The following is a 72,089-nucleotide window of genomic DNA, read 5'->3' as shown; positions in this document are numbered from 1 at the left end:
ATTGGAGTTGGAAAAAATAAAGAATTCACAGGAGATGCAGGGAAACAAAATTAGTGAATTAGAAAAGGTTAAAAAAACACAGGAAAGTAGGATTTCTGAATTGGAAAAGATAAAAAAGTCTCAAGAAAATAGAATTTCTGAATTGGAAAAAGAAAATAATTCTCAAAAAAAAAAAAATTAGGGAAATGGAAAAAAACTCAATAGAGCAAAATAATTCATTTAAAAACGAAATTGGGCATTTACAAAAAGAACTAAAAACTGTGAAAGAAGAAAATAACTCCTTAAAAGTCAGGATGGAACAAATAGAAATGAATGATTCACAGAGAACCCAAGAATCAGTCAAACAAAACAAAAAAAATGAGAAGCTGGAGAACAACGTCAAATACTTACTGGGAAAATCTATAGACCTGGAAAATAGATCTAGGAGAGATAATCTGCGGATTATTGGACTTCCAGAAAACTATGACCAAAAAAAGAGCCTAGATTCTATTTTACAGGAAATTATCAAAGAGAACTGTCCAGAGATAATAGAAACAGAAGGGAAAGTAGATGTGGAAAGAATTCATCGAACTCCTTCTGAAATAGACCCTAAAAAAAGAACACCACGGAATATTGTGGCTAAGCTGCAGAATTACCACACAAAGGAGAAAATCCTGCAAGCAGCTAGAAAAAAACAATTTAAATACCAAGGTGCCACAATAAGGGTCACCCAAGATCTGGCTGCCTCCACATTAAAAGATAGAAGGGCCTGGAACCTGATATTCCGAAAGGCAAAAGATCAAGGACTGCAACCAAGAATGAACTACCCAGCTAAGTTTAGCATCTTTTTCCATGGAAGAAGATGGTCATTCAATGAAACAGAGGAATTCTATATGTTTCTAAGAAAAAAACCAGACTTAAACAAAAAATTTGATCTACATCCACAAGACTGAAGAGAAACAGAAAAAGGTACACAGAACCCTTGAGAAATGTAACTTTGTTGTGGGTATATAAAAAATACTCAAGGATAATTTGATTTTACTGATATAAAAGAAAAAAAGGGGGGTGTGGTAAAGGGAAGGAGGTCGGTTCAGAAAAAGGGGAAGGAGTGATAAAAAGAGGGAAACTACATCCCAGGAAGAGACATAGAAAATACACCATATCTGAGGGAACTTAGTGAGGGGGAGAATCATTGTGTGAATCTTACTCTCATCAGAAGAGGCTCAAAGAGTAAATAATTAACATATTTGTTTTTCAGAGAATTTTCTCTCACCTCATTAAAAGGGGGGAGAGGAAAAGGGGAAAGGAAAAGGAGAATAAGTGAAGGGACTTGGAGGGAGGGGGGAGGGATCCTAAAAAAAAAAAAAAAAAAAAAAGAGGGAGGGTTGCGCGTCACAAGGGGGGTCTGTAAATTAAATATCGGGGAGGGGGATCAGGGGGGTCAAGGGAAAAAAAGTATAATCTGGGGATAATACGATGGCAGGAAATACAGAATTAGTAATTTTAACTGTAAATGTAAATGGGATGAACGATCCCATCAAACGGAGACGGATAGCAGATTGGATCAAAAAGCAGAACCCTACAATATGTTGTCTACAGGAAACACACTTAAAGCAGGGAGATACATACAGAGTAAAGGTAAAAGGTTGGAACAGAGCTTATTATGCTTCAGGTAAAGCCAAAAAAGCAGGGGTAGCTATCCTTATCTCAGATCAAGCAAAAGCAGAAGTAGATCTCGTTAAAAAAGATAAGGAAGGAAACTATATCCTGCTGAAAGGTAGCATAAATAATGAAGCCATATCAATACTAAACATATATGCACCAAGTGGTATAGCATCTAACTTTCTAAAGGAAAAGTTAAGAGAACTGCAAGAAGAAATAGACAGTAAAACTATAATAGTGGGAGATCTCAACCTTGCACTCTCAGATTTAGACAAATCAAACCACAAAACAAACAAGAAAGAAATTAAAAAAGTAAATAGAACATTAGAAAAACTAGGTATGATAGACCTTTGGAGAAAACTGAATGGCAATAGGAAGGAATATACTTTCTTCTCAGCAGTTCATGGATCCTATACAAAAATTGACCATATATTAGGACATAAAGATCTCAAAATTAAATGTAGGAAGGCAGAAATAATAAATGCCTTCTTCTCAGATCACAATGCAATAAAAGCTACATTCAGTAAAAAGTTAGGGGTAAATAGACCAAAAAGTAATTGGAAACTGAATAATCTCATCTTAAAGAATGACTGGGTGAAAGAGCAAATTATAGAAACAATTAACAATTTCACCCAAGATAATGATAATGATGAGACATCATATCAAAATCTTTGGGATGCAGCTAAAGCAGTAATAAGGGGAAATTTTATATCTTTAGAGGCTTATTTGAAGAAAATTGAGAAAGAGAAGATTAACGAATTGGGCTTACAACTTAAAAGGCTAGAAAAAGACCAAATTATAAACCCCCAACCAAAAATTAAACTCGAAATACAAAAATTAAAAGGAGAAATCAATAAAATTGAAAGTAAAAAAACTATTGAATTAATAAATAAAACCAAAAGTTGGTTTTATGAAAAAGCCAATAAAATAGATAAACCTTTGGTAAATTTGATCAAAAAAAAGAAAGAGGAAAATCAAATTGATAGTCTTACAAATGAAAAGGGGGATCTTTCCACCAATGAAGAGGAAATTAGAGAAATAATAAGGAGTTACTTTGCCCAACTTTATGCCAATAAATTTGATAACTTAAGTGAAATGGATGACTTCCTCCAAAAATATAGGCTCCCTAGATTAACAGAGGAGGAGATAAATTGCTTAAATAGTCCCATTTCAGAAAAAGAAATAGAACAAGCTATTAATCAACTCCCCAGGAAAAAATCCCCAGGGCCAGATGGATTCACATGTGAATTCTACCAAACATTTAAAGAACAATTAGCCCCAATGTTATATAAATTATTTGAAAAAATAGGGGATGAAGGAGTCCTACCAAACTCCTTTTATGACACAGACATGGTACTGATACCTAAACCTGGTAGATCGAAAACTGAGAAAGAAAATTATAGACCAATCTCCTTAATGAATATTGATGCTAAAATCTTAAATAAGATATTAGCAAAAAGACTTCAGAAAATCATCTCCAAGATAATACACTATGATCAAGTAGGATTTATTCCAGGAATGCAGGGCTGGTTTAATATTAGGAAAACTATTAATATAATTGACCATATTAATAATCAAATTAATAAGAACCATATGATCATCTCAATAGATGCAGAAAAAGCATTTGACAAAATCCAACATCCATTCCTACTAAAAACTCTTGAGAGTATAGGAATAAATGGATTATTCCTTAGAATAATCAGGAGTATATATTTAAGACCGTCAGTAAGCATAATATGCAATAGAAATAAACTGCAACCTTTCCCTGTAAGATCAGGAGTGAAACAAGGTTGCCCACTATCACCATTACTATTCAATATAGTACTAGAAACGCTAGCCTCGGCAATAAGAGCCGAGAAAGAGATTCAAGGAATTAGAGTAGGAAATGAGGAAATCAAACTATCACTTTTTGCAGATGACATGATGGTATACTTAGAGAACCCCAAAGACTCTGCTAAAAAGCTACTAGAAATAATTCAAAATTTCAGCAAAGTGGCGGGATACAAAATAAATCCACATAAATCCTCGGCATTTTTATATATCACTAACAAAATGCAACAGCAAGAGATACAAAGAGAAATTCCATTCCAAACAAATGTTGAGAGTATAAAATATTTGGGAATCCATCTACCAAAGAAAAGTCAGGAATTATATGAGAAAAATTACAAAACACTTGCCACAAAAATAAAATCAGATTTAAATAATTGGAAAGACATTCAGTGCTCTTGGATAGGCCGAGCGAATATAATAAAGATGACAATACTCCCCAAACTAATCTATTTATTTAGTGCTATACCAATCAGACTCCCAAGAAACTATTTTAATGACCTAGAAAAAATAACAACAAAATTCATATGGAAGAATAAAAGGTCAAGAATTGCAAGGGAACTAATGAAAAAAAACTCAGAGGAAGGTGGTCTAAGTGTACCTGATCTAAAGCTATATTATATAGCAGCAGTCACCAAAACCATTTGGTATTGGCTACAAAATAGACCGGTAGATCAGTGGAACAGATTAGATACAAAGGACAAAAAAGGGTACATCTATAGCAATCTAATCTTTGACAAACCCAAAGATTCCAACATTAGGGATAAAAATTCATTATTCGGAAAAAACTGTTGGGAAAACTGGAAATTAGTATGGCAGAAATTAGATATGGATCCACACTTAACACCATATACCAAGATAAGATCAAAATGGGTCCATGATTTAGGCATAAAGAGGGAGATAATAAATAGATTGGAGGAACAGAGGATAATCTACCTCTCAGACTTGTGGAGGAGGAAGGAATTTATGACCAGAGGAGAACTAGAGATCATTATTGATCACAAAATAGAAGATTTTGATTACATCAAACTAAAAAGTTTCTGTACAAATAATACTAATGCAAACAAGATTAGAAGGGAAATAACAAATTGGGAAAATATTTTTAAAAACAAAGGTTCTGACAAAGGTCTCATTTCCAAAATATATAGAGAACTGACCCAAATTTATAAGAAACCGAACCATTCTCCAATTGATAAATGGTCAAAGGATATGAACAGACAATTCTCAGAGGAAGAAATTGAAACTATATCCACTCACATGAAAGAGTGTTCCACATCACTACTGATCAGAGAAATGCAAATTAAGACCACTCTGAGATACCACTACACACCTGTCAGATTGGCTAAGATGACAGGAACAAATAATGACAAATGTTGGAGGGGATGTGGGGAAACTGGGACACTAATACATTGCTGGTGGAGTTGTGAAAGAATCCAGCCATTCTGGAGAGCAATCTGGAATTATGCCCCAAAAGTTATCAAACTGTGCATACCCTTTGACCCAGCAGCGCTACTACTGGGATTATATCCCAAAGAAATACTAAAGAGCGGAAAGAGACATATATGTGCCAAAATGTTTGTGGCAGCTCTTTTTGTTGTAGCTAGAAACTGGAAGATGAATGGATGTCCATCAGTTGGAGAATGGTTGGGTAAATTGTGGTATATGAAGGTTATGGAATATTATTGCTCGGTAAGAAATGACCAGCAGGAGGAATATAGAGAGGCCTGGAGAGACTTAAATCAACTGATGCTGAGTGAAATGAGCAGAACCAGAAGATCACTGTACACTTCAACAACAATGCTGTATGAGGATGTATTCTGATGGAAGTGGAAATCTTCAACATAAAGAAGATCCAACTCACTTCCAGTTGATCAATGATGGACAGAGGTAGCTGCACCCAGAGAAGAAACACTGGGAGGGGAATGAAAATTGTTAGCACTAATATCTGTCTGCCCAGGTTGCATGTACCTTCGGATTCTAATGTTTATTGTGCAACAAGAAAGTGATATTCGCACACATGTATTGTACCTAGACTATATTGTAACACATGTAAAATGTATGGTATTGCCTGTCGTCGGGGGGAGGGAATAGAGGGAGGGGGGGTAAATTGGAAAAATGAATACAAGGGATAATATTATAAAATATATATATATATATATATATATATATATATATATATATATATATATATATATATATATATATAATAAAAAAAAAAAAAAAAAAAAAAAAAGATGATGTCTAGGGTCTTTTCTCATAATGATTTTCAGGAGGCCCAATAATTTATATAAGTGTCTCTCTTTTTTCCCAATAAGGTATTCTTCTTCTTCTTCTTCTTCTTCTTCTTCTTCTTCTTCTTCTTCTTCTTTCTTCTTCTTCTTCTTCTTCTTCTTCTTCTTCTTCTTCTTCTTCTTCTTCTTCTTCTTCTTCTTCTTCTTCTTTCTTCTTCTTCTTCTTCTTCTTCTTCTTCTTCTTCTTCTTCTTCTTCTTTTTCTTCTTCTTCTTTTCTTTCATTTTTTGGTTGTGTTTGACTGATTCTAAAGTCTCATTGAGTCATGCATTTCCATTTCTTCAATTCTAATTTTTAGTAAATTATTTTATTTATTTAGCTTTTATATCTCCTTTTTGCATTTGGCCAGCTTTTAAATGGAATGTTTTTTTCATTGCATTTTTTTTCATTTCATAAATTCTGTTTTTTAATAAATTGGTTTCTTTTTAATATTGATTTTATAAAGAGTTATATGTTTTCCCCATTTAATAAAATCTATTTTGTAAAGTGTTATTTGCCATTTCTATTTTGTCAAATCTATTTTTAGGGAGTGATATGCTTTTCCCATTTCATCAAATCTAATTTTATTGAGTTTTCTTCAGATAATTTCTGGTTTTCCTTTTCCATGTTTGCAAAGGTCTCATTTCTTTTCCCCATTTTTCCTCTAATTCTTTTAAGATTCGTTTTTTATTCTTCCAAGAGAGCCTTGTTAAATGGGGACTAGTTCATATCACTTTTTGGGGTTTCATCTAGAACTGATTTGCCTTTAGGATACTAAAGGCTTGAGGTCTGTTCTCTTTCTCACAAAACTGTCTGTTTCCAGAGTTATTTTTGCTTTTTTGTTCATTTTTCAAGGCTTGACGTGTGCTCTTCAGGCAAAAGGGTGGCAGCTGCTTTAGTTCATCCTGGGTCTAGTGCTGCTGATGGACTTTCAATGCTGTGTAGGTATGGCCAGGTCTGGAGTTCTTCCTGGGCTCAATGGCTCATGATTTGCCTTTTTGTTTTGTTTTGTATTCTTTTGGATGTTTCATAGCACATCTGCTGAACTGCTGACTTGTAAGCAGAATAGAGTAGCCTAAAAGCTTCACAGTATATTCTCTTGTGCTTTGACATCACAATACCCTGACTCTCTGCCCAGCTTCTTGCTCTGGCTCCTTTGCCCTGTGATATGGGGATGGCAGCCTCTCCCCCTGCCTGGTTGAAAGAGATTTTTTTCTGAAGTTCTTGCAAAATATCTTCTTCTGAAAATTTGTTGTACTCCAAATGTTTAGGTTCTGTCACTCCAAAACTAATTCAGAGGCTAAAATTGTTGATGATTTGAAGAAGATTTAAGGAACTCAGATAGAGATGTGTCTGTGCTCAGTCATCTTAGCTCCACCTCCTTTCATTAGCTTTTAAAATGTTTAGATAAAATGCTATTCCCTCTAAATATTAGTGCCCTAAGCCAAAGCTGTGATGACACTGCTTTAATTTTCTAGTCTGGTTAGAATTTAATAAAAGAATAAAGACTGAAAGGTTAGTATAAATTAATTTCTAAGAGAGCAAACGTAATCTGTAAAACAGGAATAAGAAAATGAAACCCCCAAACTATCACTCTCTACGATTACCAATTTAATGAAAACATTTTCAAATTAGCTGAAGTATCTATATAGCTGCAGCAAAGTGCAAAATCCTAATGATGATAATTGACCAAAAAAAAAAACTTCTCATAAAATAAAATGGGAAAAAATGGAAAAGATTGCAAAAGCTCACTGAAGAAAATAATTCCTCAAAATTAGAATTAATCAAACAAAAGCTAATGAGAATCATAATATGAATAAGTTTATGAAAAATCAAGAACCATAAAACTAAGCTAAAACAATGAAAAAGAGAATGTGAAATATTTCACTAGAAACCAACTGACCTGAAAAATAGATCAAGGAGAGATCATCTGAAAATCATTGGATTATCTGAAAGCCATTACCAAAAAAAAATAAAGCCTAGAAATCATTTTTCAAGCAATTATAACAGTCTTTTAAACAATTATAAAGGAAAACTGATTTTAAATTCTAGAATCAGAGGGCAAAACATAAATAGAAAGTTTCTACTGAGCAACTCATGAAAGAGATTCCAAAATGAAAATTCCCAGGTTTATTATTCAGATCAAATTCCAGACCTCCCATGTCAGGAGGAACACTATTGTAAGCAACTAGAAAGAGATAATTCAAGTATCAGGGAACTTCAGGAAGGATAACACAAGATTTCCATTAGTGATTCAGAAAGCTTGGAATGTGATACTTCAGGTGGCAAAGGAACTAGAATTACAACAAGCAAAACTGAATATAATTCTTCAGGAGTAAAGTGGAAAATCAATATAAGTGAGAAATTTTCAAACATTCTTTTTAATATTTCCAAACATTCTTGATGAAAACACCAGAGCTAACTGGAAAATTAGAAGAGGAGGAAGAAGTGGAGATAGAGGGGAAGGAAGAAGAAAGAAAGAAAGAAAGAAAGAAAGAAAGAAAGAAAGAAAGAAAGAAAGAAAGAAGAAAGAAAGAAAGAAAGAAGAAGAAAGAAAGAAAGAAAGAAAGAAAAGAAAGAAAGAAAGAAAGAAAGAAAGAAAGAAAGAAAGAAAGAAAGAAGAAGAAAGAAAGAAAGAAGAAGGAAGAAAGAAAGGAAGGAAGGAAGAAAGAAAGAAAGAAAGGAAGAAAGAAAGAAAGAAAGGAAGAAAGAAAGAAGAAGAAAAGAAAGAAAGAAAGAAAGAAGAAGAAAGAAAGAAAGAAAGAAGAAAGAAAGAAAGAAAGAAAGAAAGAAGAAAGAAAGAAAGAAGAAAGAAAGAAAGAAAGAAAGAAAGAAGAGAAAGAAGGAGAAGGAAGGAAGGAAGAAGGAAGGAAGGAAGGAAGGAGGAAGGAAGGGAAGGAAGGAAGGAAGGAAGAAAGAAAAGAAAGAAAGAAAGAAAGAAAGAAGAAAGAAAGAAAGAAAGAAAGAAAGAAAGAAAGAAAGAAAGAAGAAAGAAAGAAGAAAGAAGGAAAGAAGGAAAGGAAGAAGGAAAGAAAGAAGGAAAGAAAGAAGGAAAGAAAGAAGGAAAGAAAGAAGGAAAGAAAGAAGAAAGAAAGAAGGAAAGAAAGAAGGAAGAAAGAAGGAAAGAAAGAAAGAAAGAAAGAAAGAAAGAAAGAAAGAAGAAAGAAGAAAGAAAGAAAGAAAGAAGAAAGAAAGAAAGAAAGAAAGAAGAAAGAAAGAAAGAAAGAAGAAAGAAAGAAAGAAAGAGGAAAAGGAGAGAGGCAAAAAGACAGACAGAGAAACAAAAAGCAGGAATAAGTGTGAGGTGAATAAGAAGGAATAACATAAAAAATTAAATTATTGGGTAAGATAGAGGAAACCATGGGAGAAAAGGAAAGGAAAAGGTAAAATAGGATTAAATATTTCATATAAAAGAGACAAGAAAAACTTTTACAATGAAGGGGAAGATGAAAATATGGAAAGCTAAATAAGTGAGGTTTACTCTCAACAGAATTGCTCAGAGAGAAAATAATCTACATACTCAGTTAGATATAAGAACCTATATTATTCTATAGAAAGTAGAAGGGGAAGGGAATAAAGGAATGGAGATGATGATAGAAGGGAGGACATATTGAGGGAGGAAGTAGAAAGAAGCAAAACAAAACATTTTTGGGGTAGGAACAGGGTGAAAGAGAAAGAGAATAGAATAAAATAAAATAAATGGTAGGGGGATGGTAGGGGAAGAATAGGATACAGGAAAATACATTCAGTAATTTTTTAGATTGGTTCAGCCAAGATGGTGGAGAAGATAGATGGAAGTTTCTGAGCTCTCTAATTCCCTTTCTACCAACTATTTAATTCAGCCTCGAAAACAGCGCTTGGCTGGTAAAACCCACGAAGATTGAAAATACAAAAACTTACCAGTGGAAGAGAATCTGGAATATTGCCAGAAAAGGTTTAACCTGAGGTGGTGGGAGTAGACTAGCACAGAGCAGGGATAGAATCAGGAGGGGGGAGGCCTCTGTGGTTGAAAGGTTTACATAGAGCTCTCTGCCATAGCCTGACTGCTTTGCTTTGGTGGTGGAGTAGTAGACCAGCAGAGAAGTTGGAGACTGGGTTAGAGGGTATTCTGAGGGACTCCAAAGCCTGAGAGGCTGCACTCACCCAGGACCAGAAGTGACTCAGCTCAGACCATAACACAGCTCTTCCCGGAATTCTGCAGTGAGGGGTTTGTGGTGGGGGGCCAGTCACACACAGCAGGGGAACAGCCCAAGGCAGCCTTTCATCTGCACAATGATGGGCTCAGCCTGAGGTAGTGGAATTTCCCCAGCTTGACTGTGCTCCCCAGGCAGAGACGCTTCTGGTGTGGTGAGGGTTAGGACAACTGCCAATACTCAAAGCGGCATTTGTGGTGGGGGGCAGTGATAACTTTGCTCCCTAACCTCTACCCCCAAGGCAGTCACTAATCCTCACAGTGGGTCTCCTCACAGGGCACCTACACAGCCCTGCCCATGATACCCAGGCATACTCACTTCCATGTGGAGCTCTTCCCAGAGCCCTCCTGCAGCTCAGCCATTCCTTGCAGCCCATTGAGAGGACAGATACTATTCATAAATATATCCTTGCTCTTCTGATGAAGCTGGTAACTTCTTTGCACTGAAGGCAGACCCTAAAGGCTTTAAAAAAATGAGTAAAAAAATGAAGAAAATGATTGACAGCTTCTATGCAGAAAAAGAACGGGTTTCCAACCCTGAGGAGACTAATAGCAGACAGCCTCTAGACAATACTCTAAATAATGCTTTCCTAGAAGAAACTATTAAAAATATGAAGAGAATTAGAAGAAAAATGGGGAAAGGAACGAGAAGCTATGCTAGAGAAAAACAATGTCCTGAAATGTGAATTAGAAAAGGTAAAAAACTTCCTGAAATGTGAATTGGAAAAGGTAAATAATTCACATGAAGTGCAGGGAAACAGAATTAGGAAATTGGAAAGGGTAAAGAAATCACAGGAAAGTAGGATCTGTGAACTGGAAATGATAAAGAATTCCCAAGAAAACAGGATTTGTGAATTGGAAAAAGAAAATAATTCACTAAAAAGCAAATTTATTGAAATGGAAAAAAAATTCAATAGAGCAAAAAAAGGCATTTAAAAACCCAATTGGACACATACAAAAATAAGTTTAAAAAGCTAAAAAAGAAAATAACTCATTAAAAATTAGAACTGAATAGAAATGAATGATTCACTGAGACACCAAGAATCAGTCAAGCAAAACCAAAAAAAAAAAAAAAAAAAAAAAAAAAGAAAATCTGGAGAAAAATGTCAGCTATCTACTTGCCAAAATTACAAACCTGGAAAATAGATCTAGGAGAGATAATCTGAGGATTAATGGACTTCCTGAAAATTATGATGAAAAAAAGAACCTAGATACTATTTTACAGGAAATCATCAAAGAGAACTGCCCAGAGGTAATACAACCAGAAGGTAAAATAGGCATTGAAAGAATTCATCGAACACCTTCTGAAAAAGACCCTAAAAAACAAAACAAAAAACAAAAAACAAAACTCCACAGAACATTGTGGCCAAATATCAGAACTCTCAGATGAAAAGAAAAAATATTACAAGCATACAGGAAAAAACAATACAAATACCAACGTACCACAATAAGGGTCACTCAAGATCTGGCTGCCTCTACATTAAAGGGTCAAAGGGTCTGCAATCTGATATTCCAAAAGACAAAAGAACTTGGAATGCAGCCACAACTAAACTACCCAGTTAAGTTGAGCATTTTCTTCCATGGAAAAAGATAGACATTTAATGAAACAAATGGATTCCATGGGTTTCTAAGGAAAAAACAGATCTAAACAAAAAAAAATTTGATCTCCAATTGTAGGACTCAAGAGAAGAACAAAAAGGTAAAAGGAACTCTTGAGTTCTGTATTTCTGTTGTGGATATACATTAACACTACATGTATAAGTTGATTTTAAGGATATAACAACAACAAAAAAAAAGAAGTAGAAATGGAAATGGGACAATGTCAGAAAAAGGGGAAAGGCAAGATAAAAAGAGGGAAACTACATCCCAAAAGAGGCAAAGAAAACCTATCATATCTGAGGGAATTTATAAAGGAGAAGGAATATTGTGTGAATCATTCTCTCATCAGAATTGACTCAAAGAAAAATAATTGACATATTAGTTTTACAGAAAATTCTTTCTCACCTCATTAAAAAGGGGGAGAGGAAAAAGGAAAAGGAAAAGAACAATAAGGAAAGGAATTAAGAAAGGGAAATAGATTTAAAAGGAGAAAGGAGGAATATTAAAGAGGGAGGGCTGCATATTGCAAGTGAGGCTCATAAGTTTAATACTGGGGAAAGGTTTCAGGGGATAATATGATGTCAGGAAATACAGAATTAGTAATTTTAACTGTAAATGTAAATGGGATGAACTCTCACATTAAGCAGAGACAGATAGCAGACTGGATCAAAAGTCAGAACCCTACAATATGTTGTTTACAGGAAACACATTTAAAGCAGGGAGATACATAAAGAGTAAAGGTAAAAGTCTAGAGCAGAATCTATTATGCTTCAAGGGAAGTAAAAAAAGCATGAGTAGCCATCCTTATCTCAGATCAAGCAAAAGCAATAATTGATCTTATCAAAAGAGATAAAAAAAGAAAATATATCTTGCTAAAGTGTAACATAGACAATGAAGCAATTTCAATACTAAATATATCTACACCAAGTAGTATAGCATCTAACTTCCTAAAGGAGAAGATAAGAGAGTTGCAAACAAAATTATTATAGTGGCAGATCTCAACCTTGCATTTGCAAAATTAGATAAATCAAACCACAAAACAAATAAGAAAGAAATTAAAGAAATGAATAGAATATTAGGAAAATTAGGTATGATAGATCTTTGGAGAAAACTGAATGGTGACAGAAAGGATTATACTTTCTTCTCAGCAGTTCATGGAACCTATACAAAAATTGACCATATATTAGGACATAAAGATCTCAAAATTAAATGCATGAAGGCAGAAATGGCTAATGCTTTCTTCTCAGATAACGATGCAATAAAACTACATTCAACAAAAAGTTAGGGGTAAATAGTCCAAAAAGTAATTGGAAATTAATAATTTCATCTTAAAGAATGATTGGGTGAAACAGCAAATTATAGACACAATTAATAATTTCACTCAAAATAATGACAATGATGAGATATCATACCAAAATTTGTGCGATGCAGCTAAAGTGATAATAAGGGGAAATTTTATATCTTTAGAGTCCTACTTAAATAAAATAGAGAAAGAGAAGATCAATTAATTGGGCTTGCAACTTAAAAAGCTAGAAAAAGAACAAATAAACCCCCCATCAAATAATAAACTTGAAATTCTAAAATTAAAAAGAGCAATTAATAATATTGAAAGTAAAAAAAAAAACAAAACAGAGTATTGAACTAATAAATAAAACTCAGTAGGTTTTATGAAAAAAACAATAAAATAGATAAACATTTGGCAAATCTGCTTAAAAAAGGAGAGAGGAAAAACAAATTATTATTCTTAAAAATGAAAAAAAGAACTTTTAACTAATGAAGAGGAAATTAGAAAAATAATGAGTTAATCTGTCTAACTTTATGCCAATAAATTTGATAACCTAAGTGAAATGGATAACTACTTCCAAAAATATAGGCTTCCCAGATTTACAGAGTAAGAAGAAAATTGCTTATATAGTCCCGTTTCAGAAAAAAAAAAATTGAATAAGCTATTAATCACCTCAATAAAAAAAAAAAAATTGCCAGGACCAGATGGATTTACGTGTGAATTCTACCAAACATTTAAAGAACAATTAGCCCTAACACTATATAAAATATTTGAAAAAAAAAAGTGAATGAAGGAGTCCTACCAAATTTATTTTATGACACAGACATGGTACTGATACCTAAACCAGGCAGGCTAAAAACAGAGAAAGAAAATTATAGACCAATCTCCCTAATGAATATTGATGCTAAAATATTAACTAAGATATTAGTAAAAAGAATACAGAAAATCATCTCCATGATAATACACCATGATCAAGTGGAATTTATACCACAAATGCAGGGCGGGTTCAATATAAGGAAAACTATTAGTATAATTGGCCATATTAATAACCAAATTAACAAAAAATAGATGATCATCTCAATAGTTGCATTAAAAAGCATTTGATAAAATCTAACATCTATTCCTATTAAAAACAGTTGAGAGTATAGGAATAAATGGACTTTTCCTTAAAATAATCAGTAGCATCTATTTAAAATCATCAGTAAACATCATATGTAATGGGGATAAACTGCAACTATTCCCAGTAAGATAAGAAGTGAAACAAGGTTGCCTACTATCACCATTACTATTCAGCATTGTATTAGAAATGCTAGTTTTGGCAATAAGAGTTGAGAAAGAGATTAAAGGAATTAGAGTAAGTAATGAGGAAACCAAATTATCACTCTTTGTTGATGATATGATGGTATAATTAGAGAACCCCAGAGATTCTACTAAAAAGATATTAGAAATAAGACACACCATTAGCAAAGTTGCAGGATACAAAATAAACCCACATAAATCATCAGAATTCTTATATATCCCTAACAAAATCCAACAATTAGAGCTACAAAGAGCAATTACATTTATTTTTTCATTAATTTTATAATTATAAATTTTTTTGACAGTACATACAAATAAGTAATTTTTTATAACATTATCCCTTATATTCATTTTTCAAACTTTTCCACTCCCTCCCTCTACGCCCTCCCCTAGATTACAGGCAATCCCATACATTTTCCATGTCTTACAGTATAACCTAGATACAATGTATGTGTGTAAATCCAATTTTCTTGTTGCATGTTAAGAATTGGATTCTGAAAGTATAAGTAACCTGGGTAGATAGACAGTAGTGCTAAGAGTTTACGATTCACTTCCCAGTGTTCCATCTCTGGGTGTAGTTGTTTCTGTCCATCATTGATCAACTGGAAGTGTGTTGGATCTTCTTTATGTTGAAGATATCGACTTCCATCAGAATATATCTTCATACAGTATTGTTGAAGTGTATAGTGATCTTCAACTTCTGCTCATTTCACTCAGCCTCAGTTCATGTAAGTCTCTCCAAACCTCTTTGAATTCATCCTGCTGGTCATTTCTTAGAGAGCAATAATATTCCATAACATTCATAATTTACCCAACCATTCTCCAACTGATAGAATCCATTCATCTTCCAGTTTCTAGACAATACAAAAAGAGCTGCCACAAACATTTTGGTACATACAGGTCCCTTTCCCTTCTTTAGTATTTCCTTGGGATATAAGCCAAGTAGTAGCACTGCTGTATCAAAGGGTATTCACAGTTTGATAACTTTTTGGGCATAGTTCCAAATTGCTCTGCAGAATTGCCAGATTCTTTCACAACTCCACCAACAATGTATTAGTGTCCCAGTTATCCCACATCCCCTCCAACATTCATCATTATTTGATCCTGTAATCTTAGCCAATCTGACAGGTGTGTAGTGGTATCTCCGAGTTGTCTTAATTTGCATTTCTCTGATCAATAGTGATTTGGAACACTCTTTCATATGAGTGGATATAGTTTCAATTTCAATCTGAGAATTGTCTATTCATATCCTTTGACCATTTATCAATTGGAATATGGTTTGATTTCTTATAAATTAGGGTCAGTTCTTGTAGTGCGCTGTCATCTCCAGAAGCTGCCGATCGCTCTCTGGGAAGAGATCTGCTGTGTCTACTCAAATCTTTTGGACAGATTCTTCTTCCTGTAGTGAACCGTTGTCTCCAGGCAGTTGCTGTTAACTCTTGTCCAGAGAAGTGACTTCCCTTCCTGCAGAAAGCCGACTTCCCTTCCTGCAGAGAGCTGAGTCAAGCCAGATGTAGTGCAGAGTCTTCTCCTTGAATCCTGGCTCTGAATCTCCTCCAGCTCTTATCCTTCTCCAGGCAGACTGCTTTCCAGGCCCACTGTTGCCTCTTTCATCCTCCCAGAGAATGGGTGTGGGATAATGCAAGGGCTTCTGGGAAGAACCACTTCAGCCAATGAGCTTGCTCCTTCTATCAAGTCAACCTGAGTTCTCACCTTGTAATTGTCCAGACAACCTGAATTCTCACCTTGTCACTGTCCAGACAACCTGAGTTCTCACCTAGTAATCCTAACATCTCCCCCTTTCTTTTGATTTAGAACATAGGACAGTCATGACCTTGAAACATAAATCCATCAATATGGGAAGTATTACACATAATTACATAAATTACATAAGCACATAATAACATAGTAACGTAACACATGCTAGAAGTATATAACAAATAACATAATCAAATAATCATAATTTGAAAATTTATAAACGTCCATAAGTCCATTGTCCATTAGTCTCATCTTGTGTGAGGAAGTCCAATGATTCCTGCTGGTTTTAAAGTTCTTTAACAGTCTTTTTATTAGCCATGCTCTTTCGGTGTAAGATGTTTCTTAGATCTTCTCCTTTATTTTGAGGTCTTTCTCTTTTTCTGTCTCTCTATGATGGACAAGGCGAATATGACTCGTTGGCACCCATCTGATTCCTTCTCCTGCTGAAGAAATACAAGCAAACCCTCTCCCCCAGGCAGTTAACCTATCTGGTCCCTTCCATTCACCACTTTCTGGATCTCTCCACATCACCTGGCGATTATCTAAGGACAGTGGAGATGCTCGCACTGGACACTGCCCTTCTGGTGGGTTATAAAACCTGTCTACCGGAGCGAGTGCATCTTGGTCAAAAATTAGAAAATTAATGGTATAGAGAACTAAATTTAGACGTTCTCTAGGGTTACCTGTGGCTCCCCCTTTCTTTTGTTTTTGGAGGAGTGTCTTAATATCTCTGTTTCTTCTCTCTACTATTGCCTGCCCTTGAGGATTAAAGGGTAGGCCCGTGGTATGTAAAATCTTATACTGTGCACAAAAGTGTGTAAAATGTTTGGATGTATATGCAGGTGCATTGTCTGTTTTTATTGCTTGTGGCACACCCATAATTGCAAATGCTTGTATAAGGAATTCAGTGACCACTCGGGCTGTCTCTTTTGCTGCTGGCATTGCAAATGTGAATCCTGAAAAGGTGTCTACCACAACATGGATAAAAGATAGATGACCAAAAGATTTATAATGGGTCACATCCATTTGCCAGATTTCATTGGGTCTCAAACCACAAGGATTCTTCCCTGGAGGGAGTGTAGGAGTGTGGAAAGGAAGACAAGCTGTACAGCTTTTTACTATGCTCCTAGCTTCCTCTCTTGTGATTCCAAATTGTAAACGTAAAGCTCGAGCAGCCTGATGATATTTAGAATGATATTCTTGTGCTTCCTGAAATAAAGGACTACTGGCTAACATGGTTAGAAGGCTATCTGCCTTTGAATTTCCATCAAAAATAGGACCTGGAAGTCCACTATGTGAGTGGACATGCAAGATATAAATCTTGCCTGGATGTTTTCTCACTTGCTCTTGAAGTTCCTTAAAGAGCTGATAAATATTAGAAGCTGCAAATTTTATTTGGGCTGTGGCAATTCTTTGTACTACACCTACTGAATAGGCTGAATCAGTAATTATATTTACATTTCCTGGGTAATAATTAAGAGCTAGCATGATAGCAAATAATTCATTCTGTTGAGTGGATTGAAAAGGAGTCCTTATTACTCTCTTTATGGTTAAATCATGAGAGTATACAGCACAAATATTTTCTTTGGAGGCGTCTGTAAAGATTGTTGGTCCTTTAAGAGGAACTTTAGGAATCTTTTCTTCAAAGATCCATCGCCAATTATGTAGTAGCCGGGTTATCTTTAATGAAGATCCATGTGCAAAATTTGGAGCAGTGGCCAATAAAATTTGCCATTCTGGGATGGTCTCACAGCATACATTAATTTGTGCGTTAGTATAGAATGTGTATATTTTTTCAGGACTTATTCCAGATAATTGTGTTACTCTTAATAGCCTTTAATAAAATCCTAGCCACAAGCGCTGGGTAAGGTGTAAGGCTTTGTTCTGGTTGTGCTGGGAGGTTCACCCACTCAATCACTCTGTCTCCTTGATGAAGGACTGCTGTGGGTGCCTCTTTTGTAGCAAAAACTGATATTTCCAAGGGTTTTTGAGTGACTTTTTTGAGTGACTCTTTCAACCACATTGGATAAAGCCAGTTCAACTTCTCTCAAAGCCTTTTGTGCTTCTTTTGTAAGATGGCGTGGTGAATTTAAAGCACTGTCTCCCCTTAAAATGTCATATAGAGGTTGTAGTTGATTGGTAGTTAAGCCTAACACTGGACGCATCCATTGGATATCTCCTATTAATTTTTGAAAGTCATTTAAGGTGTTCAACTTCTCTGTTCTTAAAGAAAGCTTTTGTACTGTGAGTGTCTTAGGATATACTTCATATCCTAAATATTGAAAAGGAGCATGTCTTTGAATTTTTTCTGTAGCTATATGCAGTTTGTAGTACTTTAATGTTTCCATGGTCTTTTGTAGACATGCTTCTAACATTTGTTCCTCAGGTGCACATCCCAAAATATCATCCATATAATGTAACTATTACTTTTGGAAAAGCTTTTCTTACTGGAGCAAGAGCAGCAGCAACATACATTTGGCACATAGTAGGGCTGTTTTTCATTCCCTGTGGCAAAACTGTCCATTCATATATTTTATAAGGCTCAGCCAAATTAACACTAGGCACTGAAAAAGCAAATCTTTTCATATCCTCCTTATCTAAAGGGATAGAATAGAAACAATCCTTAATGTCTATAACCCATAGAGGCCATTCTCTTGGCAACTGAGTAGGAGATGGAAGTCCAGGCTGAAGAGTTCCCATGGTTTCCATCTGTTCATTTACTCTTCTTAGATCAGTTAACATCCTCCATTTTCCAGATTTCTTTTTCACCACAAATACTGGGAAATTCCAAGGACTTAGAGAAGGCCGCAAGTGTCCTTGGTCAAGTTGTTCTTGCACTATGTCTAATAAGGCCTGAATTTTATCACTTCTTAAGGGCCACTGTTCTACCCACACTGGTGAATCAGTCTTCCACTGAATAGGAACTGGTGAAAGTGCAGGTAGGCCTTCAACAGCAGCCCTGCCTAAAAAGCCAAAGTGCTTATTTTTAATCCTATCTGCTGTAAAATGTCTCTTCCCCACAGATTGATGGGGATTTTTTCAACCACAAAAGGAGTAAAAGGTCCTGTTTCTCCTTCAAATACCCATCTCAAAGGCCTAGCACTAACTTCTGCTGCTATTGATCCTCCCACCCCAGACATATAGGTGTCTGCTTTAATCTTTGGCCAGTGACCGGGCCAATTGGCACCTCTAATAACTGTATGATCTGCACCCGTGTCTACCAATCCTTGAAATGGTATTCTGTTTATATAAATAGTAAGCATAGGTCAGTCAGCTGTCACAGCTGCTGTCCAATATATTCCTGGATTTTGTTCATTGGAGTCAAAATCTAGGCGACTATCACGAGGTTGCTTATTAGGGGTACGTAACAAATAAGCCTGATGCTACTACTTCTCCTGGTTGATAAATCACACGTTGTCTGCCTGTGTTAGTGACTGGGATATTAGATACACGTTCTCCAGTTTCCCACATCAGTGTATGGATGGACACTGTTTTGTAGGCACTCTCAGAAGGTGAAATAGTCAAGCCTACTGTGCCTGGAGGCAAAGGATCCATAGGCTCAACAGGAACATATTTTACTTCTCCAGGGAGTATCTCGGTAGTCTCTACTGCACACAACTCTATTTTTCCTAATTTCAATCCCTTTCTTCCATCTGATTGCCTTTTGGCTGATTGATCATATCTTAAAATTCTCTGGATGTAACCTCGGCTGCCATCATGCCCCACTTGGGGGGCTGAAGCTGGGCCACACCTGTCATTTCTCTGGGTCAATCTACATTCGGAGGCCCAGTGGAGGCCCTTGTGACATTTTGGACATGGAGTTTTAGGTCTTCTCTCACCTTTTCTTCTCACTGTATCTCCATTTCTACACTGAGCTCTTAGATGCCCAATTTTTCCACATTGAAAACATCACTGATTTTCTCTAGAAGGCCCTTGCCAGGAGGGACCCTGTATTTCCACATTCATCATTGTCCGGGTGTAAAAAGCATTTGTTCCCACTGTAGCACAGCGTCTTATGATCTCCTCTAAAGGAGCATCTTTGTCTAATCCCCATATAATTCTTTTGCAAATCTCATTGGCATTTTCCTTAGCCAGATGTCTGGTCATTATTTCTGTAGCTGAATTTTCTCCAATAGTTCTTTTGACAGCAGTTTGCAAACGTCCCACAAAATCTGCAAAAGGTTCATTGGGACCTTGCTGTATTTTAGTGAAAGCCTCTCCCCAATATTTCTGTCCAGGGAGGACACCCCAAGCTTTTATTGCAGCCTTAGAAATTTGTTCATATATTGTCATGGCATAATTAGTCTGTTCTGAATTCTCTCCATACCAACCTTCACCAGCCAAGTGCTCAAAAGTGAATTGTGTGTTAACTCCTATTTACAAATTGCATCTGACTTAAATTTTACATAATTCATGAAATTCCGCAAGCCATAATAAATTTTCTCCAGGTTCCAGACATGTCCTTGCTATGGATTTCCAATCATTCGGGGTTAGGACTTCATAAGACAAACCATCTAGTAACATTTTAACATAAGCTGATGTAGCCCCATAAAGGGTACAACCTTTTTTCAAATCTTTAATTTTATTCAAATCTAAAGGTGCATATCTTCTCCTTTTTTGACCTACAGAGTCAATATTTTCAATCACAGGATATGCATGTATAAAATCACTTATATCCTGTCCTTCTTTCTTAGCTTTAACCAATGCTTTTTCTAATCTTGTCATAGGCTTAGACTGATTCACAGACAATTCTGTTTGTGTTTCTGCCTCTTCCTCTCCTCCTTCTTGCTCCACCCCTGAAGGGTTAATTGAGGGAGGAGATGGGAGGTGCTCCTGTTGCTGTTGCTCAGAATTGTACTTAACTTCATTGTTATCTGATTCATCCTTTTCACCTAGTTTAGTTGACACCTCCCCATTTTGCTCCTTCATCTCTTCCTTTAGAATAACAGTTTTTAAAGCCATTTGGATTAAATTGTAGGTATGAATTGTATCTTTGGAAACTGAGTTTGGTCTGGAACTAAAGGGTAAAATGTCACAAAGGCAATTGTAGTGTTCACCTAATTGCTCTCCTACTAATTTCCACTCATCTGGATCCAATTCTTTTTCCAGAGAAAAACAAGGATATATGACCTTCACAGTTCTTAAAAGTTCAGTAATCTCCTCCAAAATTATAATCAATCCTTGGCTTTTCATAACCTTGATGATGCTCTCTAAACATTTTCCTTGAACAGAAGGTGTTTGCCCCATTTCACTATAAGAGATTCCTGGTTTAGCCCTTAACAAGTTAAGTTCCTTATTTATCTATTAGCACGCTCACTTAATCTTTAACAAAGTTTCCTCGTTACTCACGGTTCTGGGTCAGAGAGACTGAGATCTGGATGGGAGGCTTTTCCACTGGAATCAGGACTGTGTCCGGGGACCAAATTGCGAAGGTCTGGTCTAGCTCCTCTTGTCAGGATAAGCAAAAGTCCTTGCCCCACGTGTGGACGCCAAATGTAGTGTGCTGTCGTCTCCAGAAGCTGCCGATCGCTCTCTGGGAAGAGATCTGCTGTGTCTACTCAAATCTTTTGGACAGATTCTTCTTCCTGTAGTGAACCGTTGTCTCCAGGCAGTTGCTGTTAACTCTTGTCCAGAGAAGTGACTTCCCTTCCTGCAGAAAGCCGACTTCCCTTCCTGCAGAGAGCTGAGTCAAGCCAGATGTAGTGCAGAGTCTTCTCCTTGAATCCTGGCTCTGAATCTCCTCCAGCTCTTATCCTTCTCCAGGCAGACTGCTTTCCAGGCCCACTGTTGCCTCTTTCATCCTCCCAGAGAATGGGTGTGGGATAATGCAAGGGCTTCTGGGAAGAACCACTTCAGCCAATGAGCTTGCTCCTTCTATCAAGTCAACCTGAGTTCTCACCTTGTAATTGTCCAGACAACCTGAATTCTCACCTTGTCACTGTCCAGACAACCTGAGTTCTCACCTAGTAATCCTAACAAGTTCTCTTTATATTTTGGAGATGAGGCCTTTATCAGAACCTTTAACTGGAAAAATATTTTCCCAATTTGTTACTTCCCTTCTAATCTTGTTTGCATTAGTTTTGTTTGTACAGAAAATTTTTAGTTTTGTTTAATCAAAATCTTCTATTTTGTGATCAATAATGATCTCTGGTTCTCCTCTGGTCATAAATACCTTCCTCCTCCACAGGTCTGAGAGGTAGACTATCCTCTGTTCCTCTAATCTATTTATGGTCTCATTCTTTATGCCTAAATCATGAACCCATTTTGATCTTATCTTGGTATATGGAGTTAAGTGTGGATCCATATCTAATTTCTGCCATACTAATTTCCAGTTTTCCCAACAGTTTTTTTCCAAATAATGAATTCTTATACCAAATATTGGTATCTTTGGGTTTGTCAAACACTAGATTGCTATAATTCCTACTCTAATTCCTTGAATCTCTTTCTCGGCTGTTATTCCCGAGGCTAGCATTTCTAGTACTGTATTGAATAGTAATGGTGATAGTGGGCAACCTTGTTTCACTCCTGATGTTACTGGGAAAGGTTGCAGTTTATTTCTATTGCATATTATGCTTACTGACGGTTGTAAATATATGCTCCTGATTATTCTGAGGAACAGTCCATTTATTCCTATACTCTCAAGCATTTTTAGTAGGAATGGATGTTGGATTTTGTCAAATGCTTTTTTTGCATCTATTGAGATGATCATATGGTTTTTATTAATTTGATTATTAATATGGTCAATTATGCTAATAGTTTTCCTAATATTAAACCAGCCCTGCATTCCTGGTATAAATCCTACTTGATCATAGTGTATTATCCTGGAGATGATTTTCTGAAGTCTTTTTGCTAATATCTTATTTAATATTTTAGCATCAATATTCATTAAGGAAATTGGTCTATAATTTTCTTTCTCAGTTTTTGATCAACCTGGTTTAGGTATCAGTACCATGTCTGTGTCATAAAAGGAGTTTGAAAGGACTCCTTCATCCCCTTTTTTTCCAAATAGTTTATATAGCATTGGGGCTAATTGTTCTTTAAATGTTTGGTAGAATTCACATGTAAATCCATCTGTTCCTGAGGATTTTTTCCTGGGGAGTTGATTAATAGCTTATTCTATTTCTTTTTCTGAAATGAGACAATTTAAGCAATTTGTCTCCTCCTCTGTTAATCTAGGAAGCCTATATTTTTGGAGGTTGTCATCCATTTCACTTAAGTTATCAAATTTATTGGCATAAAGTTGGGCAAAGTCACTCCTTATTATTTCTCTAATTTCCTCTTCATTGGTGGAAAGATCCCCCTTTTCATTTGTAAGACTATCAATTTGATTTTCCTCTTTCTTTTTTTTGATCAAATTTACCAAAGGTTTATCTATTTTATTGGCTTTTTCATAAAACCAACTCTTGGTTTTATTTATTAATTCAATAGTTTTTTTTTTACTTTCAATATTATTGATTTCTCCTTTTAATTTTTGTATTTCAAGTTTAATTTTTGGTTGGGGGTTTTTAATTTGGTCTTTTTCTAGCTTTTTAAGTTGTAGGCCCAATTCGTTAATCTTCTCTTTCTCTATTTTGTTCAAATAAGCCTCTAAAGATATAAAATTTCCCCTTATTACCGCTTTAGCTGCATCCCATAGATTTTGGTATAATATCTCATTATTGTCATTATCTTGGGTGAAATTATTAATTGTTTCTATAATTTGCTGTTTCACCCAGTCATTCTTTCAGATGAGATTATTCAGTTTCCAATTACTTTTTGGTCTATTTACCCCTAACGTCTTACTGAATGCAGCTTTTAGTGCATTGTGATCTGAGAAGAAGGCATTTATTATTTCTGCCTTCCTACATTTAATTTTAGATCATTGTGTCCTAATATATGGTCAATTTTTGTATAGGATCCATGAACGGCTGAGAAGAAAGTATATTTCTTTCTATCACCATTCAGTTTTCTCCACAGGTCTATCATACCTAGTTTTCCTAATGTTCTATTTACTTTTTAAATTTCTTTCTTATTTGTTTTGTGGTTTGATTTGTCTAAATCTGAGAGTGCAAGGTTGAGATCTCCCACTCTTATAGTTTTCCTGTCTATTTCTTCTTGCAATTCTCTAAATTTTTCCTTTAAAAAGTTAAATGCTATACCACTTGGTGCATATATGTTTAGTATTGATATGGCTGCATTATTTATGCTACCTTTCAGCAGGATATAGTTTCCTTCCTTATCTCTTTTAACTAGATCAATTTCTACTTTTGCTTGATCTGAGATAAGGATAGCTACCCCTGCTTTTTTGGCTTTACCTGAAGCATAATAGATTCTGCTCCAACCTTTTACCTTTTCTCTATATGTATCTCCCTGCTTTAAGTGTGTTTCCTGTAAACAACATATTGTAGTGTTCTGAATTTTGATCCAGTCTGCTATCTGTCTCCGTTTGATGGGAGAGTTCATCCCATTCACATTTATAGTTAAAATTACTAATTCTGTATTTTCTGCCATCATATTATCCCCTGATTATGTTTTTTTCCCCTTGTCTCCCTTGAACCCCTTCCCCAATATTTAATTTATAGACCCCACTTGTGACATGCAGCCCTCCCTTTTTTAGTATCCCCCCCACTCCTTCCAAGTCCCTTCCCTTATTCCCCTTTTCCTTTTCCCTTTTCCTCTCCCCCCTTTTAATGAGTTGAGAGAGAATTCTCTGAAAAAGAAATATGTCAATTATTTACTGTTTGAGCCTCTTCTGATGAAAGTAAGATTCACTCAATGTTTCTCCCCCTCTCTAAATTCCCTCAGATATGGTGTATTTTCTATGCCTCTTCCTGGGATGTAGTTTCCCTCTTTTTATCACTCCTTCCCCTTTTTCTGATACTACCCCCTTCCCTTTACTACTCCCCACTTTTTTATATCAGTAAAATCAAATTATCCATGTGGATTTTCTATATATCCACAACAGAGATACAGTTCTCAAAATTTCTGTTTACCTTTTTCAGTTTCTCTTCAGTCTTGTGGATGGAGATCAAATTTTTTGTTTAAGTCTGTTTTTTTTCTTAGAAACAAATGGAATTCTTCTGTTTCATCGAATGACCATCTTCTTCCATGGAAGAAAATGCTAAACTTAGCGGGGTAGTTTATTCTTGGTTGCAATCCTTGATCTTTTGCCTTTTAGAATATCAGGTCCTTCAATCTTTTAATGTGGAGGCAGCCAGATCTTGAGTGACCCTTATTGTGGCCAGTTGATATTTAAATTGCTTTTTTCTAGCTGATTGCACTATTTTCTCCTTTGTGTGGTAATTCTACAGCTTAGCCACAATATTCCATGGAGTTCTTTTTTTAGGGTCTTTTTCATAAGGTGCGCAATGAATTCTTTTGACGCCTTTTTTCCCTTCTGTTTCTATTATCTATGGACTGATCTCTTTGATGATTTCCTGTAAAATAGAATCTAGGCTCTTTTTTTGATCATATTTTTCAGGAAGTCCAATGATCCTCAGATTATCTCTCCTAGATCTATTTTCCAGGTCTATGGATTTTCCCAAGAAGTATTTGACCCTATTCTCCAGCTTTCCTTTTTTTTTTTTTTTTTTTTTTTTTGGACTTATTCTTGCGTTCTCAATGAATCATTCATTTCTATTTGTTCCATCCTGATTTTTAATGAGTTATTTTTTTTATTCACAGTTTTTAGTTCTTTTTGTATATGCCCAATTGAGTGTTTAAATGAATTATTTTGCTCTATTGAATTTTTTCCATTTCCCTAATTCTTTTTTTAGAGAATTATTTTCTTTTTCCAATTCAGAAATCCTACTTTCTTGAGAATTTTTTATCTTTTCCAATTCAGAAATCCTACTTTCTTGAGAATTTTTTATCTTTTCCAATTCAGAAATCCCACTTTCCTGTGATTTTTTAACCTTTTCTAATTCACAAATTTTGTTTCCCTGAATCTTCTGTGAATTTTTTATTTTTTTCCAACTCAAATTTCAGAACATTGTTATTCTCTGTCATAGCTTCTCTTTCCTTTCCCCATTTTTCTTTAAACTCTCTTAATTTTTTAAGTCTCTTCTAGGAGATAGTTATGTGATGGGGGGGCAGGTATCGTTCCCCTTTAGGCTGTTATCTGCTGACTCTCTGCTATTAACTTCCTCAGGGTTGGATACCTGCTCTTTCTCTGTGTAGAAGGAATCAATAGTTCTCTTTAGCTTTTTACTCATATTTTAAAAAAATCTTTTGGGGTATGTCCTTGAGGTAAGAAGTTTATTTATTTCTTTACCAGCTTCCTCCCAGACCAGATGGATGCAGCAGCTCCTGTTCCTGAGCTAAGAGAGAGCTCTGGGAGAGAGTTCCCCTCCCCCTCCCTGGAAGTGCCTCAAAGGTGATTAGTACGGCTGAGCTGTGAGGGTTGCCCAGTGAAGGACCCCGCTGTGTGTCCTAGAGACTTCCCTGAGGTTTAAGACTGAACAGTAAAGGCGACACAAAGCCCAGCCAATGCGTCCTGTGGGGTGTGGATATCAGCAGCTGATGTGAAAAGCCCCTGAGCTCAAACTGGAAGTGTCTGCCCAGAAACCGCGGCCCCTATTTCAAAGGTTCCGCTTCTCTGGGACTTCTGCGGCTGAGTTCCATAGCCTCCAGTCAAGCCAGGCACTATGTGAGTTAGATGTTGCCTTGGGCTCTATCCCCACTTTTCAAGCTCTTAAATACCCCAAGGTGAAGCCCCAGACAGCAGAAGTTGGCTGTACATCCTTGCCGAGATCTGTTAGGTCACTTCCGGATTGGGGTGGTTCTGGTATCTGGCTTTATATTTTAAATTGGCTTGATTTCTCTTCTGAACTGCTGTTTTATAAGCAGAGAAGAGCTAACAGCCTGTGCCAGATTCTTCTATCTCAGTGGCTTCTCTGATCCCAGAGTTCTCCCCAGCTTGATTGCTGCAGTGTGCTAGCACCTAACCCTGTCTGTGCTGGCCTTTTTTCTTCATCCCCGACCTTTTCTGTTGAAACTCCCATTTCTCTTCAGCTGGTAAGTCGTGCTTCCAGTCCTTGTGGTTTCTATCAGTCCAGAGTTATTTTTGAGGGTTATTTAACTAATTGGTATTGAGGGAAGAAGGGAGCTCACAAAATCGTGTGTATCTTCTCTGCCATCTTGGCTCTGCCCCTGTTTCATTATTTAAAAAAAAAAAAAATTAGAATTGATCTTCTATATTAGTGAATTTCAAGAAAATGTTAATATAATATTCTGTAGAACAAATAATGTAGAATTACGATCAAGAGTCAGCTATTCAAGAAGCTAAGATGACCTCAAGCTCTCCCTGTTTCCTTAAAAAACAATATGAAATCAAGCCTCCGAAATGAGGTCGAAATGGCAGAGCTTGCAAAGAGAGAAACAATTTTTCAACTCAAGATGGGTTAGAAGAACTTCAAGAAAGGACAGCCTCACTGGGATAAAAAATGTGTGTTCAGCCCAGTTCAGATGGTGATAACGAAAGCCATTGGGATGTATTTAATGACAGCACAAGTCAACAGCCCTCAGTCCTGGCTTACTGTTACAGCAGCAGGCCAGTGGGGCAGCTAGCATCCAGTTCTTTTGAAGCATTTCTGATAAAAAAATGAGGTTTAAGCATTGCCCCCACCCCCTACACATCTGTCTTCACTTTTACAGTCTTCTTTGTGTACCACTTTTGTGTCTGATAATTTCCCCATTTTTTCCTTCCTTCTTCCTCCTCTCAGGATGTCCCTTTCTCTCTTCTCAATAGTTTTGCTGAGATCATTCTGTCATAATCAACAAGAACTACATCATTTATTTATCATGATTCTTTCTAATTGTTCTAATAATGATAAAGTATTTTTCCATATAGGAATGTATGAAGTTTAATCATAAGGCATTTATGATTTTTTAATCTTTTATATTCACTTTTATGCTTCCCTTGATTCTTATGTTTGGATCTCAAATTTGCTAGTCTTTTTATCAGTAATGTTTGAACATTCTGAATTTCACTAAATATTCATCTTACCCGTCTTCACCCCCAAAAGAATATAAGCAGTTTTGCTGTATAGGTTATTCTTAGTTGTAATCTTACTACTTATATTGCTGGAATATTGTATTCCAAGTCTTTTGCTTTTTTTAATGTTTAAGCTGTTAATCTTGTTTGATGCAGATTGTGGCTTCATAACATTTGGCTTTTTGAAGTGTTTTTCCTTTAAATTGAGATCCCTGCAATTTGAGTAGAATATTCCTTTGAGTTTTCATTTTGGGATCTGTTTCAGGAAGTCATTGATGGATTTTTTCCATTTGAATTTTGCCCATAGGACCTGTATTATTTCTGTTGAAAATATAATTCATTAAAATATAATGTTAAAGCTTATTTGATTATTTCTTTATTAGTTTTTTATTTTAGTTTTCAGGCAGTCCAATAATTTTTCAATTATCTCTCTTCAAGCTATTTTCCAAGTTAGTTGTTTTGTTTTTCTGAATTATTTCACATTTCCTTCCACATTTATACAGTCTTTTTTTTATTTCAATTGTTTCTTGATAGCTTATTGAATGATTAGCTTTGACTTGCCCAATTCTAATTTTTAAGTAAGCATTTTATTCTTTAAGGTTTTGGAGCTTTTTCCCCATTTTCCTAATTCGGTTATCAAAAAGTTTTTCTTACGGTGAACTTTAAAAAATCTTTTTCCATTTGGAAAATTATATTTTTAAAGTTTTACTTTCTTTAGTATTTTGGTACCACTTTTATTAAGTTGTTAATTTTCTTTTCATATTGTTCTTCTTTTGCTCTCAGTCCACTATTTCCCTTTAGTGCTCTTATTTAAATCATTTTTTCCTCTCTCCTGGAATTTTTATTAATAGAGCTATGCCCTATCAACATTTTTTTTTGCCTTTGAGGCTTTCCCTCCCCCCATAAATCATTGTATTCTAAGTTTGTATCCTGATCTTCCTTGTCACCATACTTTTTGTGGTCAGGTTTTGTGTTATTTTAAAGTTGGGTTCAGCTTCCTCTGTAGTGGAGGAACTGTCCCATACTTCTGAGTTATTGTTTTTGGTTTGTTTGTTTTCTGGTGTGTGTGTGTGTGTGTGTGTGTGTGTGTGTGTGTGTGTGTGTGTGTGTGTGTGTGTGTCTGTGTGTGTGTGTGTTTTTTTATTGGTGAAAGTTATTTTATTTTTTCTGCTATTTTTAGAGCTATTTCTGAAGATTTATTGGATTTAAGTGCTTTTAAGGTAGTGTGATCTAAGAAGAGGTGTGGCTCTGGCTCTCTTGGACTATACTCAGGCCTTTATTTAGGAAAGATACTATTCCCCTGTAGCTGCAGGCCGGGTCTCTCTGTTCTCCTGAAGTTACAAGCATTAGTATTCCTCTTTGTTCACATACCTGAACCATTACTTAGAACTGCATATAATTAATGAAGCAATGATTCTGTACCCAGTGCCAGCAAAGGTCCCCTGTAATTTTCCTGATAATTTTTTCCATCCCCTTTACTATCTTTTGCCTGAGACCAATGGAAGCTATACTTGCCACTCTTGCAACTGATTCCAAAGCCTATTGTTGTTAATTGTATGTAAGCACTACACTCTGGGTCAGCCTGTATCCTGGAGTAACAAACCTGCTGACCTCCTAGATTGTCTTAAGTTAGAAAAATATCTTATTTAAGACTTTAATTTCACTCCAGCATTTGATTTGAAATGTTATTCAGTGTTGTTTCGATGGGAATGTTGAAAGAATTCAGTTGAGTTACTGTATGTATTTTGTTTTCTTGCCTTGTTGACTTCTAATCCAATACTTTACCTCTACACAAACTGCCCATTCCCTGTTCATTGGTTTGAAAATAAATTATAGGAACAGATTTAGATTTTCAAGGGGTGTTAGAGATATATGATGCAATCTCATTTATATGTGAGGAAACTGAGTCTTAGAGAAATTAAATGATTTTTCCAGACTTACAAGGGAAGTTAATAAAAGTCCAGGATTAGAAGTGAATTCACCTGCATGCAGAATTTACATACTAAGTACATTCAGTTGAATATTTTGCAGACCTTTGTTATGTTACCATGCTGATCAGGTAATACCTTTGTATATAGTAATAGCCAAAGAAATATCAATGTGAGTTTCTTTCTTTTTTTAACTAAAACTCTGTTAGAAACAGTGCCGGATTTCAAATCAGACAACCTGTTACTTATGTTACCTCTCTTTGGACCTAAGTTTAGTCACTTATAAAATGAAGAGATTGGATTAGACAGCCTCAAAGTAATCTTCCATCTGTATATCTGTGAAGTGTAAGTGAGCAGCTGTAAAATAACTAAAATGTGATTGAAAGTGTGATTAAAAAAAAAGATTGTTGTAACTCAAAAAGGAAAAAAAAAACAATATCATTAATCAAAAATTTTATATATACACATACATACATGTAAAATTTTGTTTTCCATTCTTCTTCCATTTATTAATGATTAAGTGATGATACAAAGATAGATATGAAAGTGTCAAACAAAATAAATTACTGTTTGCAGCCATCAGACAGTGGCTGTTTACCACAAAGTCTGTGGAAACTCCCTAGACACAGAGGCAGCCATTCAAATTTTGGATAACTCTAAGTATAGAAAGATTTTACTTATATTTTACCCCTATTACTTTCACCTAGTACTAGCTTTGTTCTCTGAACCTAATCAGAATAAGTTTTCTAGGTGACAGTCTCTCAAATATGTGTATTCTATAATGACAGAAACCCCTTTGTTCCTACCAAATCTTCTCTTCTCCCCTGTAAACATTTTTAACCTATTCTTTTATCACACTTTCCAATTCACTCTCTATTCTTGTTTTGTTCTTCTGAACACATTTCATTTCATCAATTTCTTTCTTAAAGTATGAGCCCAGAATTGAGCTCAGCACCCCAGAGAGGATTTTATCAGGACAGCATAGAACAGTAGGAATATTCCCAGAATTGACCATTGAACCTATCTGTATCTTTTAAGACATTGAATATTACAACATTTATCTCTTCTTTCTTAGTATTTTCATGGTCATGGCAATTTCCCTCACCTTCTGACATCCTGTCAACCCAGATATTATCTTTTAGCAGCCCTCACAAAATCTCCCCCATGAATATGTCCAGTATTATAGATACATAGTGGCTCATTAGACTATCCACATGTTCACTTGCATGTCCCTGTACTCCAATTTCCATTTAACTAAATGAGTTTACCATTTTGTTCTTGGCATTTGTTTTGTCAGTTGTGCAGATTAAGTTATGCAGATGGAAGGGAGCTTCCTATTGAAGTAATTCTTTTTTCTTAAATCTATGCCATTTTAATTTACTTTGGGAAGAGCTGTCTGCACCTACAATATGTTCTTTCACATTCCATGTCATATCTGGTTACTCAGGGCAAAACATATTAATGTTTAGTTGTTTGGGGATTAGGGAAATAAGACATAATATGATCACCTGTTAGAGCACAGGTGATGTACTATTTTTTTTCCTATCTTCTTTTGAAAACTAGCTAATGTGAAGGCATTTCAAGATGAAGGCCTTTATTTTTGAGGAGCAAAAACAGAGGGATACTGTAATATTGTGTATGAGAGCTACATTTACCCTGAGGCATTTATCAAAAAAATGTACTTTATTTCTGATTACATCACTCTGACAGCTGGGATGGGAAAGCAAACACACTGGGATATTGTCAGGAACTATCACTGGTTTCTTTTGATATCTATCAGATTGTGTTTTTCTTTCACTGACCAGAAAATTCATCTGGTTCAATTCTATCTGAATGTCAATAACAAAAAATAAAATAAAATAAAATAAAGAATCCAGCTAAGGCTTCATAACCAAAAAATAATAAGAAGAAAGAAAGAAAGAAAGAAAGAAAGAAAGAAAGAAAGAAAGAAAGAAAGAAAGAAAGAAAGAAAGAAAGAAAGAAAGAAAGAAAGAAAATCAAAGTACCAGACCTTCCTATTTCTTTCTATGTACTTGCCTAAAGACACACAGTTCTGTTTGATGTACACAGACAATTTAATATGACCTTCTACAAAGATGCACTCTTCAGAATGAGAAAATCCATCACTTGAAATATTTGAAAAAGAAGTTCATTTTCCTGTCTTTATTCTTCCAGCAACTTTTTTTTAGGAAAAAAAAGTCATTCTTAGAAAATACAGAAAGAATATTGATCACATTTTGGTTAAAATTGAAATCTACAAAGGTGTTATTTAATTTACCTTTGTGTCAGGACAGAAAGAACTAAGCTCTTTTGTTTATAGGATTCCCCAGATAAAGTAATCATATAACATTTTAAAAGAATCAATACAATGATCTAGTTCTAATATCCTGTCTCTGTGCCTTGTGCTAATATAGAAGATACGCCTAAGTACCTTGAAGTCTATTCAAAAGTTTTGATATAATGGCTAGTATTTGAAAAATAGAAACTTTATAATTTTTATTTGGAAGTGATTGAATTTCCTTTAATCAGAAATATTTCAAAGTAGAATAGGCTGCTTCAGTTAAGTAGTGCTTCTCCATAAGCACAAACATTATTATTAGTAATATCATCATCACTTTTTTCATAGGTGACTGTTAACAGCTTCTTATTTCATTTCATGACCTCAAGTCTCCCCTCTCTCCAATCCATACTTTGTATAACTGTCAAAAGTGTCAGAACATATCTAGAATTTAGCTACATTATTGCTCTGAGTTTTCATTTCAGTATATCTTTAAGGAGGTGATCAGTGAATTCTTTCAATGACTATTTTAGCTTCTGGTTCTAGGATATCAGGGCAGTTTTCTCTTGATTATTTCTTGCAAGATGTTGTCTAGCCTTTTTTTTTTTTCAATGTGGCTTTCAAGTATTCCAATAGTTCTTAGATTCTCTCTCCTGGTTCTGTTTTCTAGGTTAGTTATTATTCAAATGAGATATTTTAATTTGATATGAATTCTGGGGTTTCTTCATATCTCAGCTTACAAGCAGTTTCCTAGTTGAGATTGCTCTTGACCATCATCCATTTTGAATATCACCATGTTAATATTCTTTTCCAAAATAAATTGAAACAAACAAAAAATGTCCTTGTACCTACTTTGTATAGGCAGCTCTTTAAAAATAAAATGAAATAAAATAAAATAAATATAATATGATAAATAAAATAAAAGTGAAATAAATTCCACTCTACATTGATAGAGGAAATTCCTCATTACCAGTGACTTACAACAATGAGATCACAAGTCTAGTTCAAAAGGCTATCTTTTCTACATCTATATCTCTATCTATATCTCATTCTCTGTCTTGATCTTTAACTCTATTTTACATGTAAGGTAACTGTTGAAGTATAATACCTGTGGATGTGCATTGTATGTGAAGGAGAGGACTAACATAAAGTCAAACATTCTAAGATCTGAGTTTGGTATTCATTTAAAGCAGGTGCATCTTGAATAGTGCAAATAAATGAATCTCAAAACTTGCATGGCATATTTCCATTGTGTTGGAAAAATTACCAAATTTTACATAATTGTACCTTCAAAGAACATGAATACAAATATACAATACTATTTAGTGAGTTTCGCTATTTTCATTAATTGGAACCCAGCCATTTTAGCCCAATGTCCCTGCCTAGAGGACAAGATGATATAAGTACTATAAAAAAGTATGCCTGCATATCCCCACAGTAAGGAGAATAAGGTTTTTATTCCTGTTTTTGCTGTATCTTCTCATTAAATATTTATTTTTTAAAAGGCTACCTGATATTTTGGTTAAAACTATACTAGTACAGTGATCATTGTTAATTGATACTGATTGATACTTTATAAAGAGGCATTTGAGACAGTAGCATTACAGAAAATCAGTCTATCTTCTCAAGGGTAGCTTTAGAATCCTAAAGTGAAATTTTAGCTAATTCTGCTAGTAGACCAACTTATCTGTGAGAAGTGTCATTTGACAAAGATCTTCAGAGACTAAATTGGCTACATGATATATACATGTATGCTTTCCCCAGTACAATACAAGATCCTTGAAAGCAGAAGCTAATTTATTTTTCTTTTTATTTTTATCTTTTCCAATATCTAACATAAGAACTGGAACATAGTAATCATTTATTTCAATCATTTTATCCCATTCAACTCTTCATGACTGAATTTAGATTTTCTCAGCAAAGGTAACTGAGGTGATTTGTTATTTCCTTCTTCTACTCAGTTTATAGATAAGGAAACTGAGGCAAACAAGACAAAGTGATTTGTGCAATTTTCATTATACTGTGACTGATTCAGTCTTAATGATAGGATATTTGTTTTGATTTTGCTATTCTGCAAGTAGGTTTTGATAATGTAGCTTAGATGAACATTTTTTAAATATTAAAAATATATGTTAAGACATACAATTCAGCAGGTGCTGGAAGAGATTGGACCCAAGATCCAATGAGAAATAGAAATGTGCTTAAATAGCATGTAAGCCGAACATCAATCCTAGAATGTTTGCCTTTGTGCTTGTACTTTTCCCCTTGATATTTAAACTTTTTTTTTTCCTCTCAGAAGAAGATGTGCTTTCCTGAGACAAATAAGAGAATGCTTCACAGGTCACAATGTATTTTCAGAAGAGAATGTAATAGATGGAAGGAATACACATCACTTTTGCATTTCCTGGATTATATAAATTTAGTTCAAAACATTACCTCTGATTTTGCTTTTCGGTTATTTAATTCCCTCTCTTTTTTTCTCATTGGTTATTTTTTAATTTCTCTCCATCAATCATACTTGATGTATTTGTTCACAAGCCAGATGTAAATGAACTGCCTAAGGCAATCTTTCTATAGTTTGTGTATTTGAACTTGATTTTGGGTGGATTCTCCTCTCCTTCAACCTTAAACAGAATTTCTAGGCTTAGTTAGTTGATAAAATATCCCATAAATAAGAGTGAAAATGATTCCACGAGAAGGTTGTCAGACACCTCTCTCACTTCTTAAAGTGACTTTATGCCAAGGAAAATTTTCTTTCTTACACTTTTGTACCTAAAATAACTGAAGAATTATTCAAGGAAATTTTGAGTTATTTGGAATTACTTATACTATAGAATGGGTCATAATTCCCCCAATTCCTCATCCATTCCAACCTCACTATTATAATTTGTAGTGTGTGTGTGTGTGTGTGTGTGTGTGTGTGTGTGTGTGTGTGTGTGTGCAATTTTCTCCCATAGGATAAAATTGAAGGGCTCATTGAATGAATACACTTTTAATTTTTTATGTGTTTTAACATGCCTAGCAACTTGTATAGTTCCTGGCATATAGTAAATATTTAAAAATACTTAATGATAGATTGGTCTTTAGCTCTTTAGCTATTCTGGTTTTACTGAATTTGAACAACATTAAATTCATGTTATCATTCTAAATGCTGTTATTAATACATGAATGAAAGATAGTGAATAATAACTTGGAATTTCCCTATCAACTCACAAATTCACTGAAGTCCTCTCATTTGGAAAATATTGGGGATTATTAAAGGTTCTGCCAGTTTCAGGAAAGTCTTGGTTAGTAGTACTGAGGTGACAAAAGGTGTCAAGTACTATACAATATGATTTTTGACTAAGAAACAACTCAGTCAAGTTCCTGGAAGAATACCACCAAATTGTTCCCCAGATAATGGGTTTTGTCCCCAATCACTCTAAAAGCCTTTCTAATAAGTTGTAGAGAAAATGTTTTCTGCACTGGTGGATCATTTATCATTGATGTACCTCCATTAAAAATAAAACTTCACTAACTCACTATTCAAAGACAATATGCCAGAAGTATTAGATGCATAAATTATTTTCATTATTTAGAAGATATAGATAATTTATATGAAAAATATTTTTGGGAGCAGCTAGGTGATGCAGTGGATAGAGCACCAGCCCTGAATTCAGGAGGACCTGAGTTTAAATCTGGTCTCAGACACTTAACACTTCCTAGCTGTGTGACCCTGGGCAAGTCACTTAACCCCAACATCAGGAAAAAAAAAAAAGAAAAAGAAAAGAAAAACAATTATTTTTTTCAGTAGTTTCTTGATAGAATCACTCATTTTATATATATATATGTATATGTATATGTATATTACACACACATATATATGCCTACTATATATATATATATATATATATATATATACATATATATATATATATTATAATAAGGACAGCTAGGAAGAACAGTGGATAAAATGTCAGTGTTGGAGTCATAAAGATATGAGCTCAAATCTGGCCTCATATACTTACTATCTGTGTGACTGTGGGCAAGTCACTTAATCCTGTTTACCTCAGTTTCCTCATCTATGAAATGAGCTAGAGAAGGAAATGACAGAGAACTCCAGTATATTTACCAAGAAAACCCCAAATAGGTTTATAAAGATTTGGTTGTGATTGAAATGGCCAAACAAATCTAAACTTTTTTATTTTATTAATAAAGAAATCAAAGTTCAGAAATCAAAATAATTTAATCATTGAAAGTGGAGAATCAAACCTGGATTCTCAGAATCCAAATAAAGTGTCCTTTTCATTGTATGATGCTTCTTTGGTTAATTCACAAAAAAAATCAAAATTGTTTGATTTTGAGCAACACTTATAAGTATACGGTCCTGGGTAAGTTTCTCAAACTTCGTCATCTCAGTTTCTAGCATAAGGGACAACTTGAAGAGCAACATGGTGTAGCAAGTTCTTAATAATAGTCTGTAAAATAAGGATAATAACAACAAATAATAACAACTAGATTACAGTTCTGTTGTAAGGATCAAATGAGATAATATGTAAAATATTATATAAACCTTAAAGCTTTAGATAAAGTTTAGCAATCATTCTTATTTTCATCATCATCATTACAGCCATCTCATAAATTTGATAATTAACTATTGGAATATTAAAATCTAGTAGGAATGCCATAATATCATATCTGGGGAACATATTTTATTCCCCTTAATCTATATAAAATATTATATGTATATGAAAAGCATGTCTTGCTAAAACAGCTTTAGGGATTGGTCTTTATTTCAACTGGATACATATGAGCAAATGTTTATTTCAATACTTTGTGAGTTTAGCCGATAGCAAATAAGATGACTAAGAAAGTGAACAATGAAATATACAGTCTTATCAGAATTGCAGCAGAAAACTACATTAGGCAAGGAGAGTTTATGAAAAGAATGAATAGCAATGATACTTGCTGATGCATAACTTGAACTTCCTTTCAATTCCCCTTTGAAGGCTCACTCCTTTCATAAAACCCTTCCACAATCATGATAAAGCAATAACCTTGATCACTACAATGCTCAGGGCATAACATTACTAGAAAAAGAGGGAGATTGAAGAGGGTGTGCAGCTTTAAGCTTCTATGATTCTGGAAACATCAAGGTGATGATTTCTCAAAATATGAGAACTAAACTTTCAGCAGGCCTACACAGAAAGCAAAATAGGGAGCTACTTGCTGAACAAAATTAAGGCAGGAAGCTATTTCATAATAGTGCAACAGACAAGAATGGATGGGAGGAGTGCCATAATTTCTACCTCATGGTTACCACCCAATTGTGAGGATCTTAGGAAGTCCAAAGTCATTGCCAGTCTCTGTCCCAAGAAGTTTGGCTCAATCACAACATCATATGCCATATACAAGCAGAAAATAATGGCTATGATCCTGCAGAGAATGCATAAAAACTCTTTTGACTTTATAGCATCTATTGTAAAGAGACTCAAAATAAAGCTAGGGTCACCCTAGGAGATCTCTGAATCAAAGAAAATATAAAGAGAACTTTAGAATGCTTAGAAGAAACAAAAATATATAAGAAAGCAATTAGTGCATTGCAATGTTGTATCAGAGGACTAACAGGACTAGTTAAACTAGTCTGATAGCAAAAAGAGTGGAGCTATAATAGTTATAGAAATGACCTGGGAACATAATACAGAGACCACAATTTATCTTAAGACAACATATTGACTTTGGCACTTCTTAGAATTACCATCTCCTTTCAATGATAGTTGACTACATGGAGATTTAGTATTAAAGGAAAATAATGTATTATTTGATTTTCAGCTATGTGACTTTGACCAGAAGTTAATTAGGAGTTTAGTATATCTTCTGTCTTGAACTCTAGAATGCTCTACATACATGCCTGTAGGACCACAAGACTCTAAGCTTAGTCAGGACTGAATGGGAACCAAATTAACATCAGCTGATAACTTTTCCCCTTTTTTATCCTTTCTTAACTTGACTATAATTTCCAAGTTTGTTCAGGTCAGTACCCCTCCCATCCATAAAGAAAATTATTACTCTAGATATTCAAGTGGAAGAATATGCACATCCTAAAGAGAAAAGAGTAAGCAATAAGTATTTTAGAGGGATTAATGAAATAAAATACACCTAAACACTGCCATGGAACTATATATATATATATATATATATGTATATATATATATATATATATATATATATATATATATATATATATATATATATATATACATATATATATATATATATTTTTTTTTTTTTTTCTGGAAAGGAAATGGATGTGGCAAAAAAAAAAGGGGGGGAAAGGAAATTAAGTTCAGAGACTTAAATTAGAATTCTAGGTAAGGGAAAAAGTTCAGTTCAGCACCTTTTAAATTAAACTTAATTGAACTAGATTAAGCTGAATTAAAATTGATTAGCCAGAACCTGACATCATTATGAATATGAATAATATTAATTAATAATGTTTTTGAGCACCAATTGGATATATGATAAGACATAGTTCTTTCCCAGGGGCTTATATTCCAAATTAGGGAGACAGACCAAAGGTACACTCGAGAAAAATTAAGAGAAATAGATTCTGAGGAGAAAGAGGTGCCCATAGGGAAAAAGAGTACCTAATAGCACTGAATATATTTGGAGATTTTTTTTTCATGTTCTTGGAAAAGGTTTATAGAATAAATTAGTTACTCCAGTAAATTCCATGTAAGAAAAAATGGAAAATTGGAAAAATACATATGCTTGTGTATGTGTTTGTGTGTGTTTTTGTATATGTGTGTACATCTGTTTAAAAGATCGGAAACATGGAAAGTGACAAAGAAAAAGGCTCTCAAAGTACCAGATGCAATTTATTATTGAGTATGCATTAAGAAGAATGGATGCTTCATTTGACAGAAAGAACAAGCAGTTATCACAACAGTCAATAATTATACTTTTTTAAAAATACTATTTACATAGCCATCATTCATATGTACATGACATTCTTCTATTAAAATATGAGTTCTTTGAATATAGGGATTATTTCATCTTTTTATTGGTGTTCCCAGACCCTAGCATAGTGTTTAGATCATAATAGATGCTTACTGATTGATTGATTGATTAGCATTAAATATAGCCTTCTATGCTTTGTCTAAGGAAGATAGTCCCAAAGCATCTTTTTAATAACATTTTAATGCATCTTTAACCAAATCACTCCACGTCATTTTTAATTAATCAATTAATTATAATACACATTGTTTTTATAATCATGTTAGGAGAGAAAAATCAAAACAAAAGGGAAAATCAATGGGTGGGAAAAATAAGTGAATATAGTATGTGTTGATTTACATCAAATCTCCATAGTTCTTTTTTTTTTAATAAAGATGACATTTTCTATCCAAAGTCTAATGGGATTGCTTTGTATCACAGAATCAAAAAGAAGAGCTAAGTAATTGGTACTTTTTTTTTAATTTTATAATTATAACATTTTTGACAGTAGATATGCATAGGTAATTTTTTTACAACATTATCCCTTATCCTCCCTTCTGTTCCAAATTTTTCCCTCCTTCCCTCCACCCCCTCCCCTAGATGGCAGGCATTCCCATACATATTATAGTATATCATAGGTACAATATGTATGTGCAGAAATTAATTTTGTTGATGTTGTTGTTGAAAATGAAGAATTGGATTCAGAAGGTAAAAATAACCTGGGGAGAAAAACAAAAAATGCTAACATTTTATACTCATTTCCCAGTGTAGCTGATTCTGTCCATCATTGATCAATTGGTATTGGATTAGCTCTTCTCTATGTTGAAGATATCCACTTCCATCAGAATACATCCTCATATATTATTGTTGTTGAAGTGTATAATGATCTCCTAGCTTTGCTCATTTCATTCATCAGTTGATGTAAGTCTCTCCAAACCTCTCTGTATTGATTCTGCTGGTCATTTCTTAGAGAACAATAATATTCTATAACATTCATATACCATAATTTATCCAACCATTCTCCAATTGATGGGCATCCATTCATTTTCCAGTTTCTAGCCACTACAAAAAGGGCTGCCACAAACATTTTGGTACATACAGGTCCCTTAACCTTCTTTAGTATTTCCTTGGGATATAAGCCCAGCAGTAGCACTACTGGATCAAAGGGTATGCACAGTTTGATATCTTTTTGGGCATAATGCCAGATTGCTCTCCAGAATGACTGGATATGTTCACAACTCCACCAACAATGTATCAGTGTCCCAGTTTGCCCACATCCCTTCCAACATTCAGATTATTTGTTCCTGTCATCTTAGCAAATCTGATAGGTGTGTAGTGGCATCTCAGAGTTGTCTTAATTTGCATTTCTCTTATCAATTGTGATTTGGAACACTCTTTCATATGAATGGAAATAGTTTTAATTTCATCATCTGAAAATTATCTGTTGATATCGTTTGACCATTTATCAATTGGAAAATGGCTTGATTTCTTATAAATTAGACTCAATTCTCTGTATATTTGGAGATGAGGCCTTTATCAGAACCTTTAAAAATGTTTTCTCAATTTGTTACTTCCCTTCTAATTGTGTTTGCATTAATTTTGTTTGTATAAAAGCTTCCTAATTTGACATAATCAAAAATTTCTATTTTGTGATCAATAATGATCACTAGTTCTCCCTTGGTCACAAATTCCTTCCTCCTCCACAAGTCTCAGTGGTAAACTATCCTATGTTCCTCTAATTTATTTATGATCTCGTTCTTTATGCCTAAATCAGGGGTCCTTTTTTGATCTTATCTTAGTATTTGATGTTAAGTGTGAGTCCATGCCTAGTTTCTGCCATACTAATTTCCAGTTTTCCCAGCAGTATTTGTCAAATAATGAATTTTTATCCCAAAAGTTGGGATCTTTGGGTTTGTCAAACAATAGATTGCTATTTTTATTCACTATCTTGTTCTGTGAACTTATACCAAATGGTTTTAGTGACTGCTGCTTTACATATAGTCCTAGATCAGGTACAGCTAGGCCAACTTCTTTGATTTTTTTTTCAATAATTCCCTTGAAATTCTTGACCTTTTGTTCTTGCATATGAATTTTTTTGTTATTTTTTCTAGGTCATTAAAATAGTTTCTTGGGAGTCTGATTGGTATAGCACTAAATAAATAGATTAGTTTAGGGAGTATTGTCATCTTGATTGTATTCACTCACCCTATCCAAGAGCACTTAATGTCTTTCCAATTATTTAAATATGACTTTATTTTTGTGGTAAGTGTTTTATAATTTTGCTCATATAATTCCTGCCTTTCCTTTGGTAGATATATTCCCAAATATTTTATACTATCGACTATTTTACTGGAATTTCTCTTAGTATCTCTTGCTGTTGGATTGTGTTGGTAATGTATAAAAATGCTGAGGAATTATTTGGATATATTTTGTATCCTGCAACTTTGCTAAAGTACTGAATTATTTGTAATAACTTTTTAGCAGAGTCTTTGGGGTTCTCTGAGTATACCATTATGTCATCTGCAAAGAGTGATAGTTTGATTTCCTCATTCCCTACTCTAATTCCTTGAATCTCTTTCTCAGTTCTCATTGCCGAGGCTAGCATTTCTAGTAGAATATTGAATAGTTATGGTGACAGTGGGAAACCTTGTTTCACTCCTGATCTTACTGGGAAAGGTTCCAGTTTATTGCCATTACTGGTGGTTTTAAATATATGCCCCTTATTATTTTAAGGAATAGTCCATTTATTCCTATACTCTCAAATGTTTTTAGCAGGAATGGATGTTAAATTTTATCAAATGCTTTTTCTGCATCTATTGAGATGATCATATGGTTTTTGTTAATTTGGTTATTGATATAGTTGATTATGCTAATAGTTTTCCTAGTATTGAACCAGCCTTGCATTCCTGGAATAAATCCCACTTGGTCATAGTGTATTATCCTAGAGATGATTTTCTGTAGTCTTTTTGCTAATATTTTATTTAAGATTTTAGTATCAATATTCATCAGGGAGATTAGTCTATAATTTTCTTTCTCTGTTTTCAGCCTACTTGGTTTAGGTATCAGTACCATATCTGTGTCATAAAGGAAATTTGGTAGGACTCCTTCAATCCATATTTTTTCAAATAGTTTGTATAGCATTGGAGTTAGTTGGTCTTTAAATATTTGGTAGAATTCACATGTAAATCCCTCTTGTCCTGGGGACTTTTTCTTAGGGAGGCGGTTAATAGCTTGTTCTATTTCTTTTTCTGAAATGGGTCTATTTAGACTATTTACTTATTCCTCTGTTAATCTGGGCAAGCTATATTTTTAAGGTATTCTTCCATTTCATTTAAGTTATCGAATTTATTGGCAAAAAGTTGGGCAAAATAGCTCCTGACTATTATTCTACTTTCCTCTTCATTAGTGGCAGGTTCTTCCTTTTCATTTTTAAAAGTAACAATTTGCTTTTCCTCTTTCCTTTTTTTAATCAGATTTACTAAGGGTTTGTCTATTTTATTGCTTTTTTCATAGAACCAACTCTTAGTTTTATTAATTAATCCAATAGTTTTTTTGTTTTGTTTTGTTTTTTTTTACTTTCAATTTCATTAATCTCACCTTTTATTTTTAGAATTTCAAGTTTCCTGTTTGTTTGGGGCTTTTTAATTTTTTTCTTTTCTAGCATTTTTAGTTGTAAACCCAATTTGTTGATCTTCTCTTTATCTATTTTATGCAAGTAGGCATCTAGAGATATAAAACTTCCCCTTATTACTGCTTTGGCTGTATCCCACATATTTTGGTATGATGTCTCATTATTGTCATTTTCTTGGGTGAAGTTATTAATTATGTCTATGATTTCCTGTTTTACCTAATCATTCTTTAGTATAAGATTATTTAGTTTCCAATTATTTTTTGGTCTATTTTCCCCTGGCTTTTTATTAAATGTAATTTTGATTGCATTGTGGTCTGAAAAGGATACATTTACTACTTCTGCCTTACTGCATTTGATTTTGAGGTTTTTATGTCCTAGTATATGATCTATTTTTATGTTGGTTCCATGAACTGCTGAGAAGAAAGTGTACTTCTTTCTATCTCCATTTAGCTTTTGCCAAAGATCTATCATATCAAACTTTTCTAATATTCTATTTACTTCTTTGACTTCTTTTTTATTTATTTTGTGGTTTGATTTATCTAATTCTGAGAGTACAAGGTTGAAATCTCCCACTATTATAGTTTTGCTGTCTATTTTTCCTTGTAGCTCTCTTAATTTCTCTTTTAAGAATTTAGATGCTGCCCCACTTGGTGCGTATATGTTTAATATTGATACTGTTTCATTATTGAAGCTACCCTTTAGCAAGATATAATGCTCTACCTTATCTCTTTTAATTAGATCAATTTTTGTTTTTGCTTTATCTGAGATGAGGATGGCTACTCCTGCTTTTTTGGCTTCACCTGAAGCACAGTAGATTCTGTTCCACCCTTTTACCTTTATTCTGAATGTATCACTGTTTCAGGTATGTTTCCTGTAAATAACATATAGTAGTATTCTTTCTTTTAATCCAGTCTGCTAACTGCTTCCTCTTTATGGGGGAGTTTACCACATTCACTTTTATGGTTGGAATGACAAGTTCTATATTTCTTGCCATCCTGTTAACCCCTGCATATGGGTTTCTCCTTTCCTTCCCTCTTACCCTTTCCCCAATATTAAACTTGTGAGCACTACTTACTTTTCACAGCCCTCCCTTTTTAGTATCCGTCCCTCACCTTAAATTTTCTCCCCCTATTTTATCCCTTTTCCTCACAATTTCTGGATTCCCTTCCCCATAGCTTACTCCTTCCCTCCCTCTTTTCAATGAAGTGGAAGAAGTTTCACCATAAATGGAATATGTCTATTGATACACACTATGTTCATCCCCCTCCTTTCTTTCTCTTAGATATAATAGATACCTTTGCCTCTTCATGAGATATAGTACCCCCTCTTTACCCTTTTTTATGATATAATTTCCATTCCACCTCTAGTTTCTAGGATAAATTATGCATGTGTTCTTTACATATGTTTATGGCAGAAATATAGTTCTCAAAATTTCTTTTTACCTTTTTAGAAATCTCTTGAGTTCTGTATTTGATGATCAAACATTTTTGTAGATATGTTTTTTTTTTCAATGAGAATAGATGGAATTCATTTATTTTTCATTAAATGTCCATCTTCTTCCCTGGAAAAGGATGCTCATTTTTGCTGAGTAATTCATTCTTGGCTGCATACCAAGTTCCTTAGCCTTTTGGAATATCATGTTCCAGGCTCTCTGTTCTTTTAATGTGGATGCTGCTATATCCTGGGTTATCCTTATTGTGGCTCCCCCATATCTGAAATGCTTTTTTCTAGCAGCTTCCAATATTTTTCCTTCGTCTGATGGTTCTTGAACTTGGCCACTATATTTCTTTGCATTTTGATTTTAGGGTCCCTTTCAGTAGGTGATCTATGAATTTTTTCAATATCTATTTTACCTAAAACATCTGGGCAGTTCTCTTTGTTAATTTCCTGGGAAATAGTGCCAAGGCTCTTTTTTTCCTCACATTTTTCAGGGAGTCTGATTATTCTCAAATTGTCTCTCCTGGATCTGATTTCCTCTATGAAAGTTTTGTGTATTGAGGAGCAGTTCATATCCACCTTAGGGGATTCCTCTGGAGACAGTCTGCTTTTAGTCTCATCAGGTTTGAAGTCTGCTCTCTATCCATACAGAAATTGTCAATGAGCCTTTTGAAATTTTTTGTTCATTTTGTCAGAGTGGGAATTAAAGAAAACAAATTGACAAGAGAAATAATTGGTCTGTTTCTGGGCAGAAGGATGGGGCTGGATGATGTGACTGGGCTTCCTCTACAGACTGCGAGAGACAGCAGAGAGGCATTAGCAGGACAGAGATGAATGTGCTTCATCTGCACTTTGAGGCTCCAAGAATATGCTGAGTCACTCCAGGTGGGGGTGGGGGTAGCCAGGTCCGGAGAGATGCTAGCTTTCCAGGGTTTTATTCTTTACCTCTGGTGTTTACACCTTCTCTGCTGATCCTGGCTTGCTCCCAAGATGGAATATCCACACTGGGGTAAAGGTCGTTCCACAGAAAAGGCAGAGATCACACTCCTCCCCCTCAGGTCTGAGCAGTGTGAGCTGCCTGTCTCACTCTCGCTGCTTGCCCTCAGCCTGCGCCCAGTCTATTCATCCTCTCCCCCGAGCAAACACAGACCTTTTCTATAGAATTTCAAGGATGTCTTCTGTTGGTAATTATTTCTTTGTTTTTTTTTTTTTTTTTTTTGTTTTATTTTGTTTTTTTCCGGTCAAGCATTAATTCTAAGGCTTGTCATGAAGTAAATTCTTAGAAAAAACACAGAGATCAAGCAGCTGTGTGCCTCCTCGCCACCATCTTGGCCAAAAGTCCAGTAATTCATACTTAATCATCACATATTCTTGGTGTTATTGTGCACAACATATTCCTGATTCTGTTTGTTTTTTTCAACATTAGTTTGGGTAAACAATTTCAATCCTTTCTAAAACCGGCTTGTCCATCATTTTTATAGAATAATTATATCTCATTATCTTCATATATCATATCTTATTCAACAATTCCACAATTGATGAACATCTATGCATTTTCCAATTCTTTGTCACCCGAAAAAGATCCACTGCAAATAATTTTGTACATCTGAATCTCCCCCCCTCTTATTTTCTTGGGATATAGACCCAGTAGTGGCTCATATGCATTAACTGTTATGCACAATTTTATGGCCCTTTGGGCATAGTTTGCTCTCCAGAATTATTGCATCATTTAACAAATCCATCAAAAATAAATTAGTGTCAAATTTTCTCATATCCTTTACAACATTTATCATTATCTTTTCCTTTCATCTTTGTCAATATGAGACATATGAGGTGGTACCTCAGAATAGTTTTAATTTGAATTTCTCTAATCAATAGTAATTTACAGCATTTTTTCATAAAACTATAAATGGCTTTAATTTCATCATCTGAAAATTGTCTGTTCATAATCTTTGTTCATTTGCCAATTGGGCAATGAGTTGCATTTTTCAAAAATTTGACACACTTCTTTAAGACCTTTATCAAAAGCACTGGGAGTAAAGATTTTTCCCTGAATTCTACCCTTTTAATCTAGTTTCTACTGGATATTTTTGTGCAAAAAATGATTTTTTACTTTTTTATTTAATGTAAACAAAGTTGTCCATTTTGCCTTTTGTAATGTTCTTTAGATCTTCTTTGATCATAAATTCCTCCCATCTCCAAAGATTTGACAAGTAAATTATCCCTTGTTCTCCTAATTTGCTTATGGCATCATTTTTTATGCCTAAAACATATATTCATTTTGGCCTTATTTTGGTATGAAGTGTGAGATGTAGATGTATGCTAAGTTTCTGACATATTATTTTCCAGTTTTCCCAGAAATATTTCTCAAATAATGAGTTCTTATCCCAGAAGCTGGAATTTGAGTGTTTAGCAAATATTATATTACAATATGATTATTGTGTCATGTGTATCTAATCTATTCCACTGATCCTTCACCATTTTATTTCTTAGCTAGAACCAAATGGTTTGTGGTTTGGATGACTGCTATTTTATAATATAGTTTTAGGTTTGGTACTGCTAAGCCGCCATCCTTTGTATCGCTTTTCATTAATTATGCTTATGTCCTTGATCTTTCATCTTTACAGATGAATTTCCAGATGTCATTTTTTCTATTTCAATAAAATAAGGTTTGATTGATATGACACTGAGCAAGTAGATCAATTTAGGCAGAATTGTCATTTTTATTATATTAGCTCATCCTACCCATGAGCAATTGATATTTTTCTTATTGTTTACATCTTACTTTACTTGTGTGAGATGTATTTTGTTAATTTGTTCATATTGCTAGGTAGATACTCAAATATTTCATTTTGTCTAGAGTTACTTTTCATGGAATTTCTCTTTTTATCTCTTGCTGATGGCCTTTGTCTTTAAAAATGTTGATGATATGTGTAGGTTTATTTTATATCCTGCAACTTTGCAAAAGGTGTTAATTGTGTCCAGTAAGTTTGGCTGTTTTTCTAGGAATCTTTAAGTATAGTATTATATCTGCAAAGAGTTATAGTTTTACTTCCTCATTGTTTATTTTAATTCCTTTAATTTCTTTGTCTTTTTATTGTTAAAGCCTGGAATGTTCGTATTAATAATAGTGGTGATAACGGACATCCTTGTTTCACCCTTGATCATATTAGGAATGCATCTACCTTTTCTCCAATAAAACTTATGCTTGCTGTTGGTGTTAGATACATACTGCTTGTAATTTTAAAGGAAGCTTCCTTTATCTCTATCCTTTCCTGTGTTTATAATAGGAATGGGTGTTATGTTTTGTCTGTTTTTTTTTCTGTATCTATTGAAATTAGTATATAATTTCTATTGCTTTTGTTATTGATATGGTCAATTATGGCAATATTTTTCTTTATATTGAACTAGCACTGTATTCCTGCTATATATCTCACTTGATCATACTATATTATCCTTCTAAGTTGCCATAATCTCTTTACCAGTAGTTTATTTTAAATTTCTGCATCAATATTCATTAGGGAGATTGGTTTTAATTTGCTTTCTCTGTTTGGCTCTTCCTTGTTTATGTATCAGTACCATATTTATGTTATACAGGAAATTTGGCAGGACTTCTTCTTTATTTATTTTTCCAAATCATTTACATAGTATTGGAATTAATTGTTTTTGAAAGGTTTGCTAGAATTCACTTGTGAATTCATCTAGCCCTTGATATTTTTTCTTAGGGGATTAATTAATAATTTGTTCATTTTCTTTTTCTAAAATGGGACTATTTAAGTAATTTATTTCCTTTTCTGTTAATCTGTACAATTTATATTTTTTTAAAATATTCATCCATTTCAGTTACACTGTTGGATTTACTGTCATACAGTTGGGCAAAATAGTTCCTAAATATTGCTTTAATGTCTTTTTCATTGTGGCAATGTTGGGGAATTGTTTTATTTTTTTTCCTTTTTCTAGGCAAATTAACCAAACATTTTTCTGTTTTATTGTTGTTGTTGTTTTCATAAAACCAACTCTTGATTTTATTAATTAATTCAATAGTTTTCTTAGATTCAATTTTATTCATCTCTTGTTTTAATGTCACAATTTATTTTTTTTATTCATTTTTCCAAATTATCCCCTCCCTCCCTCCACTCCCTCCCCCCGATGGCAGGTAATCCCATACATTTTACATGTGTTACAATATAACCTAGATACAATATATGTGTGTAAATACAATTTTCTTGTTGCACATTAATTATTAGCTTCTGAAGGTATAAGTAACCTGGGTAGATAGACAGTAGTACTAACAATTTACATTCACTTCCCAGTGTTCCTTCTCTGGGTATAGTTATTTCTGTCCATCACTGATCAACTGGAAGTGAGTTGGATCTTCTTTATGTTGAAGATTTCCACTTCCATCAGAATAAATCCTCATACAGTATTGTTGTTGAAGTGTATAGTGATCTTCTGGTTCGGCTCATTTCACTCAGCAACAGTTGATTTAAGTCTCCCCAAGCCTCTCTGGAGGAATACAGAGTCATTTCAAGTCATTTCTTACAGAGAAATAATATTCCATAACCTTCATATAACACAATTTACCCAACCATTTTCCAATTGATGGACATCCATTCAACTTCCAGTTTCTAGCTACAACAAAAAGAGCTGCCACAAACATTTTGGCACATACAAGTCCCTTAACACTCTTTAGTATTTCTTTGGGATATAATCCCAATAACAGCAATGCTGGGTCAAAGGGTATGCACAGTTTGACAACTTTTGGTCATAGTTCCAAATTGCTCTCCAGAATGGCTGGATTCTTTCACAACTCCACCAACAATGTATCAGTGTCCCAGTTTTCCCACAACCCCTCCAGCATTCATCATTATTAGTTCCTGTCATCTTAGCCAATCTGACAGGTGTGTAGGGGTATCTCAGAGTTGTCTTAATTTGCATTTCTCTGATCAGTAGTGATTTGGAACACTCTTTCATATGAGTGGAAATAGTTTCAATTTCATCATCTGAGAATTGTCTGTTCAAATCCCTTGACCATTTATCAATTGGAGAATGGTTTGGTTTCCTATAAATCAGGGTCAGTTGTCTCTATATTTTGGAAATGAGACCTTTGTCAGAATCTTTACTTTTAAAAATATTTTCCCAATTTGTTACTTCCCTTCTAATCTTGTTTGCATAAGTATTGTTTGTACAGAAATTTTTTAGTTTGATGTAATCAAATATCTTCTATTTTGTGATCAATAATGATCTCTAATTCTCCTCTGGTCATAAATTCCTTCCTCCTCCACAGGTCTGATAGGTAGACTATTCTCTGTTCCTCTAATCTATTTATGATCTCATTCTTTATGCCTAAATCATGGACCCATTTTGATCTTATCTTGGTATATGGTGTTAAGTGTGGATCCATATCTAATTTCTGCCATACTAATTTCCAGTTTTCCCAACAGTTTTTTCCGAATTATGAATTTTTGTCCCTAATGTTGGTATCTTTGGGTTTGTCAAGGATTAGATTGCTATAGATGTACCCTTTTTTGTCCTTTGTATCTAATCTGTTCCACTGATCTACCGTTCTATTTCTTAGCCAGTATCAAATGGTTTTGGTGACTGCTGCTATATAATATAGCTTTAGATCAGGTACACTTAGACCACCTTCCTCTGAATTTTTTTTTCATTAGTTCCCTTGCAATTCTCGACCTTTTATTCTTCCATATGAATTTTGTTGTTATTTTTTCTAGGTCATTGAAATAATTTCTTGGGAGTCTGATTGGTATAGCACTAAATAAATAGATTAGTTTGGGGAGTATTGTCATCTTTATTATATTCGCTCGGCCTATCCAAGAGCACTGAATGTCTTTCCAATTGTTTAAATCTGACTTTATTTTTGTGGCAAGTGTTTTGTAATTTTTCTCATATAATTCCTGACTTTTCTTTGCTAGATGGATTCCCAAATATGTTATACTCTCAACATTTCTTTAGAATGGAATTTATCTTTGTATCTCTTGCTGTTGCATTTTGTTGGTGATATATAAGAATGCTGAGGATTTATGTGGATTTATTTTGTATCCTGCCACTTTGCTAAAATTCTGAATTATTTCTAATAGCTTTTTAGGAGAGTCTTTGGGGTTCTCTAAGTATACCATCATGTCATCTGCAAAGAGTGATAGTTTGATTTCCTCATTTCCTACTCTAATTCCTTGAATCTCTTTCTCGGCTCTTATTCCCGAGGCTAGCATTTCTAGTACTGTATTGAATAGTAATGGTGATAGTGGGCAAACTTGTTTCACTCCTGATGTTACTGGGAAAGGTTGCACTTTATTTCTATTGCATATGATGCTTACTGACGGTCTTAAATATATGCTCCTGATTATTCTAAGGAATAATCCATTTATTCCTATACTCTCAAGTGTTTTTAGTAGGAATGGATGTTGGATTTTATCAAATGCTTTTTCTGCATCTATTGAGATGATCATATGGTTTTTATTAATTTGATTATTAATATGGTCAATTATACTAATAGTTTTCCTAATATTAAACCAGCCCTGCATTCCTGGTATAAATCCCACTTGATCATAGTGTACTATCCTGGAAATGATTTTCTGAAGTCTTTTTGCTAATATCTTATTTAATATTTTAGCATCAATATTCATTAAGGAAATTGGTCTATAATTTTCTTTCTCAGTTTTCGATCGACCTGGTTTAGGTATCAGTTCCATGTCTGTGTCATAAAAGGACTTTGAAAAGAGTCCTTCATTCCCTATTTTTTCATATAGTTTATATAGCATTGGGGCTAATTGTTCTTTAAATGTTTGGTAGAATTCACATGTAAATCCATCTGGTCCAGGGGATTTTTTTCCTAGGGAGTTGATTAATAGCTTGTTTTATTTCTTTTTCTGAAATGGGACTATTTAAGCAATTTATTTCCTCCTCAGTTAATCTAGGAAGCCTATATTTTTGGAGGAAGTCATCCATTTCACTTAAGTTATCAAATTTATTGGCATAAAGTTGGGCAAAGTCACTCCTTATTATTTCTCTAATTTCCTCTTCATTGGTGGAAAGATCCCCCTTTTCATTTGTAAGACTAACAATTTGATTTTCCTCTTTCTTTTTTCTGATCAGATTTACCAAAGGTTTATCTATTTTATTGGCTTTTTCGAAAAACTAACTCTTGTTTTTATTTATGAATTTAATAGTTTTTTTACTTTCAATATTATTGATTTCTCCTTTTAATTTTTGTATTTCAAGTTTAATTTTTGGTTGGGGGGTTTTAATTTGGTCTTTTTCTAGCTTTTTAAGTTGTAAGCCCAATTCGTTAATCTTCTCTTTCTCTATTTTCTTCAAATAAGCCTCTAAAGATACAAAATTTCCCCTTATTACTGCTTTAGCTGCATCCCACAGATTTTGGTATGATGTCTCATCATTGTCATTATCTTGGGAGAAATTAGTAATTGTTTCTATAATTTGCTGTTTCACCCAGTCATTCTTTCAGATGAGATTATTCAGTTTCCAATTACTTTTTGGTCTATTTATCCCTAACTTTTTACTGAATGTAGCTTTTATTGCATTGTGGTCTGAGAAGAAGGCATTTATTATTTCTGCCTTCCTACATTTAATTTTGAGATCTTTATGTCGTAATATATGTCAATTTTTGCATAGGATTCCTGAACTGCTGAGAAGAAAGTATATTCCTTTCTATCACCATTCAGTTTTCTCCACAGGTCTATCATACCTTGTTTTTCTAATGTTCTATTTACTTTTTTAATTTATTTCTTGTTTGTTTTGTGGTTTGATTTGTCTAAATCTGAGAGTGCAAGGTTGAGATCTCCCACTATTATAGTTTTACTGTCTATTTCTTCTTGCAACTCTCTTAACTTTTCCTTTAGAAAGTTAGATGTTATACCACTTGATGCATATATGTTTAGTATCGATATGGCTTCATTATTTATGCTACCTTTCAGCAGGATATAGTTTCCTTCATTATCTCTTTTAATTAGATCAACTTCTGCTTTTGCTTGATCTGAGATAAGAATAGCTACCCCTGCTTTTTTGGCTTTACCTGAAGCATAATAGATTCTGCTCCAACCTTTTACCTTTTCTCTATATGTATCTCCCTGCTTTAAGTGTGTTTCCTGTAAACAACATATTGTAGGGTTCTGATTTTTGATCCAGTCTGCTATCTGTCTCCTTTGATGGGAGCGTTCATCCCATTCACATTTACAGTTAAAATTACTAATTCTGTATTTCTTGCCATCATATTATCCCCCAGATTATGCTTTTTCCCTTGACCCCCCTGAACCCCTTCCCCAATATTCAATTTATAGACCCCCCTTGTGACACGCAGCCCTCCTTTTTTTTGTATCCCTCCCCCCTCCCTCCACGTCCCTTCCCTTATTCTCTTTTTCCTTTTCCCTTTTCCTCTCCCCCCTTTTAATGAGGTGAGAGAGAATTCTCTGGGAAACAAATATGACAATTATTTACTCTTTACACAATGATTCTCCCCCTCTCTAAATTCCCTCAAATATGGTGTATTTTCTATGCCTCTTCCTGGGATGTAGTTTCCCTCTTTTTATCACTCCCTCCCCTTTTTCTGATACAACCCCTTCCCTTTACTACACCCCTTCCTTTTTTTTTTCTTTTATATCAGTAAAATCAAATTATCCATGCATACTTTCAATATACCCACAACAGAGATATAGTTCTCAAGGGTTCTGTGTACCTTTTTCTGTTTGTCTTCAGTCTTGTGGATGTAGATCAAATTTTTTGTTTAAGTCTGTTTTTTTCTTAGAAACATATGGAATTCCTCTATTTCATTGAATGACCCTCTTTTTCCATGGAAAAAGATGCTAAACTTAGCTGGGTAGTTTATTCTTGGTTGCAATCCTTGATCTTTTGCCTTTTGGAATATCAGGTTCCAGGCCCTTCTATCTTTTAATGTGGAGGCAGCCAGATCTTGGGTGACCCTTATTGTGGCACCTTGGTTTTTTAAATTGTTTTTTTCTAGCTGCTTGCAGGATTTTCTCCTTTGTGTGGTAATTCTGCAGCTTAGCCACAATATTCCGTGGTGTTCTTTTTTTAGGGTCTTTTTGAGAAGGAGTTCGATGAATTCTTTCAATGCCTATTTTCCCTTCTGTTTCTATTATCTCTGGACAGTTCTCTTTGATGATTTCCTGTAAAATAGAATCTAAGCTCTTTTTTTGGTCATAGTTTTCTGGAAGTCCAATGATCCACAGATTATTTCTCCTAGATCTATTTTCCAGGTCTATAGATTTTCCAAGTAAGTATTTGATGTTGTTCTCCAGCTTCTCATTTTTTTTTATTTGACTGATTCTTGGGTTCTCAATGAATCATTCATTTCTATTTGTTCCATCCTGACTTTTAAGGAATTATTTTCTTCATTCACAGTTTTTAGTTCTTTTTGTAAATGCCCAATTTCATTTTTAAATGACTTATTTTGCTCTATTGAGTTTTTTTTTTACATTGCCCTAATTTTTTTTTTGAGAATTATTTTCTTTTTCCAATTCAGAAATCCTATTTTCTTGGGACTTTTTTTATCTTCTCCAATTCAGAAATCCTATTTTCTTGAGACTTTTTTATCTTCTCCAATTCAGAAATCCTACTTTCCTGTGATTTTTTTTACCTTTTGTAATTCACTAATTTTGTTTCCCTGCATCTCCTGTGAATTCTTTATTTTTTCCAACTCCAATTTCAGAACGTTGTTATTTTCTATCATAGCTTCCCTTTCCTTTCCCCATTTTTCTTCAAACTCTCTTAACTTTTTAATAGTCTATTCATGGAGAGAGTTATGTGATGGGGGGCAGGAATCATTCCCCTTTAGGTTGTTATCTGCTGACTCTCTGCTGTTAACTTCCTCGGGGTTGGATACCTGCTCTTTCTCTGTGTAGAAGGAATCTATGGTTTTTTGGGCTTCTTGCTCATACTTAAAAAATCTTTTGGGGTCTGTCCCTGGGGTAGGAAATTATACATTTATTTCTTTACCAGCTTCCTCCCAGACCAGATGGATGCAGCGGCCCCTGTGCCTGAGCTAAGAGAGAGCTCTGGGAGAGAGTTCCCCACCCCCTCCCTGGAAGGGCCTCAGAGGTGACTAGCACTGCTGTGCCCTGAGGGCGCTGTGTTTTAGTGGCTTCCCTGAGGTTGGAGACTGAACAGTAAAGGCGACCCAAAGTCTAGCCTTTGCGTCCCGGTGGGGCGTGGATATCTGCAGCAGGTGACGTGAAAAGCCCCTGTGCTCAAACTGGAAGTGTCTGCCAGAAACCGTGGTCCCTATTTCAAAGGTTCCGCTTCTCTGGGACTTTCGTACCACCTCCTCCAGCCTTGCCAGGCACTATGAGTTACCACCCCGCCCTCTTTTCAATCTCTTAACTACCCCGAGGTAAAAGCCTGGATTGCCTATGTCGGCCACACCCCCAGTGCCGAGATCTGCTGAGTCACTCTTGGGATCCGGGAAGATCCAATCTGGTTTTAAATTTTAAAGTGCCTTATATTTCTCCTCTGAATTGCTGTTTTATAAGCAGAGAAGAGCTAACAGCCTCTGCCAGATTCTTTTATGTCAGTGGATTTTCTGATCCCAGAGCCCTCCCCAGCACGACCGGCGCAGTGTGCCACTACCCCACCGTCTGTGCTGGCCTCTCTTCTTCCTCCCCTGGGAGCTGACCTTTCCTGCTGAAACTCCAGATTCTCTTCAGCTGGTAAGTCGCGCTTCCAGTCCTTGTGGATTCTATCAGTCCAACACTATTTCTGAGGCTGATTAAATCTAGTTGGTTGTGAGGGAAGAAAGGAGCTTACAAATTCGCGTGCATATTCTCCGCCATCTTGGCTCCGCCCCCTAATGTCACAATTTCTAATTTGGTATGTAATTGGATGTTTTTAATTTGTTCTTTTACTAACTTTTTTTTTAGTTGCATGCCCAATTCATTAATCATCTCTTTCTCTATTTTATTTATGTAGGTATGTAGAAATATAAAATTTCCCCTAAAAGTCCCCCTCTGGGGACTTCTGGCCAAAATGGCTGAGAGAACACACACATCTATCTAAGCTCTTTCTTGTCTTCAGAGCACTTTTTTTTTTTCATGGCAAGTCCTTGGAATTAATACGTGACTGAAAAAACCCACAAATACATTACCAACAAAATATATCTTCAAAATTTGCCAGAAAAAGGTCTGCTTTTACTCTGAGTCCAGGTCAGTTAGATCAGGTACAGACTACAGACAGGCAGGGTGAACATGGAAGACAGCTCACACTGAATAGACCAAAGTGGGGGGGGGGTGATCTCAGCCAGCAGAAAATCTGCAGGGAGACCTTTACCATAGTCTGGCTACTTTGCTCTCAGAGCAAGCCAGTAGATCAGCAGAGAAGCTATATAAACACAGAGGATAAAGGCTATAATCCTGAAAGAGTAGGCTCTCTCTGGGCCTGGCCACACCCACCCAGAACCATGAGTGACTCAGCACACTCTCAGAGTCTCAGAACACAAACATTGTGCAGGTAACACAGCCATTGCTTCCACTGCTGCTTCATTATTACCTCCTCCAGTCTGTGGAGGAAGCTTGGTAATACCATACACCCACCCCCCAAAAAACAAGCAGACATCATTTGCTTTTTGTTTTGTTTTGTTTTGTTTTATTTGTTTGTTTTCATTGATTATTCTTTCACAAAATAAACAAAAAAAAAAATCACGTTCTAACTCTAGATAGCTTCTATATGGATAGAAAGCATACTTCAAACCCCGAGAAGACTAAAAAAAGAGTGTCTTCAGATGAATCCCCAAAGGATATATCATCTGGTCCTCAACACTCAAGACTCTCATAGAAGAAAAAAAAAATTTATTTTTTGCATATCAATAGCATATATTTTATTGCAAAGATGCAAATTTTGGATCAATGAAAGCAACATCTTTCTAATGAGAGAAATGATTACTCATAAGGAATACCTTGGAAAGAGTCAAAGTTCTCCCCTTTTTCTAAATTCCTCATTTTAAAGAATTCAGATTTTTTTGAAGGACATTATTGACAAGTACATTGCACTGATCCTCTTTGATCTTGGTTGGACTCCCTACCCAATCTTTTTTTTTTTTTTTTTTTAAATTTTTATTTTATTTTATAATTATAACTTTTTTTGACAGTACATATGCATGGGTAATTTTTTACAACATTATCCCTTGCACTTACTTCTATTCAGATTTTTTCCCTTCCTCCCCCAACCTCCTCCCCCAGATGGCAAGCAGTCTTATATATGTTAAATATATTACAGTATATTCTAGATACAATATATGTGTATAGAACTGAATTTTTTGTTGCACAGGAAGAATTGGATTCAGAAGGTAAAAATAACAGTTTACATTCATTTCCCAGTGTTCCTTTTCTGGATGTAGCTGGTTCTGTCCATCATTAATCAATTGGAATTGGATTAGCTCTTCTCTATGTTGAAGAAATCCACTTCCATCAGCATACATCCTCGTACAGTATCATTGTTGAAGTGTATAATGATCTTCTGGTTCTGCTCGTTTCACTCAGCATCAGTTGATGTAAGTCTCTCCAAGCCTCTCTGTATTTCTCCTGTTGGTCATTTCTTATAGAACAATAATATTCCATAACATTCATATACCATAGTTTACCCAACCATTCTCCAATTGATGGACATCCATTCATCTTCCAGCTTCTAGCCACTATGAAAAGGGCTGCCACAAACATTTCCGCACATACAGGTCCCTTTCCGCTCTTTAGTATTTCCTTGGGATATAAGCCAAGTAGTAGTATGGCTGGGTCAAAGGGTATGCACATTTTTATAACTTTTTGGGCATAATTCCAGATTGCTCTCCAGAATGGTTGGATTCTTTCACAACTCCACCAACAATGCATCAGTGTCCCAGTTTTCCCACAGCCCCTCCAACATTCATCATTATTTGTTCCTGTCATCTTATCCAATCTGACAGGTGTGTAATGATACCTCAGAGTTGTCTTAATTTGCATTTCTCTGATCAATAGTGATTTGGAACACTCTTTCATATGAGTGGAAATAGTTTTAATTTCGTCATCTGAAAATTGTCTGTTCATATCCTTTGACCATTTATCAATTGGAGAATGGCTTGATTTCTTATAAATTAAAGTCAATTCTCTGTATATTTTGGAGAGGAGGCCTTTATCAGAACCTTTAACTGTAAAAATTTTTTCCCAATTTGTTACTTCCCTTCTAATCTTGTTTGCATTAGTTTTGTTTGTGCAGAAATTTTTTAATTTGGTGTAATCAAAATGTTCTATTTTGTGATCAATAATGGTCTCTAGTTCTCCCTTGGAAACAAACTCTTTCCTGCTCCACAAGTCTGAGAGGTAAACCATCCCATGTTCCTCCAATTTATTTATGATTTCGTTCTTTATGCCTAAATCTTGGACCCATTTTGATCTAATCTTAGTATGTGGTGTTAAATGTGGGTCCATGCCTAGTTTCTGCCATACTAATTTCCAGTTTTCCCAGCAGTTTTTGTCAAGTAATGAATTCTTATCCCAAAATTTGGGATCTTTGGGTTTGTCAAAGATTAGATTGCTATTTTTATTCACTATCTTGCCCTGTGAACCTAACCTATGCCACTGATCAACTAGTCTATTTCTTAGCCAATACCAAATGGTTTTGGTGACTGTTGCTTTATAATATAGCTTTAAATCAGGTACACTTAGACCACCTTCCTCTGACTTTTTTTTCCTTAGTTCCCTTGCAATTCTCGACCTTTTATTCTTCCATATGAATTTTGTTGTTATTTTTTCTAGGTCATTAAAATAGTTTCTTGGGAGTCTGATTGGTATAGCACTAAATAAATAGATTAGTTTGGAGAGTATTGTCATCTTTATTATATTCGCTCGGCCTATCCAAGAGCACTGAATGTCTTTCCAATTATTTAAATCTGACTTTATTTTTGTGGCAAGTGTTTTGTAATTTTGTTCATATAATTCCTGACTCTCCTTTGGTAGATATATTCCCAAATATGTTATACTCTCAACATTTGTTTAGAATGGAATTTCTCTTTGTATCTCTTGCTGTTGGATTGTGTTGGTAATGTATAAAAATCCTGAGGATTTATGTGGATTTATTTTGTATCCTGCGACTTTGCTAAAATTCTGAATTATTTCTAATAGCTTTTTAGCAGAGTCTTTTTTATGATATAATCTCCTTTCCACCTCTAGTTTCTAAGACAAATTGTACACATGTTCTTTACATATTTTTTTGACAGAAGTATAGTTCTCAAGATTTCTTTTTACCTTTTTAGAAATCTCTTGAGTTCTGTATTTGAAGATCAAACCTTTTATGTAGGTCTGATTTTTTCATCAAAAATAGATGGAATTCATTTATTTCGTTAAATGTCCATCTTCTTCCCTGGAAAACGATGCTCATTCTTGCTGGGTAAGTTATTCTTGGCTGCATACCAAGTTCCTTAGCCTTTCAGAATATCATGTTCCAGGCCCTGCGTTCTTTTAATCTGGACGCTGCTAGATCCTGTGTTATCCTTATTGTGGATCCTCCATATCTGAATTGTTTTTTTCTAGCAGCTTCCAATATCTTTTCCTTTGTCTGATGGTTCTTGAACTTGGCCACTATATTTCTTGGCGTTTTGATTTTAGGGTCCCTTTCAGTAGGTGATCGATGAATTTTTTCAATGTCTATTTTACCCTCTGTTTCCAGAATGTCTGGGCAGTTCTCTTTGATAATTTCCTCGAAAATGGTGTCCAAGCTCTTTTTTTCCTCCCATTTTTCAGGGAGTCCGATTATTCTCAAATTGTCTCTCCCGGATCTGTTTTCCAGGTCTGTTGTCTTTCTGGGAAGGTACTTGACATTCTTTTCAATTGTTTCATTTCTCTGGTTTTGCTTGACTCCCTCTTGGTTTCTCCTTGAGTCATTCATTTCTACTTGTTCCAGTCTAATTTTCAATGATGTATTTTCTTCACTCACTTTTTTTATATCTCTTTGTAATTGTCCAATTGAGTTTTTATCTTCTATGGAATTTTTTTTCCATTTTGTCCATTTTATTTTTTAGAGAGCTGATTTCTTTTTCCAGCTCACTAATCCTGTTTTCCTTGGAGTTGTTTACCTTTTCCAGCTCACTAATCCTGTTTTCCTTGGAGTTGTTTACCTTTTCCAGCTCACTAATCTTGTTTCTCAATGATTTGATTTCTTTATCCACTCTGTCTTTGAATGCATGGGATGACTTCTCCAGGCTCTCTTGCCAAGCTTCCCTTTCCTTTTCCCATTTCTCTTCCAGATCTCTTGTGAGAGCCTTTTTGATTTCCTCTATGAGATTCTTTTGTATTGAGGAGCAGCTTATATCCCTCTTAGGACTATCAGACCAAGGAAAAAATACAAGCAGCTAGGAAAAAATTCAAATATAGAAGAGCCACAATAAGGATTACTCAGGACTTAGCAGCATCCACATTGAAGTATTGAAGGGCCTGAAATCTGGTATTCCAAAAGGCTAAAGAACTTGGTATGCAGCCAAGAATAACTTACCCATCCAGAATGAGCATTTTTTCCCCAGGAAAGAAGATGAACATTCAATAAAATAGGTGAATTTCATCAATTTCTGATGAAAAAACTGGAACTAAACAAAAAATTTGATCTCCAAATATAGGATTCGAGAGAAACAAAAAAAGGTAAAATGAAATGTTGGGAACTATATTTCTGTTATAAATATACATAAAGAACATATATATATATATACATATATATATATATATATATATATATATATATATATATATATATATATATATATGTATATATATACATACATATAATTTCATTTTACAATTATGACATAAAAAAAGAAACTGGAGGTGGAAAGAAAATTGTATGAGAAAAAGGGTAAAGTGGGGCTACTCCATCTCACAAAGAAGAAAAGGAAGCCTATTATATCTGAGGGAAAGAAGGGAGGGGGATGAATATAGTGTGTATCTTACTCTCATCAGAATTGCTTAAAAGAGAAAAATGTTGGACATATTCAATTTACAGAGAAACTTCTCCCACCTCAATGAAAAGTGGGAGGGGAAAAGTGAAAAGGAAAGGAGTAAGCTAAGCAGAAGAGAATACAGAAATTATGAGGAAAGGTAATAAGAAAAAGGGAGGAACTTTAAGGTGGGAGAGGAACACTAAAAAGGGAGGGCTGTAAGATGCAAGTGGTGCTCATAAGTTTAATGCTGGGGAGGGGAGTAAAGGGGAAATAAAGCAGGAGTTAACAAGATGGCAAGTAATACAGAAGTAGAAATTTTAACAATAAATGTAAATGGGGTAAACTTCCCCATAAAGAGGAAGCAATTAGCAGACTGGATTAAAAGCCAGAATCCTACAATATGTTGTTTTCAGGAAACACACTTGAAGCAGAGTGATACATGCAAAGTAAGAGTAAAAGGCTGGGGCATAATCTACTATGCTTCAAGTGAAGTCAAAAAAGCAGGGGTAGCCATCCTGATCTCAGATCAAGAAAAAGAAATAATTGATCTAATTTAAAAAGGACACTCTATCTTGCTAAAAGGTAGCATAGATAATGAAGTAATATCAATATTAAAAATATATACACGAAGTGGTGTAGCATCTAAATTCTTAAAAGAGAAATTAAGAGAGCTGCAAGAAGAAATAGACAGCAAAACAATAACAGTGGGAGATATCAACCTTGCACTGTCAGAATTAAATAAATCAAATCACAAAATAAATAAGAACGAAATCAAAGAGATAAATAAAATACTAGAAAAGTTAGGTGTGATAGATCTTTGGAAAAGACTAAATGGAGACAGAAAGGAGTACACTTTCTTCTAAGCAGTTCACAGAACCTATACAAAAATTGACCATATATTAAGACATAAAAACCTCAAATTCAATTGCAGAAAGGCAGAAATGGTAAATGCATCCTTTTCAGATATTGATGCAATGAAAATTACACTCAATAAAAAGCCAGGGGAAAACCAACCAAAAAACAATTGCAAACTAAATAATCTCATACTAAAGAATGATTGGGTGAAACAGCAAATCACAGACATAATTAATAACTTCACCCAAGAAAATGAAAATAATGAGATATCATACCAAAATGGGCGGGATGTAGCCAAAGTGGTAATAAGGGGAAATTGTATATCTCTTGAGGCCTACTTGTATAAAATAGAGAAATGGAAGGTCAATAATTTGGGGGTGCAATTAAAAAAAAGCTAAAAAAGAACAAGTTAAAAATCCCCAGTCAAACGCTAAACTTGAAATTCTAAAATTAAAAGGAGAGATTAATAAAGTTGAAAGTAAAAAAAAAAAAAAAAACTACTGAATTAATAAAATAGACAAACCCTTAGTAAATCTGATTTTAAAAAGGAAGAGGAAAATCAAATTGTCAGTCTTAAAAATGAAAAGGGAGAACTCACCACTAATGAAGAGGAAATTAGAACAATAAGTAGGAGTTACTTTGCCCAACTTTATGACAATAAATTTGATACCTTAAATGAAATGGAAGAATACCTTCAAAAATATGGCTTTCCCATATTAACAGAGGAAGAAGTAAATTGGTTAAACAGTCCTATCATAGAAAAAGAAATAGAACAAGCTATTAATCAACTCCCTAAGAAAAAATCCCCAGGACCAGATGGTTTTACATGTGAATTCAACCAAACATTAAAAGAACAATTAACTCCAATGCTATATAAACCATTTGACAAAGTAGGGATTGAAGCAATCCTACTAAATTCCTTTTATGACACAGACATGGTACTGATATATAAACCATATAGGTTGAAAACAGAGAAAGGAAATTATAGACCAATCTCCTAATGAATATTGATGCAAAACTCTTAAATAAAATATTAGCAAAATATTACAAAAAATCATCCCCAAGATAATACAACATAATCAGGCAGGATTTATACCAGGAATACAGGGCTGGTTCAATATTAGGAAAACTATTAGCATAATTTACTATATCAATACTCAAATTAACAAAAAAAAAAAACATATGATTGTCTCAATAGATAAGTATTTGATAAAATTCAACATCCATTCCTGTTAGGTTCTTACTAAGTGCCAACGAGATAATGAGATATTAGGTTCTTACTAAGTGCTAAGTCAGTACTTAACAATTCTCTAGTTCCTGCCTTTAAGGGGAGTTTTACCCCTTTGAACTTCTGGGGAGGAGCTTACATGCTTAAGAGGAACAAGTTCATTGGTTGAAGTATTTTTTCCCATAAGCCCCTGAGTTATTCCATGCTCATTCTCTGGGATGATAAAAGAGGGCAGCTCTCTGGAGGAGGAGGAGGAAGAGTCTACGCTAGGTCTGAGTTGGCGGCTCTCTACAGGAAGAATCTGGCAGAGAGATTGAGTTGAGACAGCAGATCTCCTCCCAGAGAGTGATCGGCAGTTTCTGGAGAAAACAGAACTTTACATATTAGTGCCCAATGCGGGGCCAGGACTTTGACTTATCCTCACAAGGACATAATCTGAGCCCTTCAGAGGAGCTAGCCCAGACCTTTATCATTTGGTGCATGAACAGGGACTGACAAGATCCTGATTCCAGTGGAAAAACCTCCGACTCAGATTCCAGTGGAAAAGACTTTCTGACACAGAAATAACTGTGAGTAACAAGGAATCTTTGTTAAAGATTAAGTGAGTGTTCTAACAGATAAATAAGGAACTTACCTTGTTAAGGGCTAAACCAGCAATTTCTTATAGCTGAAATGGGGCAGATGTTAGCTAAAGACATTCCCTCGATCTCAGCTGACTCAGTCCCAGCCCGAGGGGCAGCCTCAGCTCCAGCCCCACTCAAGAGTGGTAATATAGAGAGTATAATTAAGATAACTGAGGAGCAGAGTTTACTTGTAACCTGGGTACAGATTGCTAAACTCTTGGCTGCATTAAGACGCACTTGGCTCTTAGAGGAAGAAAAAATAAATGTAGATAACTGGAAACTAGTGGAACTTGAAATGAAAGAATTTCACGCAAAAAATGGGCCTCATTCATTTTCTGCAGAGGTATTTTATATCTCCAACGTAGTTCAATTAGCCTTAAACTATCAAGCAAGTTGTAGGAGAAGGAAAAGTTTTAAAAATGAACAGAGGAGTAACCCAGGATCTAGCAGCGTCCACATTAAAAGAACACAGGGCCTGGAACATGATATTCCGAAAGGCTAAGGAACTTGGTATGCAGCCAAGAATAACTTACCCAGCAAGAATGAGCATCGTTTTCCAGGGAAGAAGATGGACATTTAATGAAATAAATGAATTCCATCTATTTTTGATGAAAAAACCAGACCTACATAAAAGGTTTGATCTTCAAATACAGAAGTCAAGAGATTTCTAAAAAGGTAAAAAGAAATCTTGAGAACTATACTTCTGTCAAAAAAATATGTAAAGAACATGTGTACAATTTGTCTTAGAAACTAGAGGTGGAAAGGAGATTATATCATAAAAAAGTATAAAGTGGTGGTACTACATCTCATGAAGAGGCAAAGGTAACCTATTATATCTGAGAGAAAGAAAGGAGGGAGATAAACATAGCGTGTATCAATAGACATATTCGATTTATGGTGAAACTTCTTCCACTTCATTGAAAAGTGAAAGGGAAGGAGTAACCTAAGGGGAAGGGAATACAGTAATTTCGAGGAAAAGGGGTAAAATAAGGGGAGGATCTTTAAGGTGGGGGAGGGATCCTAAAAAGGGAGGGCTGTGAAAAGCAAGTGGTGTTCACCAGTTTAATACTGGATAGGAGGGTAAAAGGGAAGGAAAGGGGAAAAGCATAAGCAGGGGTTAATAGGATGGCAAGCAACCTAGAATTAGTCCTTCTAACCACAAATGTGAATGGGGCAAACTGCCTCATAAAGAGGAAGCAGTTAGCAGACTGGATTAAAAGTCAGAATCCTACTATATGTTGTTTACAAGAAACACACCTGAAACAGGATGAGACATTCAAACTAAAAGTAAAAGGGTGGAGCAGAATCTATTATGCTTCAGGCAAAACCAAAAAAGCAGGAGTAGCCATCCTTATCTCAGATCAAGCAAAAACAAAAATTGATCTAATTAAAAGAGATAAGGAAGGGCATTATATCCTGCTAAAGGGAAGCATCAATAGTGAAGCAGTATCAATATTAAACATGTATGCACCAAGTGGTGCAGCATCTAAATTCTTAAAAGAGAAATTAAGAGAGCTGCAAGAGGAAATAGATAGCAAAACTATAATAGCGGGAGATCTCAACCTTGCACTCTCAGAATTAGATAAATCAAACCACAAAATAAATAAGAAAGAAGTCAAAGAGGTAAATAGAATACTAGAAAAGTTTGATATGATAGATCTTTGGCGAAAGCTAAATGGAGACAGAAAGGAATATACTTTCTTCTCAGCAGTTCATGGAACCTATACAAAAATTGATCATATACTAGGGCATAAAAACCTCAAAATCAAATGCAGTAAGGGAGAAATAGTAAATGCATCCTTTTCAGACCATAATGCAATCAAAATAACATTTAATAAAAAGCCAGGGGAAAATAGACCAAAAAATAAGTGGAAACTAAATAATCTTATACTAAAGAATGATTGGGTAAAACAGCAAATCATAGATATAATTAATAACTTCACCCAAGAAAATGACAATAATGAGACATCATACCAAAATGTGTGGGATACAGCCAAAGCAGTAATAAGGGGAAGTTTTATATCTCTACAGGCCTACTTGCATAAAATAGAGAAATAGAGGGCCAACGAATTGGGCTTACAACTAAAATTGCTAGAAAAGGAACAAATTAAAAACCCCCAGACAAACACAAAACTTGAAATTCAAAAAATAAAAGGTGAGATTAATAAAATTGAAAGTAAAAAAAACTATTGAATTAATTAATAAAACTAAGAGTTGGTTTTATGAAAAAACCAACACAATAGACAAACCCTTAGTAAACCTGATTAAAAAAAGGAAAGAGAAAAAGCAAATTGATTAGTCTTGAAAATGAAAAGGGTGAAATCACCACTAATGAAGAGGAAATTAGAACAATAGTTAGGAGCTACTTTGCTCAACTTTATGCCAATAAATTCGATAACTTAAATGAAATGGAAGAATACCTTCAAAAATATAGCTTGCCCAGATTAACAGAGGAAGAATTAAGTAGTCTAAATAGTCCCATCTCAGAAAAAGAAATAGACCAAGCTATTAACCAACTTCCTAAGAAAAAGTCCCCAGGACCAGATGGATTTACAGGTGAATTCTACCAAACATTTAAAGAACAACTAACTCCAATGCTATGTAAACTATTTGAAAAAATAGGGATTGAAGGAGTCCTACCAAATTCCTTCTATGACACAGACATGGTACTGATACCTAAACCAGGTCGATCGAAAACTGAGAAAGAAAACTATAGACCAATTTCCTTAATGAATATTGATGCTAAAAACTTAAATAAGATATTAGCAAATAGACTTCAGAAAATCATCCCCAGGATAATACACTATGACCAAGTGGGATTTATACCAGGAATGCAGGGCTGGTTTAATATTAGGAAAACTATTAGTATAATTGACCATGTTAATAATCAAATTAATAAAAACCATATGATCATCTCAATAGATGCAGAATAGGCATTTGATAAAATCCAACATCCACTCCTACTAAAAACGCTTGAGAGTATAGGAATAAATGGACTATTCCTTAAAATAATAAGGAGCATATATTTAAAAACTTCTGTAAACATCATATGTAATGGTGATAAACTAGAACCTTTCCCTGTAAGATCAGGAGTGAAACAAGGTTGCCCACTATCACCATTACTATTCAATATAGTACTAGAAACTCTAGCCTTGGCAATAAGAGCCGAAAAGAGATCCAAGGAATTAGAGTAGGAAATGAAGAAATCAAATTGTCACTTTTCGCAGATGACATGATGGTATACTTAGAGAACCCCAAAGACTCTGCTAAAAAGCTATTAGAAATAATTCAGAATTTTAGCAAAGTCGCAGGATACAAAATAAATCCACATAAATCCTCAGGATTTTTATACATTACCAACACAATCCAACAGCAAGAGATACAAAGAGAAATTCCATTCAAAATAACATGTTGATAGTATAAAATATTTGGGAATATATCTACCAAAGGAGAGTCAGGAATTATATGAGCAAAATTACAAAACACTTGCCACAAAAATAAAGTCAGATTTAAATAATTGGAAAGACATTCAGTGCTCTTGGATAGGCCAAGCGGATATAATAAAGATGACAATACTCCCCAAACTAATCTATTTATTTAGTGCTATACCAATCAGACTCCCAAGAAACTATTTTAATGACCTAGAAAAAATAACAACAAAATTCATATGGAAGAATAAAAGGTCGAGAATTCCAAGGGAACTAATGAAAAAAAAAAGTCAGAGGAAGGTGGTCTAAGTGTACCTGATTTAAAGCTATATTATAAAGCAACAGTCACCAAAACCATTTGGTATTGGCTAAGAAATAGACTAGTTGATCAGTGGCATAGGTTAGGTTCACAGGGCAAGATAGTGAATAAAAATAGCAATCTAATCTTTGACAAACCCAAAGATCCCAAATTTTGGGATAAGAATTCATTATTTGACAAAAACTGCTGGGAAAACTGGAAATTAGTATTGCAGAAACTAGGCATGGACCCACATTTAACACCACATACTAAAATTAGATCAAAATGGGTCCAAGATTTAGGCATAAAGAACGAAATCATAAATAAATTGGAGGAACATGGGATGGTTTACCTCTCAGACTTGTGGAGCAGGAAAGAGTTTGTGTCCAAGGGAGAACTAGAGACCATTATTGATCACAAAATAGAACATTTTGATTACACCAAATTAAAAAGTTTCTGTACAAACAAAACTAATGCAAACAAGATTAGAAGGGAAGTAACAAATTGGGAAAAAATTATTACAGTTAAAGGTTCTGATAAAGGCCTCATCTCCAAAATATACAGAGAATTGACTTTAATTTATAAGAAATCAAACCATTCTCCAATTGATAAATGGTCAAAGGATATGAACAGACAATTTTCAGATGATGAAATTAAAACTATTTCCACTCATATGAAAGAGTGTTCCAAATCACTATTGATCAGAGAAATGCAAATTAAGACAACTCTGAGGTATCATTACACACCTGTCAGATTGGCTAAGATGACAGGAACAAATAACGATGAATGTTGGAGGGGCTGTGGGAAAACTGGGACACTGATACATTGTTGGTGGAGTTGTGAAAGATTCCAACCATTCTGGAGAGCAATCTGGAATTATGCCCAAAAAGTTATCAAAATGTGCATACCCTTTGACCCAGCCATACTACTACTGGGCTTATACCCCAAGGAACTACTAAAGAAGGCAAAGGGTCCTGTATGTGCCAAAATATTTGTGGCAGCCCTTTTCATAGTGGCTAGAAGCTGGAAGATGAATGGATGTCCATCAATTGGAGAATGGTTGGGTAAACTATGGTATATGAATGTTATGGAATATTATTGTTCTATAAGAAATGACCAACAGGAGAAATACAGAGAGGCTTGGAGAGACTTACATCAACTGATGCTGAGTGAAACGAGCAGAACCAGAAGATCATTATACACTTCAACAATGATACTGTACGAGGATGTATGCTGATGGAAGTGGATTTCTTCAACATAGAGAAGAGTTAATCCAATTCCAATTGATTAATGATGGACAGAACCAGCTACATCCAGAAAAGGAACACTGGGAAATGAATGTAAACTGTTATTTTTACCTTCTGAATCCAATTCTTCCTGTGCAACAAAAAATTCGGTTCTACACACATATATTGTATCTAGAATATACTGTAATATATTTAACATATAAAAGACTGCTTGCCATCTGGGGGAGGGGTTTGGGGGAGGAAGGGAAAAAATCTGAATAGAAGTAAGTGCAAGGGATAATGTTGTAAAAAGTTACCCATGCATATGTACTGTCAAAAAAATGTTATAATTATAAAATAAAATAAAAATTAAAAAAAAAATTCTCTAAAAAAAAAAAAATGAACAGAGGAGGAAGTGTGAGAAAAAAAGGAAAGATCAAGATCTTGCCCAAGGGCAAGGTGATTTAAATGAGGAATTTGGGTGTGATGACTCTGATTCTCTTGAAGAAGCTTCAACCCCACCTACAGAGCAGATTATTGATAGGCCCACATCAACTCCACCTTCAGGGGTGGAGGAAGAAGGAGGAGGGGAAGAGGCAGAAACACAAACAGAATCGCCTGTGAAGCAGCCTATGATAAGATTAGAAAAAGCATTGGTTAAAGCTAAGAGAGAAGGACAGGATATAAGTGATTTTATACATGCATATCCTGTGATTGAAGAGTTTGATTTTGTAGGTCAAAAAAGGAGAAGATATGCACCTTTAGATTTGAATAAAATAAATGATTTGAAAAAAGGTTGTACCCTTTATGGGGCTACATCAGCTTATGTTAAAAAGTTACTAGATGGTTTGTCTTATGAAGTCCTCACCCTGAATGATTGGAAATCCATAGCAAGGACATGTCTAGAACCTGGACAAAACTTATTGTGGCTTGTGGAGTTTCATGAATTATGTAAAATCCAAGCCAGATGCAATTTGGAAATAAGAGTTAACACACAATTCACTTTTGAGCAATTAGCTGGTGAAGGTCACTATGGAGAGAATTCAGAACAGGTTAAATATCCCATGACAGTGTATGAGCAAATTGCTAAGGCTGCAATAAAAGCTTGGGGTGTCCTCCCTGGACAGAAAGTTCAGGGGGAGGCTTTCACTAAAATAGAGCAAGGTCCCAATGAACCTTTTGAGAATTTTGTGGGACGTTTGCAAATTGCTTTCAAAAGAACTATTGGAGAAAATGCAGCTACAGAAATAATGACCAGACATTTGGCTAAGGAAAATGCCAATGAGATTTGCAAAAGAATTATATGGGGATTAGACAAAGATGCTCCTTTAGAGGAGATCATAAGATGATGTGCCACAGTGGGAACAAATGCTTTTTACACCCGGACTATTATGAATATGGAAAGACAGGGTCCCTCCTGGCAAGGGACTTCTAGAGAAACTTGGCAATGTTTTCAATGTGGAAAAATTGGACATCTAAGAGCTCAGTGTAGATATGGAGATAGAGTGAAAAGACAAGATGACAAAAGACCTAAAACTCCATGTCCAAAATGTCACAAAGTTCTCCACTGGGCCTCTGGATGTAGATTGACCCAGGAAAATGAGAGGCGGGGCCCAGCTTCAGCCCCCCAAGTGGGGCATAATTCAGAAAATTTTAAGACATGATCAATCAACCAAAAGGCAATCAGATGGAAGAAAGGGATTTGAATTTGGAAAAATAGAGTTGTGTGCAGTAGAGACTACTGAAATACTCCCTGGAGATGTGAAACCTGTTCCTGTTCAGCCTATGGATCCTTTGGCTCCAGGTACAGTAGGCTTGACCATTACACCTTCTGAGAGTGCTTACAAAACAGTGTTCATCCATACACTGATGGGGGAAACTGGAGAACGTGTAGCTAATACCCCAGTCACTAACACAGGTAGACAATATGCGATTTATCAACCAGGAGAAGTAGTAGCATCAGGCTTATTGTTATGTACCCCTAATAAGCAACCTCGTGATAGTCGCCTAGATTTTGACTCCAATGAACAAAATCCAGGAATATATTGGACAGCAGCTGTGACAGCTGACTGACCTATACTTACTATTTATATAAACGGAATACCATTTGAAGGATTGGTAGACACGGGTGCAGATCATACAATCATTAGAGGTGCCATCTGGCCCAGTCACTGGCCAAAGATTAAGGCAGACACCTACATGTCTGGGGTAGGAGGATCAATAGCAGCAGAAGTTAGTGCTAGGCCTTTGAGATATTTGAAGGTGAAACAGGAGCTTTTACTCCTTTTGTGATTGAAAAAATCCCCATCAATCTGTGGGGAAGAGATAGGGTTACAATAAGCACTTCAGCTTTTTAAGCAGGGCTTCTGTTGAAGCACTTTCACCGGTTCCTATTCAGTGGAAGACTGATTCACCAATGTGGGTAGAACAGTGGCCCTTAAGAAGTGATAAAATTCAGGCCTTATTAAACATAGTGAAGAACAATTTGACCAAGGATACTTGCGGCCTTCTCTAAGTCCTTGGAATTCCCCAGTATTTGTGGTGAAAAAGAAATCTGGAAAATGGAGGATGTTAACTGATCTAAGAAGAGTAAATAAACAGATGGACACTATGGGAATTCTTCAGCCTGGACTTCCATCTCCTACTCAGTTGCCAAGAGAATGGCCTCTTTGGGTTATAGACATTAAGGATTGTTTCTATTCTATCCCTCTAGATAAGGAGGATATGAAAAGATTTGCTTTTTCAGTGTCTAGTGTTAATTTGGCTGAGCCTTATAAAATATATGAATGGACAGTTTTGCCACAGGGAATGAAAAACAGCCCTACTATGTGCCAAATGTATGTTGCTGCTGCTCTTGCTCCAGTAAGAAAAGCATTTCCAAAAGTAATATTGTTACATTATATGGATGATATTTTGGGATGTGCACCTGAGGAACAAATGTTAGAAGCACGTCTACAAAAGAGCATGGAAACACTAAAGTACTACAAACTGCATATAGCTACAGAAAAAATTCAAAGACATGCTCCTTTTCAATATTTAGGATATGAAGTATATCCTAAGACATTCATAATACAAAAACTTTAAGAACAGAGAAGTTGAACACCTTAAATGATTTCCAAAAATTAATAGGAGATATCCAATGGATGTGTCCAGTGTTAGGCTTGACTACCAATCAATTGCAATCTCTACATGACATTTTAAGGGGAGACAGTGCTTTAAATTCACCACGCCAGCTTTAGAAGCACAAGAGGCTTTGAGAGAAGTTGAACTGGCTTTATCCAATGTGGTTGAAAGAGTCATTCAAAAACCCTTGGAAATATCAGTTTTTGCTACAAACAAGGCACCCACAGCAGTCCTTCATCAAGGAGACAGTGTGATTGAATGGGTGAATCTCCCAGCACAACCAGAACAAAGCCTTACTCCTTACCCAGTGCTTGTGCCTAGAATTTTATTAAAGGCCATTAAAGAGTAGTCCAATTAAATGGGATAAGTCATGAAAAAAATATACACATTCTATACTAACACTCAAATTAATGTATGCTGTGAGACCATCCCAGAATGGCAAATTTTATTGGCCACAGCTCCAAATTTTGCACATGGGTCTCCATTAAAGATAACCCAGCTACTACACAATTGGCGATGGATTTTTGAAGAAAAGATTCCTAAAGTTCCTCTTAAAGGACCAATAATCTTTACAGACGCCTCCAAAGAAAATATTTGTGCTGTATACTCTCATGATTTAACCATAAAGAGAGTAATAAGGACTCCTTTTCAGTCCACTCAGCAGAATGAATTATTTACTATCATGCTAGCTCTTACTTATTACCCAGGAGATATAAATATAATTACTGATTCAGCCTATTCAGTAGGTGTAGTACAAAGAATTTCCACAGCCCAAATAAAATTTGCAGTCTCTAATATTTATCAGCTCTTTAAGGAACTTCAAGAGCAAGTGAGAAAGCATCCAGGCAAGGTTTATATCTTGCATGTCCACTCATATATTGGACTTCCAGGTCCTATTTTTGATGGAAATTCAAAGACAGATAGCCTTTTAACTATGTTAGCCAGTACTCCTTTTTTCAGGAAGCACAAGAATATCGTTCTAAATATCATCAGGCTGCCTGAGCTTTACATTTACAATTTGGAATAACAAGAGAAGAAGCTAGGAGCATATTAAAAAGCTGTACGGCTTGTCTTCCTTTCCACACTCCTACACTCCCTCCAGGGAAGAAACCTCATGAAATGAAATCCAATGAAATCTGGCAAATGGATATGACCCATTATAAATCTTTTGGTCGTCTGTCTTTTATACACGTGGTGGTAGATACTTTTTCAGGATTCACTTTTGCAGTTCCAACAGCAAAAGAGACACCCCGAATGGTCACTAAATTCATT

Source organism: Sminthopsis crassicaudata, chromosome 5, assembly GCF_048593235.1.
Source record: "Sminthopsis crassicaudata isolate SCR6 chromosome 5, ASM4859323v1, whole genome shotgun sequence".
Lineage (NCBI taxonomy): Eukaryota > Metazoa > Chordata > Mammalia > Dasyuromorphia > Dasyuridae > Sminthopsis > Sminthopsis crassicaudata.
This window is presented reverse-complemented; position numbering follows the sequence as displayed.